At 35.8% G+C, this 71658-nt stretch overlaps 6 protein-coding genes, 1 long non-coding RNA gene and 1 other non-coding gene across 12 annotated transcripts in view; 4 read left to right on the top strand and 4 right to left on the bottom strand.

Moving 5' to 3' along the window:
* LOC138870163 (uncharacterized) overlaps positions 1-5256 on the bottom strand; it is a 13252-nt gene extending 7996 nt beyond the window's left edge. Inside the window, exons 1-2 of one of the 5 annotated variants that reach the window (XR_011400400.1) lie at positions 3670-5256; positions 897-959 (exon numbers count right to left, since the gene is read on the bottom strand). This is a non-coding gene — a long non-coding RNA (uncharacterized lncRNA). The remainder of the gene's footprint in view (positions 1-896; positions 960-3669) is intronic. The other 4 variants (XR_011400399.1, XR_011400402.1, XR_011400401.1 and 1 more) reach the window with 4 other exon arrangements.
* LOC138872295 (small nucleolar RNA U3) lies at positions 1168-1379 on the top strand. Its single transcript, XR_011400758.1, has one exon. It is a non-coding gene; the product is annotated as a small nucleolar RNA U3 (small nucleolar RNA).
* A 20553-nt stretch (positions 5257-25809) lies between the features above and the next one.
* On the bottom strand, positions 25810-27367 carry LOC138870105 (uncharacterized). The gene is made up of 2 exons (XM_070147723.1): positions 26798-27367; positions 25810-26496 (listed from the first exon to the last, which is right to left on the bottom strand). Exons 1-2 carry the CDS (start codon positions 27365-27367, stop codon positions 25810-25812), a joined length of 1257 nt encoding a protein of 418 aa, XP_070003824.1.
* Positions 27368-32026: 4659 nt separating this feature from the next.
* LOC104241843 (uncharacterized) lies at positions 32027-34465 on the top strand. Its single transcript, XM_009796799.1, has 4 exons — positions 32027-32163; positions 32282-32419; positions 33153-33228; positions 34072-34465. The coding sequence occupies exons 1-4, from the start codon at positions 32080-32082 to the stop codon at positions 34077-34079; spliced, it is 306 nt and encodes a 101-aa protein (XP_009795101.1). The 5' UTR covers positions 32027-32079; the 3' UTR covers positions 34080-34465.
* A 3991-nt stretch (positions 34466-38456) lies between these two features.
* On the bottom strand, positions 38457-43953 carry LOC104241842 (bHLH transcription factor RHL1-like). The gene is made up of 7 exons (XM_009796797.2): positions 43557-43953; positions 43367-43459; positions 42651-42812; positions 42379-42444; positions 41120-41185; positions 40547-40615; positions 38457-38933 (listed from the first exon to the last, which is right to left on the bottom strand). The coding sequence occupies exons 1-7, from the start codon at positions 43902-43904 to the stop codon at positions 38574-38576; spliced, it is 1164 nt and encodes a 387-aa protein (XP_009795099.1). The 5' UTR covers positions 43905-43953; the 3' UTR covers positions 38457-38573.
* Positions 43954-50305: 6352 nt separating this feature from the next.
* Positions 50306-56278, bottom strand: LOC104241841 (anthranilate synthase beta subunit 1, chloroplastic-like). The gene is made up of 7 exons (XM_009796796.2): positions 55814-56278; positions 55331-55401; positions 54509-54546; positions 54301-54411; positions 53465-53564; positions 50719-50854; positions 50306-50525 (listed from the first exon to the last, which is right to left on the bottom strand). The coding sequence occupies exons 1-7, from the start codon at positions 56108-56110 to the stop codon at positions 50418-50420; spliced, it is 861 nt and encodes a 286-aa protein (XP_009795098.1). The 5' UTR covers positions 56111-56278; the 3' UTR covers positions 50306-50417.
* A 3643-nt stretch (positions 56279-59921) lies between these two features.
* LOC104241854 (uncharacterized) lies at positions 59922-62018 on the top strand. The gene is made up of 4 exons (XM_070147722.1): positions 59922-60111; positions 60204-60519; positions 60668-61218; positions 61399-62018. Exons 1-4 carry the CDS (start codon positions 59922-59924, stop codon positions 62016-62018), a joined length of 1677 nt encoding a protein of 558 aa, XP_070003823.1.
* Positions 62019-62242: 224 nt separating this feature from the next.
* Positions 62243-62575, top strand: LOC138870103 (uncharacterized). Its single transcript, XM_070147718.1, has one exon. It carries the CDS (start codon positions 62243-62245, stop codon positions 62573-62575), a length of 333 nt encoding a protein of 110 aa, XP_070003819.1.
* The last annotated feature ends 9083 nt before the right edge of the window (positions 62576-71658 follow it).

The following is a 71658-nucleotide window of genomic DNA, read 5'->3' as shown; positions in this document are numbered from 1 at the left end:
AGGCCACCTCAACAAAATTGAGTGGTTGAACTTAAGAATAAAACATCTTCATTATGGTTCAAAGTATACTAAGGATAGAAAGAAGATGCCTCAAGAGTTTTAAGCAGAAGCCGCTAAATGTGCCATGTAGTTTTTCAATCTTAGCCCTACAAAAGTGACAATGGCATAATACCTAAAAGAAAAGAATAGAGCGTGAGGATCGGCCTAGTAGCGGCCTAGTATTTCTGACATGTCGATTTTCAGAAGTCCTGCTAATGTTCATATTCCACGTAAGAAACAAACTAAACTTGAAGGGAAGCTTGTCTTCATCGGATCTGATTAATTAGTTAATGTCCACAATCTTTCCAATCCCACCTATGGAAATATGTTTACTGATAGAGATATGGCAATTGACAAAGAAGGCTAATGCATATGAAATGGCTCTTAAAATAATGAATATGGACTATTTCCTACAAAAGATGGCGAAGAAGCAAGGAACATGTTGCTACTCCTCCTCCATCACCTCAATAATAGCAATCAACACATTATAGCTTTTCTGAAAAAGCACGACACAAATAAAGATGTAAAGATCATCATCAGAAAAGAGAGGTAATAGAAAATCCAACTCTTTTTATCTCTTTCCTGACTCTGAGCCTCTCAATTTTGAAGAAACAATGCAAGAAAAGAAACGAATACTGGCTATGTATGAGAAGATCTAAGCAATTCAAAAGAATAGCACATGAGATCTCGTGGAACTTCCAAAAGACCTAAAGGAAATTCGTGTCAAGTGGGTGTACAAAATTGAAGAGACATACACAAGCAAAAAGTGTAAAGGTATAAGGTTAAGCTTCTGGCAAAAGGCCATGAGCAAAAGCAAAGCATCGACTATAATGAAGTTTCTGTTCCTGTTGGCTTACCAATGGATGATAGATGATTCATCAAATGGATGCATGTTAAGTCATAATTTTTGAATTGCTAACCTGACAAAGATGTTTATATTCGAAAACCAATGAGCTGCATAACCAAAGGCATGAAGATTAAGTGTTCAAACATTTCCAAGAACACAGATTTAAACTTTTACAAGATATACTTATGAGCACACTCTCTTATGTTAAAAAGGATATAATTGGAGGTATTTCCTTCGTTAATATATCGATGACTTACCTTTACTGAAAATGACTAAAAAATACGACCTTACTTGAACAGGATCTGTTCTATAGGCTCGTACCACTGTATCCTTGAGTTCTAAGGAGACAGGAAACCAAGTCTGGTTGATGAGACATGGCCACTAGACCAGAGCGTGATTAACAGCTCCCACGGCCCTCGGGTCATGGTGTTGTAGATGATCGTTCTCAGCCCCTAATTATAGGTGTTGGGATGGTCTAATGGAAAAAAAGAAAAAGAAAAAAAATGACTAAAAAATGTTTGACAAGTTCAAATGGGTGATGGCACGGGAACTTGAGATAATTGACACCGGTCCCATATGTTGTTATCTTAGCATTAAAGGGAAGCAATATGTTGATCGCATTTTGTATCACAAGAAGCTTATGCAAGCAAGATACTTCAAAATTTTAGTATGCAGAAAAGCAAGTCAGTGAACACCTCGATTATGGAGAGTCAATTCACTACAGATTTATTGTCGAAAGTTTCGAAATTTTAAACGGCACAAGGCCTGATATTTTGTATCACAAGAAGCTTATGCAAGGAAGACACTTGAAAATTTTAGGATGCAGAAAAGCAAGTCAGTGAACACGTCAATTCCTTATGGAGAAAAATTATCCAAGCTTGAGGAAGGTCAGAGAGTGGAGTCAATTCACTACAGAATTATTGTCGAAAGCTTGATATTTTAATTGGCACAAGGCCTGGTATTTTCAAGGAGTTGGACTTTATATATTGTAGTGCACTAGTTTGTTTTTCTCAAGCTAGTTTATACTAGCAATATGATGAATGTAGTCTTTTCTTCTTTTGTTGGATTGCACTTGCTTAGGAGTTGAGAGTAAAACACATCAATTAGTTTTAACTGATAAAACTTGGATGATAGTTGGCCACCAACTTCATCACATATGACAATGGAAAAAAGTACTACTCGTGGATACATCAAAGATACAATTAATTACAGCCTCTACCATCAAGCATCTTAGCTACAGTGAAGGGTTGAATCGAAAGAGTTCTACGGGCTTTGCAATTTTTGTTTGTGTGGAAGACACGACATTTACTTGGTGTTTGAAGAAGAAACCGTTTGCAACACTTTTCTACTTGTGAAGTTGATTATGTTGCATCTGCCTCTTTCTTCGTGCAATTTTACTTCAGAACTTGTCGAAGATGTTATGCACGTCACAAGAGACACCTCCTATATTCATTATGACTCTAATTAACATTGCTTTGGGAGAAAACCTACATCATATGAATGAGCACATGAATCGATACAATATGCCATTTCATTGGAAAGCATCAAGAAGAAAGAAGTTGAAATCACTTATATCAAGATACCAAGGCATTAAAGTATGAAGTCTTTGCAAGATTTCGTCCTTTGATTCTGGTGTCAACATAAAACAAGTTTGGCTCATGAATTAGTATATATACATGAATTGTTGGATTCATAGTATTATATGTAGTTCATATACAAGTTGTAATACGTTTAAAGAGTTAAGAGACGTATGGTCAAAGTATTGGGGGTAAGCTACATTTACAAAAAAATTAAACGAATAATTTGAGCAAAAAGCCAAGCAAGAAGAAGAAATATTGCCTCTAATATTTGTGTGTTTCCTCTAAATCTTCTCCTTTTTACCACTATGGCCTCCACCGGCTTTCTATACAACAACAACAACAACAACCCCCGTATAATTCACAAGTGGGGTCGGGGAAGGGTAGTGTGTATGCACACCTACCCCCACCGTGAGTTAGAGAGGATGTTTCCAATAGACCCTCGGCTCAAGGCCTCCACCAATTTTCTATACAAAATGCAATTTGGTCCTCCTAAATGTCCTCAATATATAGATAGAAAATAAACAGCTTAACTACCTCAACTTACTGTAAAACAACTCCTATCAACATCTCTATGGTATCAAAATTTTCCAGTACACAGCCTAAGCTGACAGCAATTACCAAAACAAATTTCCCCAAAGCAACAATTATAGTCATCTTTGAATTCTTTCCATCAATAATCTATTCGGACAATGGAATCTGCTAAATATTTTTGGCAATTTATGTAGAGTGACAACATATCCCGTGTAGCACAAGTGAGGTCTGGCGAGGATAGAGAGTATGCAGCCTGACCCCTAACTTTATAGGGGTAAAGAGGATGTTTCCGATAGATCCTCGGCTCCAATGACAATTTATGTAGAGCATCTCTACTTATATCTTTCACACCGAATCGTTCAAATTTAGCCAGTCAGCCCAATTTTAATGAGACGAAAATTATCTTTCATAGCAGAATGGGAATTAAGCAATTGAGGAACTCACAACAAATTAAATGTAGTAACCGCAACCATAACAAATAGGATAATGAGCTAAAAAATAGCAGCTTTTTATACGCGAAAAACACGATATAACCATTAGATTCATAAACCCTAAAACACATTTTAAGTATCATATACAACAATACTATCTTTATTAAGAAGAAGCAACTACATATTTAAAGTTTTATCAATTTTAAACATGAATAAAGTTGGTAATTGATTCAACTCTAACCTGTACATGGAAAAATTTCAGCTGCATATCTGAGAAGCATTTGAACTTCTACTCTTTACTGGAGTAGTAATTTTCTTCATTTCCCATCTGCAAAAAACCTACATAAAATATTACCTGTAGACACAACACATGAAAATATACAAAGGAATCCAAGATTCATCAACTTAATTAGGAAAATCAGAGTTTAATATACAGAAAGAAAACTGCTTTTTATGGTTAATTTTTCAAAAGAGGGACAATCAACTAAAACAAGAGATTACCATAGGGAAAATGAAGAGAATTATAAACTGAAAAAAAAAAAAGGAAAAATGAAAAGAAAAGAAAGAAGAAACTAGACAGTTCTAGGGAAGAGGGAAAAAGTAATCTTTTACTTGTTTAACAATTTTATTTATTTTAAGAAGAAAAAAATAAGTACAGTTTTCAGTTAAATAAGAACAGTAACAGGGTTACCTTCCAAATCCATGTCCGTCCTCTCCATCAGAGATAAGTACATAAAAAAGTCACATTAGGTCAAGAGTTTTTACAAAAAGAAAAGATCCCCAAAAAACTCAAACTGAAATTTTTCTTTTTTTTCCTGATCTGCTGTAAAACCCCATTTAAAATCTTGTAAAAATATGAATTTGCAAAATATACAAGATGATATACATGTACAGAAAAAATCAAATAAAACAAAATTCGGTCAAGAGTTTGGAGTCAATGTTATATTTGTATGGTGAGTTTGTACTATCCAGCTGCTATATAGAGAGAGGAACAAAAGAAGAGAGAGAATTCAAGAAATAGATGACACGCGTTCACTGCCATTTCAGTGTCCATTAATTCATCAAAAGGTACAATTTTTCTGTGTGTTAGCATTCTCTGCATCTTCTTCAATATCTCTCCATCTTACTTACATTTTTTTGAAATAAAGTATTGGAACAACAATCAAATTGTATTCGTGTAATCTATAGATAACATGTTCGAGCCGTAAAATCAAGAATACTTGTATCAGAATAAGTTTTCTTCGTTATATCTCTTGGAGTGCAATTTTTTTTTTCCGATACTAAATAAACACACGATACTTTGTGTACCGGATTGGCCTTACTTGCATATTCTCTAGGTAGATATAGCAAATATGATAATATCTATACTACAACAACAACAACCCAGTATAATTTCACTTAGTGGGGTAGAGAGACTGTTTCCAAATAGACCCCCGTCATCCTTCCCTCCAAGAACATCCCACCTTGCTCTTGGGGAGACTCGACCTCACAACCTCTCGGTTGGAGCTGTAAAAATGAATGTAAACCTTTCATACACCAATTCTAAATTAATCGGACTAGTGAATTTGAATCACTCAACTATAAGAGGAAAAGAAAAAACCAATATGATCATAGAATGAAAAAGAAATCAATAAGGGAAACAAAAGAAAACTAAAACCATTTGTGAGCAAAAAAAAAGGGGGAAGGCAAGAGAGGGAAGAAAACAAATAGGTGACAGAAAGAGAAGTGAGCACACGCAAATAATATAAAACACAAAGGTATACACTGTATACAATTGTCTGCGTGTGCTCACTCTCTTCTGTCAGTCTGTTATCCTCATCTCTCTGGTTCCTTCCCCCTCCCCTACCCCCCCCCCCTATTGCTCTCCACCATTAAAAGAGAGAGCCTTTACTGTATATATAAATATAATTAATCTGTCAGATCCGAAACCAAATATAATACCCCTTTATGGAAAAAATAGTAGGAAAAAACCCCATGACCAGAATTCAGATCTCTATTAGATTGTGTTGATGATACTCTCAGTCTCAAGAGGAAAAGTAGCAGAAAAGAAACCCTCTTTTTTTCTTTTTTTTAATCTTTTTCTTTGTTTTCTCTCACGTTGTTTTTTTAATTCTAACACTTTGATGTATATATATCGTTAGCATCTCACATGCAGTCAAAAATTATAGGCCATAGCATCTGTGACCGGACATATATCATATTAAACACAGCCGGTTAAAAATAATGAGAGGTGGAAATGGTAAAAATAAGACGGCTCGTCAGTTTTCGGACTGGTCATTGAAAAGTAGTCAATATTTTCAAAGTTATTAAAAAATAGTCACTATTTTGCTGCAACAGGAAGTTTCAACATAATATACTGGAGATCGGTGCACCTGTGTATGAACTTCCAGCATATTTTGCTTGAACTTCAACACGCGAAAAGTTCTAGCATAATATACTGGAGACTGGAGCACTTGCGTATGAACTTCCAGCATATTATGCTGGACCGATATATTATATTGAAACTCCAGTATATTATGCTGGAGTTCCAGCATAAGTATACTGGAACTCCAGTAATATAAGTATGCTGGAATTCTAGTATATTATGTTGGAGTATTTTTTGAATTTTGAACACTGTTTTCGTTCAAATTTATCTTTCATGAAAAGTGACTAAATTTCAATTACTTTTAAAACTATGATTATTTTTGAATGGACACTTGTAAATCTGCTTATTTTTTAATTTCTCCCACGTAAATGAGGTGAAAGGAAGTCAATGACATACATATTGTTTGTTAATACTCCATTTTGGTTTTTAATTGATGTGTCTTACTCTTTTTTCTTAATCTGTTTTAAAGATGAAGTCTCTTTCTGTATTGAACAATTTTTTAAATTTCTAACATTCGAGTTTACCCTTAATAACACTCCTTTGTAGAACTGATATGTAAGTTTAAAATCAAAAGATTCAGAAAAAAAATTTGTTTTGTTTAACACACCTTTTGACTAAGATCAAAAAATTTAAAAATATTACATGTATCGTTAAATTTAATGTTAAGTCAAACTAATAGCATGTTTGGCCAAACTTCTAAAATCAGCTAATTTTGATAAGTGTTTTTCTCAAAAGTATTTTTCAAAAAAGTGCTCTTGGTGATAAGCAGTTTGTGTTTGGCTAATTAATTTGAAAAGCACTTTTGAGCAATAATTCTAAACAGGATGGGCCCATATTAAACGGTACACGAGATGGAACCGGTTTCCCATTTCGTCCCGTTTATCCCATCCCGTGTAAATTTTAATTTTTTTTATATAGAGCCGTTGGGCAGCGGCCTTGTTTGAAATCGAAGATAATAGACATTCATTAGCAGATGACAGCCTAGATATTTCCGTATTATTCAGAGATTGGATTTATTCAGAAAGAAGAAATCTTGATTTTGAAAAATTAACCACTAGGGAAGAAGAAGAAGAATACAATGAGATACTTAGCACTGGGAGCGATGACGACATGGAACTCATGGAACATCAATCAACATTGCCAATTCTAGAACAATGTCCGAGAGAAATTATAGATAAGTTACAACGAAACTAGCTTTATAGGAGCTTACAAATATTAGTATGATAATTTGTAATTGGCTACTAAGAGGTCTAGCTCAAACAAAACCCTTCCTAGAAGGTGGCTGTATAGATTACGTGTTCTTCAAAAGAATTGTATTTTATGGTATATTTTAAAGTTCTATTAATAAAATAAAAGGCTCTAAGCCTTGACTTTTTTTTATGAATTGTCTTACACTCTTACTTAGTTACTTAATGGCTTGAAATTATATTAAATAAATTACAATTCTATAATTACTAAAATATTTCGTTACAAATATTTGTTTTAATATTTTATAATTCTTTATTTAGTTTCGTTATAATTTATTAAGTTTTAAGTTTATTAAATAAGTCAAAAAACTAGTCATTGCCAAATTTAATGCTTAAATAATTAATTTTTTTAAAAAAGGCTCACTTATGGCCCACGAACCGTCTCGTCCCGTCCTGTCCCATTTGTTAGCGGGATGGGATGGGCCTACCGTTTTGTCCTGTTTAGACCCGTCCCTCCACCGTCCCGCCTAAATGTCGTCATGTCCTGTCCCGTTTTGTTTCGTCTCGTCCCATCCCATCTCGTTCCGTTGGTGTCACGCCCCAACCTCGGAGAGCGTGACCAACGCTCAACCGAGTTAACTCGATCGAACAAGCCTACACAATACCTTCTACCCAAAACTCACCCGCGAATAAAGAAAAGGAGATAAGTCACATTAATTGACACCACAAGGATTCATGAACAACACTAATTCAATAACCATTATTTACTCCATTTAAAGTCCCAAAATACAATACATTTCATAACTATGGTTTAACAATGGAAACATGTGATACAATTGCGACATTTTTAGTTTAACTTTTCTCAACACCACTACACAATCCACACTGTATCTACGGAGCCTCTATTAGATACAAAAGAGTACAATGATAATGCCGGCAATAAAATTCCGGCTATACCTCAAAACATAGTAATACACACGAAACAAAAAATGCACGATCCTGAAATAAGACGGGGCTCACCAAGTCAACTGGGAAGAACGAGTACCGTTATCACTGGTCAATACCCTCCGTTATGGAACCACATACATCCATTAAAGATGCAGCGCCCCAGCAAAATGGATGTTCGTACATGTCGAATAGTACTAGTATGAAAACCAAACACTTAATCAAGAACTTGGAAATACAACATGAATATGATGAATCAGGGTAACAATAGAATAGCATAGATAGTCGTTAAAGCCAAAGCAAATTTATCAAGAGCTGTCAATAACATTTATAAATTTTAAGTCAAGATCCTCTGTAACCACCTTTATAAAAATCGACCCACCGCCTCACCCCAATTTATGCGCGTGGAGTTGCAATACCACAAACTCTACTCAAGCGGCCCTACCGCCTCACCCCAATGTATGCGGGTGGAGGTGTAACCACAGTACTAAAACTCTACACAAAGCGGACCTACCACCTCACCCCGATATATATACGGGTGGAGGTGTAACAACAACACCATAACCCTACGCAAAGAGGCCAAGTCGCCTCACCCCAATGTATGCAAGTGGAGGTGTAATCCCAATCACAATCTCTACACAATTTTCCATAACAATTTTCATTTGAAACACGACTTGGAGTTATAACATGTAGATATGCAGTTCATACTTTGACCACATCCTCCATTAGAAGAAGCACAACATAATAAGAGCATTTGAAATACATATTGAACATTTATTTTTGTCACAAAGCTTTTTTGGAATAATCGATTTTCGAAAGTTTAGACAATTTACTTCACTTGAGCTTCCTTATACTCTAAAATGTTCTGGAAATCTTAGCAACTTCAATCTATTTATAAATATAACAAATTGAACCAAAAATTAGGAAGATGGTTATAGTTCCAGCTCATTTGAGCATTTTATCAAACACTAGGTGTGCAGTAAGGTTTCAAGATCCTCCTGTGGTGGATTTCATCATCTCCCAAATAATTATCTACCATTTTTAGCCCAACAATCTCCCTACACCCTTTGATAATACATGCATGCAAGATGGACAACTCTCACACTCAAGAATTGCCTTACTAATTACCTATTTTTAGTTAAATTTCGAAATTGAGGGTTAGAGTGTAGAATGTTACCTCTAGGATGAAGACCTAGTGAGTTTCCCTTGTTAATCTTCCAAGATTTGAGCAATTAGTTGATGAACTCTCTCCCACTCTAAAGCACTTCCCACTCTCATAATATGAGTTTGAACCTTCTAAAATGACCCACAATATTATTTTATAAGAATGGGGTGGGGTTTATAAAATCAGAAAAATAAAGCTCTGAAACACAATTTGCGGTCGCATAATGCTTAAGATGTCCGCGAAATGGGCCGCGAAATGGCTTCCTAAACTGGGCACCTCTGACTGGGTATGCGATTGTTATGCGGCCCGCAGACCTGTTTTGTGGTCGCACAATGCACGGCAGACCTGATCTGCGATCGCATAGTCGACCGCAAAATGGTATCCAAACTGGCCCAATTTCTGCCACATTTTGCGGCCATTTTGCAGCCCGCAGAGTGGTTCTACGACCGCATAGTAGACCGCATAAATGCCCTTTTCTGCCAAATATTTTCTTCAACTCCACATCATACTGTTCAACCCAAAAAATTCGCACCGCGGCTACAATTATGAACACGTAAGTCTACCTCGGCACTATAAAATTCTGAATTTTAGATAAAGTTTTATGGGGCTTTACAGTTGGACAGTCATAGTATTGAACAAGTTTTTAAATTTTAACTTTTCAAGTTTACCCTTAATGACACTCCTTCGTAGAACTGTAAGTAAGTTTAAAACCAAAGGATTCAAAAAATATTTTTGTTATGTTATACACACCTTTTGATTAAGAACACAAAATTTAAAAATATTATATGTATCGCTAAATTTCATGTTCAATCAAACTAATAGCATGTTTGGCTAAACTTCTAAAATCAACTTATTTTGAGAAGTGCTTTTCTCAAAAGTATTTTTCGAAAAAGTGTTATTGGTAAGAAACAGTTTGTGTTTGGCTAATTAATTGGCAGAATAGGCTAGGAGACACTTGTATTTTTTTCGGTTTGTCATCACGGTCCCTACACTCCATAAAGTTTCATCCAGACACTTCAACTTAATCAAAACAAGACTTTTAAACCTCTCCGGAATCGTGTGACGCTCACTTGCTTGACGTGGATGACAAATAAAATAAAAAAGCAAAAATTTTAATTTAACAAAATAAAAAAAGCAAAAATCAGCATCCACATCACATTCTATGCCAAAATAATATTATTTAATAAAATTTTAATTTCATAAACAAAAAATAAAATAAAAAAAGCAAAAAATTAAAATTAAAATTAAAGAAAACCCCTCCCCCCTTCTTCAAACTCACCCACTCAACCTTCTTAAAAGAATAACCCACCTGTCATGGCTCCTCCACCATGAGTATCACTACTTCCTTCACTTCTTTTTTAAAAAAAGTTATCTATCCATGAAAAATACATGAGCAGAGAATTAAGTCTTTTGAATTTTGACTTATTCCTCTACCCCAATTTGGAAGGGCTGTGGAAAAATTTGAAAGCTAAAACCACCGAAAAAAATGGAGGAGTCATATAGAAGGGGAAGATGACATGATGGAAGAAGAAATACATGCCAAAGGAAAAAATCTAATAAAAGAAGGGATGAAGAAAGATGAAGAAAAAGGGGAAGGGAAAGCGAGAAAGGGATTGCCAAAATAATGGTCGGCCAAATTGCAACCTTTTTCCGTCTATCTCTGTTTGTGCTCGTTCCCAGCCCCTGTGTTTCTCTGTATCGTTTTTGTTCTAAAATAATCAAACGTTCTTAAGAGTCCACAGATCTTCTAAGAGCTTCGCTCTTTACATCAAAATCATTAGTAGGTTGTTTGACTCATTTTTGTTTCTATTTCCCTCTCGACAGAAGAAGAAGAAGAAGAAGAAGAAGAAGAAGAAGAAGAAGAAGAAGAAGAAGAAGAAGGGGGAGGGGACAGAACGAAGGGGGAAGGGGCTGAAGAAGAAGGGGGGCAGAACGAAGGGAGAGTCGCTGCTAGTACTTTTTATTTATTTATTTATTAATTTTTATTTAATAAAGAAAAATCATCAGCTCACGCACCTCATGTGCGTGTAAATCACTCATTTTGTCCACCTCGGCCATATCAATGCCACATAAGCTCGGTCAATGGTCAGAAGGGTTTAACAGTCTTGTTTTGATTAAGTTGAAGTGTCTAGATGAAACTTTATGGAATGTAGGGACCGAGATGACAAATCGGAACAAATACAAGTGTCTCCAAGTCTATTCTGCCTAATTAATTTGAAAATCACTTTTGAGCAGTAATTAGTGTTTGACCAAACTTTTTTAAAAACTGTTTCTAAGTATATTTTTCTCAAAAGTGCTTCTTAGAAAAGCGGTTTTGGATAGAAACTATTTTTTTCTCCTTCTCAAAAATTATTTCTGTTTCTCCTCAAAAACACTTTTTTCCTTCTAAAAGCTTGGTCAATCACCTCAATTTTTGTAAAAAGACACTTTTGGCCCCAAAAAAAAAAGCTTGACCAAATAATCTATAAGACTCATAAAATGAAAGAGTTATATATTTACTATTTTTATCCATTATCAAACTTCAATTCAACATAACAAAAAATTTAATAAAATAATTTTATAGCTATATCATCATTTGTTTCATTTTCCCATCGACAAATAAGTGAGAGTTTGGACATAAGAATAATGGTGAAAATTCCAAAAAAAAAAAAAGTTTATTCTTTTTTTCAAGTTGAAAATGGTATTTGAAAATTAGAGTTGTGTTTGGACATAAATACAATTCGGAGTTGTTTTGAATTTTTGTGAATTGTTTTGAAGTGATTTTTTTTTTTTTTTGAAAAATAGTTTTTTTGGAGTTTTTCAAATTCTAAAAAAAATCTGAAATTAAACTTCGAAGTGAAAATTAAAATTTTCATGGCCAAATAATATTCCTAAAAAGGTGACAAAACCTTCGAATAAAAAAAGGAATCTTTTCTTGTCCAAACGGGCTATTACAAATGCCTCTTTTCCCTTACTTCTTGTCTTTGGTACACAATTAGTTTGACAAAGTACGACACAAAATTATTTATGCTGACATTTTGGAGAAAAGGAATAGTTTTAGATGGCGGTGAAGAATGGAGATTTTTTTGGAAATTGATAGGTGGGACCTGGTTATTTCAAGTCTCAAACGCACACGCAAGTATACATAATTGACAAGTAATATCGGATTGTAACTTCAAATATCGTACTCACAGAAATTTGTGATTAACTATTCATTAAATTAAACTCAACAATTAATTTATTCAAGTAATTCCTAAGGTGTGATTGCTTAACTAAAGCAAATCTAGAATAGTAAACTAAGTAACTAAAGGAAATAAATTGGCGAAACTAGACACGAATTCAATGGGAGTCTATATTAGAGCTATGGTTTAGCTAACAATTCCGCTGAACCTTCCACTTAAATTATCTAATTTATTGGTTGACAGAGTTAATATTACTCGTAGTATTCTCCCGAATTCCTACTCGCTTATTCAAGCTAACCTAACTCATATATTCCTATGGAATTAGGATTAACAAGAACACATTAATAATTCTTGTATAATAACCAAGCAAGGCGATTAGATATATCCTTATCCTAACTGCAAATCTGTTCCTGATACTCGGGTTCAAGATCTCGTTCTACTCAGTCTTATATGCAATCTAGAATTCCCTCTCCCCAGTTCAATCCTAGATTCGTAGATAGTAGTCAATTGGTGGTCAAGCAATCAAATAATTAAGTGCAAGATTGAATAAATAAACCAATATGATAAAATAATAAGAATCATTCAAGCTTCAAACTACAACGTTCATGTAGCACTCCAAAACTCTAGAACTGATAAATTATGAGATTAAAGGAAGATAAGATGAAGAAAAACTGAGAATCCTTGCTCCCGAGTGTTTCGTGCGTGTATTTTCCTCTCAAAGTGGTGTCTCCCCCTCCAGAATAGGTTTAGACTTGCTTTTATACGAGTTAGGGTCGTCTTGGGTCGAAATAACCTTGTCCCGGACGAAGTAGGATACTTTCCCGTCACCCAGCGTCCAGGGTAGCATGAGGCGCTAGCCCTGGCGCTAGGATTTTGAGGTTCTGAAAACTGGGCCACAGGTAGCGCCCCATGCTACATGTGGCGCTACAAATGGCCATTTTCCATTTTTTCTCCTTTTTGGCTCCAATCTTGCACCTTTCATCCCATATTGCCTCTAGATTATTCCTACACATAAAAACACCACGAATTAGCATAAGTCAATATATTTCACATTCGAACTCTACGAAACACGAGTAAAATGTGAGGCTATATATATATATATACACATACACATGTACATATATATACTTTGAGCCGAATATTAGAAGGCCACGTGTCATAACAATTAAGGGGTCGTTTGTGTGATGATTATGAGTAATTAGTTTCTCTATAAAATCTCGCTTGAGCGCATAATAAAAAGTAGATGAAAATCTTGAATTAAGGGTTCGAGTATAGAATTCTAGTACTAACTTATTTGATTTGCTAGGTTTCTAATCTATTACTTATACTTATCTAGTGTTTTTTTTAAGACACATTACACATACATGATATGAACCAAATTCGAAATAAATTCATATGTTGCACTACATCTGCCTTTGAAATAAAAATAAAGGCCGGCTAAATAATGCAGCGATTGGTTTTAACAATGCAGTATTTAAACCATTTATAGACCCAAAAAACAATTAAAATAGTAATTCATGTATTATAATCTCCTCAATATTAATCATTTTTTAAGAATTCCTTCACGGTAATCTTCGCATAAATGATCCCTGCATTACTACCTATTGATGATAGAGGTAGAGATGAAATTTTAGCCTCTAAATTTCAATTAATTGAATATATCATCTTCGAGTATTATTCGTATTTTTTCGTGTATGAGCCTCTTCAACGAGAATTAATTATTAGGGATAGACGAACTGATAAAACTACTTCTAAGTTTGTTTTTTTTTTTTTTCGCATTTATAGTGTGATTTGACTTTTCGGAGGACATTGACCGTTAGATTAGGGTGCACAATTTATGTCATTAATTTGATGGAGACAGGATTAATTAAAGGGACAACTTGGAGCATGCATTTACTTTTCAAAGAATATATATATATATATATATATAAAGGAGGGAATAAACAAGGTGACTTGACACGATCAAGAAATCTATTTATCTTTTTTCTCCTTTTTTTTGCCTTTTGTTCCCTTATTTTTCCTTTTGATTCATTTTAAGAATCCCAAAAGTCAATTTTTGAAACTTCCGATTCCTCTTTACGTGCCAATTTAATGAAATGTTTAAATATGTATCAATATTACGTTACTCTTTTATGGGTAAATTTATGATGATTTATCTCATTTTAAATATTTGGGAGTTATGAAAAGCATGGGGTTATGGATATTATTAAGATACTTTATGGTATTCCTCTATATTTGCTTATATAAATTCATAACTTTTGTTTCATGTGACCCCTAGCTACCCAAGGTTACCCTTTTCAATCCATGTATTTGAAATAGTAATGGCGTAATATTTACCACAATATTGGATTCATGTTTTAGTTTCACTCAAGGAAGAAGGCTCTTGAATGATGTTCGGTTTGCGAAAGAGGGTATCAATAAGAGCTCCAAAAACTATGCATTGATTCTATATTTCTGATGTGCAACATAGATAACAACGATCCAAACACTATTCTTTCATGCCTCAATTACTTTTGCTCCCTTTCAGGTCAAAAGATCAATAATTCTAAATCAAAAATTTTAGTTTCTAAGAATTGCACACCTGCTACCTCTAAATACCTAGCAGAACTGTTTGGTATTAAAATCAGTAAGACATTTGGTAAATACTTACGTTTTCCAATCACCAACACAAAACCTAAATCTTCGGACTATCAATTCATCTTGGACAATACGTCTACTAGACTATCCTCTTGGAAAACAAATTTCCTAAGTATGGCAGGTAGGGTTACCCTAGCAAACTCTGTCCTCAATAGCATACCCAATCACATTATGCAATATAATTTCCTTCCCACCAAAATCCTCAAGCACATAGACAAAATTCAGAGAATTTTCATCACAAATACAAAAAAAAGGCTTCACCTAGTAGTGACTACTAAAAAGATTAAGTCAATCACTCTAACCAATGGCTTAAGTTAATTAATAACTTTATCCAAAACAGTGATTGGCCAGGCTGAAGTTAATCACTTTATCCAAGGTAGTGATTGGTCGGGCTCCTCGGAAACCAGTAATTACTACTCATCTTTTTTTAAAATGTTGTGATTAAGCTTTTCTCGAGCCGAGTTTATCGGAAACAACTTCTCTACCTTCACAAGACAGGCGTAAGGTCTTCTTATACATTAGCTTCCCCATATTCTACTTAGGGTCGTTTGGTAGGAGAACTAAATTATCCCGGGATTTTAATGCAGGATTATAATCCCAGAACTAATTTATACCACATGAGAGATGGGATAAAGTAATTCCACATTTGATGGAATAAAGTGGGATAAGATGGGATATCCTGGATTAAGTCTGGGATTAAATTTATATCTTGTTTGGTTGGAGGTATAAATTTATCCCAGAATAAATTTATACCGCCAACCAAACACAATATAAATTTAATCTCACATCTTATCTCACCTTATCTCTAACACCGAACGAACCCTTATGGAATTACATTGAGTATGTTTATTGTTACTCTATTTTTAGTTAAACTGACCCTTGAGATCCAATTGTAAAGATATTATTTGCAGTAATCATCTCAAGGTTTTTAGACGTCACAATTTTATTCTCTTGAACTTTAACACAAAAGGCGTCTCAATAGTTTTACCTCGAATTCTCACGTATATGTAGGATTGTTCAAAATTGAACCGTAATTGATAACTAAACCGTAAAAATGGTTTATTAGCTTATCGGTAATAGTTGGTGAATAGATTGAAATTTTATAATTAATGGTTTATCGGTTTGGGTATGAATTACTCAATTTTCTTATCGGATAAACCATTAACCGCTAAGAATTATTATATTCATATTTTTACCCCTATGTATATAAAGTATCTTTTCCATTATTTGAAACCCTAATTTCTTATTTCCCTAAATCTCAGCAACATAGTCATTAGTCTACTATAGTGTGATTATGACTTTTTTTCCTCCCAAATTAGGAGGATCTATAGTGTATCCACACTTCCCCTCCATGGTGACTCGAACCCAGGACCTAACGATCGTAGGTGGAGGTGCTTTTACCAACTGAGCAAGCCTCACTTGTCAGTGTGATTATGATTGAATTGTCTATCTATTGTTTATTGTCTTGCTTATTTATGCAATTTTCATTGTCTATTTGATTTAGCTGATAAACCGCTCGATAACCGCCCAATAACCATTAACCCGCCGATACCAATCACCTGATATCTTATCGAGTGGCTAGCGGATTAGTATATTTACAAACCAATAACTAATAAATCAATTCGTTAAGCGTAAATATCCACTCAATTCACCCTATAAGCAGCCATACGTCTATGGACCCTAACTTTATCCTCCCATTTTAATGTTGGATTTTGCTAAGAAAGTTCCACAAAAACAGTACTTTTGAGATTAACCGCTAACTATCTATGGACTGTTATACAAACACTTTCACTTATAACAAATTGAATGTAATTAATTAGTTGAATGTTCTTTGCCAATTATGTTATATCAAAGAGAGAGAGAGAGAGAGTGTGTGTAAAAGGCTTTTTAAATTTAAGTAAGTAAGTTCAAAGCATTGTTGAAGACATTATCTTTCTTGATTTAATTTACATACCTGACAGATAAGATATTTAATACGTGATAATACGTGACAGCAAATTACAACAATATATTTTTTACTTTTGACTATGTTTAATTCATGCTAGTAGGCATTGAATGCATCAAAAATCGTACATATATTGTGCATAATGAAGATGGTACAATTACTATAACAAACACTGATAGTGGACATAATATTTATAATATACGTTTTATTTGTCAGGTTAGTTGTTTACCTCGAAAATATGAGTAACAATTAAACTTGATTTGTTGTTTTAAAGATATGTGATATAGTTCAATACCAATTAATAATCAAGAAAAATAAAGCAGAAATGAAAGAAACAAGTAAATCAAACCAATGTTACTAAGCAGTAGTGACCTCGAGCTCAGTGACCTCGAGATGGATTAAGAGCAATAAAGTAAGAACAATAAATGTAAAGGATAATTCTGATGATCAGTAGGCAAAAAGTAGAGAGTATATTATTTGCTCAATAATTAGATGATCTTACAAATGATTGGGGTTCCTTTTATATAACAGGGGAACCCTAAATAAGAAGTATTTCTATTTACAGTAAGGAATATTCTTGACACAGCTGTCTAACCGCCTAGTACGGAATCGTACAATCCTTAACGGAATTTGCGCCATGATCTTGGGGACGTGGCAAGAATCTAGCTCATTCTATTATAAATCTATAACGGTACTATTTCGGGGTCGAGCATACTCGGCTTCGATCTTCCTCGTACTCCTACCTCCGGGCATTGCACTCTGTCTTTGAGCTTGAGTCTGGTCTCGAACTCGAACTCGCCCAAACTTGGGCCTAGGATGGACTCTCGAGCCTATAAATCGGAGGCATATGATTTTGACCGTATACAGATAGTCCCCGCGTTTCTGGAATAAGATGATAAGAAATGACTTGAATCTCGATCTCCTCGATGTCTCGATCACGTTGCCAATCTCGTGATATCAGCGTCTGAAGTGATTGAAAGGTCGCGTCTGCACAATTTCGTTGGTCATTAATTTGAGGCGGCTGACGGTCAACCTTTTGACTTCCCAATACGCTTAAGTGACTTCTATAAATAGGCCAACTTCATAATTTTGCAAACTTTACTTCTCAATTTGTTCCCAAATCTTGTTAGCTCCTTCAACTTTCGTGAGATCACACTTCTCTCAATTTGTTCTTTACTCCATCATCAACCTTTTCTTCTTTACTTGAACCACAATGGATAAAACATCCAAAATCGTTCCCCAACAAGAAAAAGCCTCTTCGTCATCACAGCCATCTAGAAGTAAACCGGTGGTGACACCTCGCATCGAGGAGTGCATTCCCCTGCCATGTGAAATAACATCCGATTTCAAAATTGAAAAACCTGTATCGACACCAGACCGATGTGAGCCCATGTCTCGATACATCTATTTGATAACCAAGGATGAGCTTGAGCATGTAAAAAAGGATTGAAACTGGGATAATAAAGATGTGGTGATTCCATCCCCAGAAGAGGACATCATTACCCATAAAGTGAGGTTCTTAAGCGTGTACACCTACCCATTCATGCTGGGCCCCGCAAATCTAGCTCTGGGTCCCATAGATCCAGTTATTCTCGATTTCTGCCAATGATATCAAGTGACGCTTGGCCAGATCACCCTTCATTTTGGCGAATCGTTCATTTGATCAGGTTCTTCTCGAGCCAGGCCGAGGGGATGCCTTTCACCCTCGACTATTTAATCAGGTTGTATAATACTCGACTGTACCGAGGTGGCTTGATAAAACTGCAACGCCGATCCTCGAAATCTCTCTTCTCCAGCATCGATGAGGACAAAGACTGAGGTATATGAGCCGGTTTGTTCGAGTTAGGACCTTTGACCTTATTCCTGCTGAGAGGATTCCATTCCCCGAGGAATGGAACATGAAACGTAAATACATAGTAACTTTATACCTTGCTTCCCTTTTTCTTTCATGATTTTATCTTTTTCTCGATATAACCCCTCCCCGATGGTGCAGCTGTCGCTTGGTTTCCTGGAGTGATCTCGGACCTCGAAGGTTGGGTACGCAAACTTGCCTCTACTTTTTCATATGCGGAGCGTTGCTGGCGCAATTTAGCTAAGGGCCGATGGGAGGCAAAAAACCACGGTGAGTTTTCTTGTTTGCTTACTTGTGTTTCTCAATGAAATACTTACTTCATATTTATGCAGGTCTCGGAGACACTATCAAAATACGGCTGCCCCTACCTGATGAAGGAGAGATCCCAAAGCCTCCCAAAGAAAAGTAGAGAAAGAGGGGGTCGTCTGCAAATACGCTGAAGCCGAAAAAGAGCACGGCTCGAAAGCCTAAGGCCTATACTGTGGCCTTATCTCCAGAAACGGTCCAACGCCTCCGGGACCAGGAAGAAGAAGATGATGATGATGATGATTGCCTGTTGGTAGCTCGTGAAAGAGGAAGCTATGACGCTTCGAAGGCTGTTGAACCGATGGTGGAAGAGGCGGTTCGGTCTCGAACTGAAAAAATTTCTGACGGGAGCTCGAACAAAGTCCCCGAGTCATCAGGTGAAAAAGGCGTGACTCACCTCGAGGGACGCTTGGTGGATGAGCTAGAAGAGCCTAACCCCGAGGCTCTTCAAAGACAAGATAATATCCCAAGTGAAATGCTTGGGGTAATCAACATAGACGACTTGCCGCAAGGCCTGGTCTTATCCAAGGGGCAATTCCGAGATGCCCACGCCATGGAGACTCCCGATGTTGGAACGAGGCACGAAGGGCATGATATTTTTCGAGAATTCCTTACTGGGATCGAGGATGGCCCCAACCCATATGCTTCTTTTATTTTCGATGAGGCCCTACGGCTCTTCAAACAAGTAAGTTTTTGTTTTTTGAAATCACGCTTGTGTTTTATCCTTGTAGTTTTGAGTCTAACCTATCCCTTTTTGGGAAGGCCGTCGTGCTCCATAAGAAATCATTCTCCAAGTCTCAAACTTAGCTTGCTCGATGTGAGATCGAGCTTAAGAAGATCTCAGAAGAGAGGGACAATATTAAAATCCTCTATGTCAAGAAAGAGGAGGGGATCAACGATCTTCGAGCTGAACTGGCAAAGGCTCGCCGAGATCAGATCGAGCTTACTAAAAAGGTAATATTCCCACTAAAGTTTTGTTATGGATTTGCTCGATCAGTCTTTTAACATTCTTACTTTGCAGTTTCAACAAAAAGGGCGAGTTGGTGGAGCAGCTCCGAGAGGAGCTCAAGATGAAGGAGGCCGAGACCCTGGGGTGGAGGCAGGGCATGGACAGTCTCGCCTCTGAGAAAGAAACTCTTTGGGAGCAGTCGGCTTCACTCGAACGCTAGTTTCAAAGTGTGAAGGAGGACAGCCTATCTCGAGGCCACGAAATCGAGGAGCTTAAAGCTAAATCCGCTGTTGAGCTGGCTAAGGCCAAATCTGACGCTGAGGCAATCATATCTTCGTACCGAGTTGACGTTGAAGCAGATAACACCCGGGAAAAAGATATCTCTGTTGCGGTTAAAGTCAAGTTATCATGTGCACTTGACCACACTAGGCGATAGTCCCAAAGAGAGACCCTCGAGGGGGTGCATGCTCGCGATTTCGATCTCTCGGCCGATATTGAAAAGGCAAATAATTTGGAAGAAGAGGCCGTCGCTTTGCATTATAATGATGAGAATTCAACCAGTGACTCCGATAGTGGGGGAGACGAAGATGAAGGCCTCGAAGATGAGGCTCTCGAAGGCGCGACTCCCGGAGATGCAGCTGCCGAAGATGCAGCCCTGGAGTAGTTTTAGGTTTCTTTACTTTGTTTTTGTGTAAGGACCCCTCGTAGGTATTGTAAATATCTTTTGCAAACATCTCTTTGGAAATACAAAAGGACCTATTTGTTTCAGTTATGGCTTTGTGTTGAATCTCATTTTGTCTTCATTTGTGAAAAAAATTAATTGTGTAACTTAAATGATCAGTCCGAGCATTGGTTTAGACTCATAACATAATAAACCCTTAGGTTTTTATTGATCAATATAATACTCCTTAAGGTTTTAGGTAATCCTCGAGCTAAGCTTAAATCGATTTGATGCGAGCTCGAAGCAATGGGAATCTTGGGTCCGAGTTGAGTGAGTACGAGGTCTCGAACTCTATATGTTTTTGGCCTTTAAGCTCTTTTAAGTTGGCCTTTAGGTTCTTTAAGTTGGGCCGATTCGGCCTCTAAAGTGGCTATAATTTTTTTCTCTTTTCGGCTAAAAGACTTAGTGAAAATTTTGTATGCCTTAACATGTATTTTTTGTACCCGTTGGGTTTTTCCAGGGTTCAACGTATCAGAACCTTATTAGTAACTTGTTTGTGTAATGATAATCGAATACCTATTGAGGTTTTTTCGAAGGCTGATATTATCGAAGCCTTTAAATTATTTGAGGGCTGAATTTATCGAAGCCCTTTATATTTTGTTTTTGCCGAGGGTAGCCTGATTTAACAAGTTTTTTCAAAGTGTTTGAAGGCCTTTAATTTATGGCAGAAGTCGTACATCTCCGAGCCGCATTATTTTGGCCGTAGCCTTTTTATACGACCGTAGTCTTTAATATGGTCGTAGCCTTCGGGTATGCCACTTGGACTTGTTTCCCAATAACTTTTCGAACTTGTCCGAAAAGTTAGTCCCCGAGTATATTGGCCTTAGCCTTTGTTTCGAGCGAATGCCTCTTTGAGGTCTTATGATTCTGAGTATTCAATGGCGCTTTTGTATTTTGGCTCTTGAGCCGTTTCCCGTAGGATTATAAGTGTAGAGCTCGTATAATAGTAAACTTCTTTAAAACACAAAGTGTTTTGCCGTCGGGTATAAACAGTATGCTTCTTCAAGTTGTTACTAAGTACATGTTTTGTCGTCGGGGCTCGACTATTCTATATGGACACGGTTCATTTGACCCCTTGGCCAATTACAAAGTTCTCCTATCGAGGCTCTCTTAGGCGTGAAGTATTTTTCTCAAAAATATAACCTCCGAGTGTTATGCCCTCCAGTATTCGAGGTTGACTGAAAAGAAGCCTTGGATACTGTTGAGTTTTCATTAAAAACCTCGTCGGTAAAACCCATTTGGGACAAAATCTGATATAAGGGAAAATGAGAGCAATGCATGCTTTAAAACCTAAGGCCTTCGTGTAAAAAGGGTTCCTTCAAGATCATATGCCTTCGATAGCTTCGATCGAAAATCTGCCATGACTTTGTTTCAAACTCAGATGGACAAAATGATAAAGTCATACCTTAGCAGTAGTATCGTTTGAGTAAGGATACGTTCCAATTGTTTGGCAGTTGTTCACCTTCCATCATGCTAAGTTTGTAAGATCAATTTCCGACGACTCCGAGGACTCGATATTGTCCTTCCCAATTCGGGCCTAGTTTCCCTTCATTCGGGTCTCGAGTATTGAGGATGACTTTTCGTAGAACTAAGTCCCCGACTCCGAAATGTCGAAGGTTGGTCCTTCTATTGTAGTACCTCTCGATTCTTTGCTTTTGTGCGGCCATCCGAACAAGTGCTGCCTCTCGTTTTTCATCTAATAGCTCAAGGCTAGTGTTCATAGCCTCGTGGTTTGATTCCTCTGATTCATGTCGAAACCTGATGCTGGGTTCTCCGACCTCAACAGGGATTAGGGCCTCGAATCCATATACTAAAGAAAACGGGGTTGCCACCGTGCTAGACTTCGATGTCGTCCAATATGCCCAAAGGACCTTGGGTAAAATTTCTCTCCATATTCTCTTCGCATCGTCTAACCTTTTCTTCAGGTTTTGAATGATAGTTTTGTTTGTTGACTCTGCCTGTCCATTTCCAGTTGGGTGGTATAGAGTCGATAAAATCCTCTTTATTTTATGTGCCTCGAGGAATTCCGTCACCTTGCTGCCGATGAATTGTTTTCCATTGTCACATACAATCTCGGTGGATATCCCGAACCGACATATGATGTGGTCCTAGATGAAGTTAATAACTTCTTTTCTCTGACCTTCTCCAAGGCTTGTGCTTCCACCCATTTAGAAAAATAATTAGTCATAAACAAAATAAATTTAGCTTTAACTGGGCCCGTTGGTAGAGGGCTGACTATATCCATTCCCCATTTCATGAAAGGCCACGGTAATAGGACCGAATGAAGTTGTTCTCCGGGCTGGTGGATCATCGGCGCAAATCGTTGACCCTTATCACATTTTTGACAAATTCTTTAGTATCTTTTTCCATGTTATCCCAGTAGTAACCTGCTCTGATGATTTTGCGAACCAAAAACTCGGCGCTGGAGTGATTCCCACAAGTGACTTCGTGGATTTCTCGAAGAACATAACCGGCATCCCCCGACCCCAAACATACCGCCAATGGCCCATCGAACGTTCTTCTATATAATGTTCCATATTCATCTAGGGCGAACCTAGCAGCATTGGTTCGTAGAGCCCTCGATTCTTTGTGATCCGATGGGGGCTTTCCATTTTTCAAATAGTCGATGTACTTATTCCTCCAGTCCCAAGTCAAACTTGTTGAATTTATCTCAGCATGACCCTATTCAACCCCAGACCTTGATAGTTGGACGATGGTCCCCGGGATGATGTCATCTTTGTTGACCAAGGATCCCAAATTAGCAAGTGCATCGGCTTCACTATTTTGCTCTCAAGGCACATGATCGAGGGGTTATTCCTTGAAGCGATGCAATGTTACATGTAGTTTATCTAAGTATCTTTGCATTCTATCTTCTCGAACCTCGAAACTCTTGTTTACTTGGTTCACCACCAATAAAGAGTCGCATTTGGCCTCGATGACCTCCGTTCCCAAACTCTTAGCTAGCTTGAGACCTGCAATCATGGCCTCATACTCTGCCTCATTGTTAGTCAATCTAGAAGTTTTGATAGATTGCCTAATGGTATCACCCGCGGGTGGCTTCAAGACAATGCCAAGCCCGGACCCTTTCACATGTGAGGCACCGTCCATAAAAAGGGTCCATACCCCCAATGATGTACCCGAACTTAGCACGAGTTATTTCTCCACTTCGGGTATGAGGGTCGGTGCAAAATCAGCTACAAAGTCAGCTAGGATTTGAGACTTGACGGCGGTTCGAGGTTGATATTCGATATCGTACCCGCTAAGTTCGACGACCCATTTGGCCAATCGGCCCGATAACTTGGGCTTATGCAAAACATTTCGAAGGGGGTAAGTGGTTAATACACATATAGGATGACATTGAAAATATGGTTTTAACTTTCGAGATGCGCTTATCAATGCAAGTGCTAAATTTTTCTAAGTGGGGGTACCTAGTTTCAACATCTCCTAGAGTTTGGCTTACATAATAAACAGGGAATTGCGTACCTAGCTCTTCTCGAACTAGCATTTCGCTTACCGCTATCTCGGACACTGCCAAATATAGGTAAAGTTTTTCATCTACCTTCGGGGTTTGAAGCAAAGGTGGGCTCGATAAATATTGCTTCAATTCTTCTAAGGCTTGCTGACATTCCAAGGTCCATGCGAAGTCCTTTTTCTTCTTGAGCAAGGAAAAGAACCTGTGACTCTGATTCGATGACCTCGAAATGAATTGACCTAGAGCAGCTATTCGACCTGTTAACCTTTGCACGACCTTCACACTATCCATGATCGTGATATCCTCGATCGCCTTGATCTTATCGGGGTTAATTTAGATTCCCCGATTCGACACCATAAAGCCGAGGAACTTACCCGAGCCGACTCAGAAGGCGCATTTCTCCGGGTTAAGCTTCATGTTATATTTTATCAAAATTGCAAATGTTTCCTGCAAATGAACTAAATGGTCCTCTGCGCGCAGAGACTTAACCAACATATCATCAATGTAAACTTCCATTGTTTTACCTATTTGTTCTTTGAACATTTTGTTAACTAGGCGTTAGTATGTAGCTCCTACATTTCTTAGCCCAAAGAGCATTACGTTGTAACAATAAGTTCCAAAATTAGTAATAAACGGAGTCTTTTCCTGGTCCTCCGGGTTCATCTGAATCTGATTATACCCGGAGTAGGCACCGAGAAAAGTTAGGATCTCATGGCCAGCCATGACATTGATCATACGATCGATGTTTGGCAAGGGGAAAGAATCTTTTGGACATGTTTTGTTCAAGTCCTTATAATCTACGCACATTCTGAGTTTGTTTCCTTTTTTAGGAACTACAACTACGTTGGCTAATCACACGGGGTACTTTACCTATGGCCTCCTTTTTTTGTTTTACCGGTTTAAACCTGGGATCGGTGCTCAGCCGATGCGTGGTGATTTCCGGTGGAATCCCTACCATATCTAAATGGGACCAAGCAAAGCAATCCACATTATCAATAAGAAATTGAATGAGTTTTTTCATGAGTTCGATGGTCAATCCCGTTCCTAGGTATACCTTTCTCTCGGGCATGTTTTCTCTCAAAACGACCTGCTCTAGCTCCTCGATTGTTGATTTGGTTGCATCAGATTCTTCGAGAATGATGAAGGTTCAAGGAGTAAGGAAATCCTCACCTTCATCTTTGATTACCTATTGCTCCGACTCCATCGAGGTTGGAGGCGGTGATTGGTATTTGGCCGCCTTTTTTACCTTCGGTGCTCGATTTCTCCAAGGTCAAAGGTTCTGGTATCGGCACCACTTCCTCGATTGCAAACATCTCTTTTGAAGCATGTTGCTCTCCGTAAACTGTTTTCACTCCTTCCTCTATTGGGAATTTCATCATCTAGTGAAGGGTTGAAGGCACTGCTCTCATGTTGTGTATCCATGGTCTCCCGAGAAGTGCGTTATACCTCATGTCACCTTCGATGACATGGAATCTAGTGTCTTGTATGGTCCCAGCTACATTTACTGGCAAGATAATCTCTCCCTTTATTATTTTGTTTGCCATGTTGAAGCCATTCAGGACCTAGGATGCAAGTACAATCTGATCTTGTTGGTCGAGTTGTTCCATGACCCTCAATCTGATTATGTTTGTTGAGCTACCTGAATCCACTAAACCACGTTTAACTTGAATTTTATTTTAAAGGATAAAGATTACCAGGACGTCATTGTGAGGTTGAGATATGCCTTCTGCTTCCTCGTCACGGAATGATAAGACGTCCTCGGGCACATAGCTCCGAGTCTGTTTTTCTCTGGTGATTAATACTTTTGTGCGTTTGAATACAGGCCGCTGAGGGACATGGACTCCATCAATGATCATGTGGATTATATGTTGTGGTTCTTTTTGCTCATTTTTCCTTGCATCTCTATCCCAAAAATAATTCTTATCCTGATCACTTAGGAATTCTCGAAGGTGGCCATCGTTGAACAGCCACGCTACCTTCTCCCTTAGTTTCCTGCAATCTTCGATTCTATGACCATGTGTGCCATGGTATTTGCACATCAAGTTCGGGTTTATTTGAGAAGGATCGGTCTGTATAGGAATGGCCCACTTGGTGTCTTTGATTCTTCCAATAGTTGAGACAATTCCCGGCGCATCTATGCTGAAGTTGAACTCTAATAATCGAGGAGCCTCGGCGGGGTCGGTATGTTTATCATACCTGCTCTTACTCATAAGTCCTCGAGAATTTTGGCCTCGATCGTTCCTCTGATCATTCTGAGGAGCGTTACGACCTGGACCATTGTTTCTCCGATCGACATATGGCTGATATTGTTCTTTGTTGAATCTCGATTCTCGGTCTGTGTCCCTCTGGGCTTGGCTGCGAATCTGTTAGGATAAACTGAACCCGTGGGGGCTTACAATTGCCGTCCTCGACCCTAATTTTTTATTGGTAACGATTGTGCACATCTGACCATGTCACAGCTGGATATTCGATCAAGTTCTGTTTTAACTATCGAGATGCAATCAAACTTTGCTCGTTTAAGCCCTGCATAAAAGCTTGTACTGCCTAGTCATCGGAGACCGATAGTAATTCCATTCATTCCATCTGAAACCTGGACACAAACTCCCTTAACATCTCGTCATTCCTTTGTTTTATTTTGAAGACGTCTGATTTTCTCGTGGCTACCTTTATGGACCCGACGTGTGCTTTCACTAAGGCATCTGCTAACATAGCGAACGAGTCGATAGAGTTAGGAGCTAAGTTGTGATACCAAATCATAGCTCCTTTTGACAACGTTTCCCCAAACTTTTTTAACAAGACCGATTCGATCTCATTGTCATTCAAGTCATTTGCTTTGATCCCACAAGTGTATGAAGTAATATGCTCGTTAGGGTCGGTTGTCCCGTTATATTTGGGTATATCGGGCATGCAAAATTTCTTGGGAATAGGCATCGGAGCCGCACTTGCGGGGAATGGTTTTTGTATGAACTTTTTGACATCTAAACCTTTCAAGACCGAAGGTGCCCCCGGTATTTGATCAACACGGGAGTTGTAAATCTCCACCATTTTGTCATTTTCTTCAATCTTCTTTTCCCCGAACTCGATCCTCTTAGTGAGCTCTTCGAGCATTCTCATGATGGCGGGGTCAGTCTCCAAGTCATTTTCGTTTGACCTCTTTTGCGCTGGTTCAGCACGGCGAGTATTTTCTGGTTCAGCTATACTCGGAGTCATATTCTGACTTTGAAGTTGAGCCATGGCGATTTGCTGAGCTTGCAGCATATCGAATATCACTTGGGGGCTGATTCCCCCGCTCCCATTCCCTGTGCTCCTTGGCCACTAGATCGAGCCCCCATGCGTGCATTCTCTCTAGGGTCTGTGCCTGAATCTGCGTTTAGAGCATTGTGTGAACTAACATCAATAGGTTCCATATTTGGCACTTCCTCAAGGTTTATTGGTGGTACACCGACCCCATACTGTTATTTTCTCCAAGACCTTCGTTATCATGAATAGGTGCGTTTTGTGAGCTAGACATGTTTTAGCATGAGAATTAAAAATTCTTGACAAGAAAAAGTGTAAAAAATAACGTGTGTAATGAGAATCAGTAATGAAATAATCACTATTATCTTCAGTCCCACGGTTGGCGCCAAACTGTTTACCTCGAAAATACGAGTAACAATTAAACTTGATTTGTGATTTTAAAGATATGTGATATAGTTCATTACCAATTAATAATCAAGAAAAATGAAGTAAAAATGAAAGAAACAAGTAAATCAAACCAATGTTACGCAGCAGTAGTGACCTCGAAATGGATTAAGAGCAATAAAGTAAGAACAATAAATGTAAAGGACAATTCTCATGAACAATAGGCAAAAAGTAGAGAGTATATTCTTTGCTCAATGATCAGATAATCTTACAAATGATTGGGGTCCCTTTTATATAATATGAGAACTCTAAATAAGGAATATTTCTATTTACAGTAAGGAATATTCTTGACACATCTGTCTAACTGCCTAGTACGAAATCGTACAATCCTATTCCGGGATTTGCGCCATGATCTTGGGGACGTGGCAAGAATCTAACTCATTATGTTACAAATCTATAACGGTATTATTTCGGGGTCAAGCATACTCGGCTTCGGTCTTCCTCGTACTCCTACCTCCGGGCATTGCACTCTGTCTTTGAGCTCGAGTCTGGTCTCAAACTCGCACTACTAAAAATTCGGTAAATACCGACCAAAAAACTGACCAACTTTGGTCGGTTATGGCCAATTACCGACCAAAACGCGACCAAATACGCTTGGACGATATTTTGATGGTCGTTTTAATATACCGATCAAAGTTGGTTGGAAATTACCGACCAACGTTGGTCGGTCAATTAAATTCAAAAAAAAAATTGCAAAAAAAACGGCCAAAGTTGGTCGGTATTCTCCGATAAAAGTTGGTCGGTATTTTAATTATGTAATCAAAAGATTCACTATCTGGGAATCAAACCAGGGTGTGTACTGTGGCAGGATACTATTCTACCACTAGACCATTGGTGCATTTTGTTTTAAGATTGTCTTATTTTTTATTTATACTCTTTAATTGTATTTTCGCACGAAAATAACCGACCAAAGTTGGTCGGTTTTATTAAAAAATAAAATTACCAACCAAAGTTGGTCGGTTTTTTTAATATTAATTTTTATTTATTTTAATTGCAAAAACCGACCAAAGTTGGCCGGTTTCTTGAAAAATAAATTTTGCGGCACTGAAAAATAGTTTCCCTCATTTTTGCGCCAAAGAAAACCGACCAAAGTTGGTCGGTTTCGTAAAAAAAAATTAAAAATTAAAATATTTTAAAAAACCGACCAAATGGTCGCTGCCGTTTTTTGACCAACCAAAGTTGGTCGGTTTTTCTTGGGCAGTTTTTGCCGAATTTCTAGTAGTGTCGACCTCGCCCGGACTTGGGCCTAGGACGAACCCTCGAGCCTATAAATCGGAGGCATATGATTTTGACCGTATACATTAGTAATCTCTCTTATTGTGAGTTTGTTACTTATACTTACATTTTAGTTAATTTAATAGTGCAAAAGAATCTATGAGATCAATATATAGAAGTTATCTTTTTTTTTTGGATAATAATAGTGGTAGAGTCAGAACTTTTACTAATAAATATCAAAAAAGTAAAAAGGTAAACATATGAGTAAGTAAAGGAGATTCAATTAATTTTATATACATAATGTAATTTACAAATGAGAAGAGTTCGGATGAATCCCTCCCGCCCCTACCTTCATTATGGTGTAATAATAAGAGCCACCTAAGTACATCTGGGACCTCTAAGATGGCCGTTTGATTATTTTTTTTTATATAGAAGTTTCAATGAAAATTCAAAAATATTTTCCTAAAAAGGGAAACTCACATGCCTAATTCCTCCTACCAGACACTTGCCTCTATGGCTAATGAATAGGGAGGGGGGGGGGGTGAGTACCAGCTAAATTGTTCTAGTAGTCTATCAACAGGAGTGGCAGAGCTACATGTGCCTAGAAAAATTGTAGTCAAATTTTTTAATTTTGATTCGTGAGTTCGAACATAAAATCTTTACTCTTTTCTAAATTTTTTTAGATATTTGAAAACTACGTAAAAAGTACTATAAGTCGCAATAATTAATAATTCAAAATATTTGAAAGGCTTATAAAAATTACGGTGAAATTTTTGTTTGACTCTTGAAATTTGAACTCCGCTACATAAATTGGGACGGAGGAAATAGGAATAAGAACTAGCGGAGACAAGGGCTAGGGGTCAAATTAATTCATGTTGTATAAAGTATATTAAAGAGAAAAATACTTCCTAATTTTTCATTTTGATGCCCGAAATTAATTAAATTTTTAATTGTAATGTAAATATATAAAATTACAAAATAGAAAGAGGGATCATACTTAGAAGACTTTGGTCATATAGCATTCTCAATAGTGCATGAAAAATAGATTTTGTTTTTGCCATTGCGATAATTGGACAAATATAAATTTCTGGTGATTGTTAATTTTGTCCTTAAAAATAATAAAAATAGCTATTATTTGTGCTTTTAAGAAAACTACTCTTTTCCAAAAAAATTATACCAATTGAATAACAACTTCAAAAGTTTTTTTTTAACTTAGTCAAACATCTTAATTTTTTGAAATAAATATTTTTTAAAGAGAATATACACCTTTAATTCTTAAAAGTTTTGCCACAAAAGATTATTATAAGCTTTTTGCTAACATAGCGCTTACATAAACAAACAAAAAAAGGAAAAATGATATTACGTAGCCACTTTTAGGACTGCTCATTAGAATATAGCCAGCACTTGTTAAAAAAAATAATATATAGACATGTCTTAAAAATGCGACAAAGTAGTTACTTATGAAGTAGTCACACGAACTTAAAAAATAAATTCAAGAGTTATTTTACACACATAACCGGCTAGATTCAATATTTTTTTTTGTCAGTATACATAGCTTATATATAATTATACATATATTATACATACATTATATATATTATACATCGGCCCACTAACTTTAGTTTAAGAGATTATGTGAGCGGCTATTTAGGTTAATTTCTTTAAAACTAACTTAACCACCCAGACCCCATGTTGTCTAGGATGGTAAAAATCTCTGGGATTGTTATATAAATAGCTGGCCAAATTCATTGTCTATTTTTTCTAGTCAGTATAGATAGATTACATATTGACTACGCACACACACACACATATATATATTAATTATACGTATATTATACATTTGCAGGCTATTTTTAATTTAAGAGACTAGGTGAGCTGCTATATGATAAAAATCTCTTAGGCCCATGTGATTTGGGCTAATAAACATTGTACATGAGATAGCAACATCTCAAAGAAAGTTCTACTAACTTGGGAGAAAGTATGCCAACCCAGGTTAGCAGGAGGTTTTAATGTAATGGATATTGGTTTATTGAAGAAAGCAAATGTAAGCAAGCGATTCTGGAATCTATGCAAAGAAAAGAACAAGCTATGGATACAATGGGCGCACTGCTACTACATAAAGAATAAACATGAATGGGAGGTGCAAATAAACCAAGCATCATGGATTATGAGGAAGATATTGAAAGCTAAAGAAAACTTTGAGAAAGTAGGATATAATTATGAAGATGTCAGACAGATGGATGCTTGCTCTATCAAGTACATATACCATAAACTGCGAGGAGAATTTAACAAAGCGAGTTGGAGGAAATTAGTATGCAACAATGCAGGATGTCCTAGGTGGATATTCACGCTAACTCTGGTGGCAAATGGCAGACTGTACACAAAGGATAGATTGTTAAAGTGGGGTATTCACAATGATCAAACATGTCCTCTGTGCGCACAGACAAATGAATCTATACAACATCTATTCTTTGAGTGCCAATATGCAGCTGAACTATGGAAGAGGATGCTCAACTGGCAAGGTATTAAGAGGAACATGTATGGCTGGTCTGAGGAGCTGAAATGGGCAGAAAACTGGACAAGAAATAGGAATACAAAAACAGAGTTGTTCAAGATTTTATTAGCAGGGTGTGTATACTTTGTATGACAGGAAAGGAACGCAAGACTATTTCAAGCCAAAGCGAGGAACTGGGAAATAATTAGCAAGCTAATTGTACAAGAAGTGCATTGTAGAAGTAACAGTAAAATAGAAAAAGCTCTAAATAGATTGGATTACTATCCAACGTAATAGATAGAGTAACAGACGGATAGCAATACGAGAGAGGGAGGAAAAGTATAGGAATATCTGTAAGGGTTCTGTATTGATTGTAAATATTTTCCCTAGTATATAAAAATTTTAATTACCAAAAAAAAAAAAAAAAAAAAACATTGTACAGGCCCGGCCCAACTAAGTTGGGCCATTACACATTCAAAACTCACAAGGGTGTAGATGTAGATTTTCTCATTTCTTCACTGTCTTGCTTTTTCGTTTAGCTCCCTCTTTAGTGTCAATGGCGCTAGAAGCTTACGCATCACAAAACACTGATAAAATCCATCCAGATGTTCTCTCACAAGCTCGAATATCTTGTTACAAGGTACAATTTTTTTAAGGTCCAAAAGATTTATATGTATTTTTTTTCTTTTAATTTTTTCATGTACATATTGATCAATCTTGGTTAGGCTAATATAAGCTATTGAATTGGTAATATAAAGGCAAGAGATGCATTTTATTCATGTCTGGAGAAAGAATCGAGTAAAAAGCCTACAGAAATTGCTACAGTTGGGCTTTTATATCCAGTTGAATGCAAGAAAACAAGAGAGGAATATGTGAGACAATGTCGACCCACTTGGGTAAGTTCTAACTTTATGAAAATGGGTTAATTTTTTCTAATTTTTTTCTAATTGATTATGGGATATTAGTCTCGTATGCCAATTTATATGACACTCTTTACTTTTTAGTCTGTCCAAAGGGCAGCCTAGTGGACAAAGCATCCCCGTTCACGCAGGGTCGGGGAAGGGTCGCACCGTTTACCCACAACGGATGAGCCGCCTCCACCAGGTAGGCGGCCTCGGGTTATAACGCACTCTTCGCACAACAAATCCACTTTGAAGTTGACTTATTCGCTCGGCCAATCGTCAGAATGTGGACGAGATACCATAAGGGAAAATACCTTAAAAGTCTGGTGCATTGAGCTCCCGCTATGTGCGTGGTTAGGGAAATAGGTGGACCACATTGGGCCTTACATACCGAACTTACCTTGCACTTTTGCAAGAGGTTGTATCCGGCTTGAACTTGTGACTTTCTAGTCACACGACGACAACTTTAATTGTTGTGCCAAGGCACCCCTTCACACCTTTCTATATTTACTAGTAATTTAACTTTAAACTTTTAATTTTACTTTTAATGAGATGATTTATAGTTACAGAATTGGCTATGACTTGTTTTGGACCACAAGTTTCATGAGTAGTTCTTTTATTATTAAACTCTGTGTCCAGGCAAACACTCTCACAGAAACTGGGACGGAGGGAGTAGTTTTTTTCTTGGTGCATTGGTGTTTATTTGTGTCTTTTTTGGTATGTATAGGTAAAGCATTTTGATAGGCAATACTGTGCTAAGAAGAGAGTTCAGAGACTTTTGGATGATAATGATTCAAGAAGAGGTCCGTTGTTACTTCCTGAACTTTATGCTTTACCCCTTTATTCATGTTTTGGTGGCTGCATTTGCATATTGCTATGTCAAACATATAGGCTGTTCAATTTTGTAAATACTTGGATCAAATTGGTAAAGTTCGCATTTTTATAGTGAACGAGCAACTCTCACTTACTTGTAACACGTACATAAGTTAGTAAATGGGTTCAAGGGAGGCATTGCCTGATGCAAAGTTTCTCTATATCATAACAAGATAAATAGTATAAAAGAAAAGGAGCTGCTAGACTCCTGCGAAGTTTTTGTTTGGGGGTTGGGTTGGGGAAGAGGGATTGCGATTATGGGGTTCACCATACCAAAACAAGAAAAATAGTATGAAGAAAATGAGTTGTTTTTTCTATAACATGGTGTTCGGGCCAGCTTGCGCGCACCTCGACTAGTTTCACGGGATTCCTGGCACCTCCCACCAACAATATGTAACTCTATCCATCGAGACTTGGATAGATGAGAAGAAATTAATTAGTGTTGTCTCTGCTGGAATTTGAACCAGAGAATTCATGGTTCTCAACCCACTTCATTGACCACTAGGCCAGACCCTTGGGTGCTAAAGAAAATGAATTGTGTTTTTGCAGTTATGAGATATAGTTACTTTTGCATGGCTGCTATCTTCATTTGTGTTTCTAGTTTTCTTGTTAAATTTTCATGTGATTGAATTGATATCAAGTCTTGATTAGTGAGAGTTAGTTGCTTATTAGTTTCTATGTCTCTCAATTCTTTTGAGGAGGGTGTAAAGAAAGTTTGTAAGTTGTTCGGAGCAATTTGGCCTCATTGGCGTGGGTTGAACTATTCTTTGCAGGGGTTTAAAGCTTGGCCACTGAGGAAGAGGCTTGTACATAACTCATTATCATCGTAAACTTGTTGGTTGATTCTTGCTTTGAATGTTGAGAACTTCCATATAAGAACAGAAGTATAAACATTCTCAGTTCCTAGGGATCAACCAATCGAGTGGCCTGCTTATTGGTAGCTCGTTCAACTCGATTGTAGAAGATCCTGGGATTGGATTTTACCTGCAGAGTGAAAATAAATGTAACTTGGAGTCATTGTTTTTACCTTTGGAACATTAGTTTCACTTTGATAGTTATACAGTTTCTTGAGATGAAGTAATTTTCTGCTACTCTTATGTCCAATAATGTAGACAAAATGGTACTTATTTGGGTTAGTATCTTTAATCTTTCGCTTTTCTATGCACATATCTTATATCCTCAAGTCTGTGGCATTTAATACGTCAGAGTTCAGAGTTGAACATGTTTATAGGCTGTAAAAATGCCTCTATGATGTAGTTGATTGATCTATACCAAGTAAAACCATTTTGCTATTCTGAGATTGATGTAGAAGAGATTAGGGCTGTTCATTTGGATTGAATATCCGAAATCCAAACCGATCCGCTCAATTTCGGATTTCGGATATTTGGATCGGATTCGGATTGGTATATTTTTAACCCGATACGATCCGAAATTCGAAATTATTGTGGCATGTATAAATACTAAACTTTAATTTCGGATAGTCAGTACTTCCTTTACATCTTCCTCCAAGTTATTACCTTTACAATTGCTGGATTTAGCTATATTGACACCATAGTACTCTTATAATTGCAAAAACATAAATTTTTCATGCTATATTGCCTCTTTTACTCGGATCGGATTCGGATTGCATTTTGTAGAATCCAAAATTCGAATCCGAAATGTGCTAAATCCGATCCGATCTGATCCATGCGCAGCCCTAGAAGAGATAATTCAATTCTTTTCCAGAAATTTTCTGAAGGTCGTTTAGACGTAGAGAAGAAACACAAAAAATTATTATGTTGCTAGCAAATCTTTTGACAGAGAGAATTTAGGCTCCAAAACCACTTGTAGCAGTGGACAAGATTTAACACAGAAAATCACAAAGAATTTAGGCTCCAAAACTACTCCAAACACAGAAAATCTTTTGACTGTCGGCCTACTGCTATGTTGCGGACTCTTCAAAATGATGTCGCGCCCGTGTCGAATCCTCCAAAAAGACATTATTTCTATTTTTGGACGATCCGATACGCATCCGGAAACATTTTTGGAGAGTCCGAGTAACATAGCTGCCCGGTGCTTTAATTTTACTTGATTAAATTTCATTTCTTTGACCTCTAGGACTCCTTTTCCTTGTCCTTGCACTTCTTTCTTCTCTAGAAATTCTTCTTGTTTGCACTTTGCCTGGGAAGCTCTTCTTTCTTTGTGTGTCTTGCACCTGTAACTGTTATGTCTAGGCAGTTCATTTCATATAATCTCACCATTCTGTGTTCACTGCAGTTGTTATAGTTTTTTGAGATAGTAATGGTCCAGACGAAGGGAGCCTTGGCGTAATTGGTAAAGTTGCTGCCAAAGTGACTAGGAGGTCTCACAGGTTCGAGCCGTGGAAACAACCTCTTGCAGAAATGTAGGGTAAAGTTGTGTATAATAGACCCTTGTGGTCCGGCCCTTCTCCGGACTCCGCTTATAACGGGAGCTTAGTGCACCGGGTTGCCCTTTAGTAATGGTCCAAATGAGTCACCCTAGCTGATTTAGACAAATACTTGATGATGCTATCGTGCACAATTTTTTTTCCAACACGGTGTTCGATATTCATTTTGAGGACCGACTAGCACGGATCCGCGTCGAGAAATTCCATTTAAAGGACGTTAAGTGTTATCTATTAAAAACGTTTTCATACTCAGGACTCGAATTAGTCTCATCTTGCTAAGAATACAGTAGTATATACAACTCTACTACAACATTTGGTGGTTCTATCACGAATAATTACACAAAAACTAAAGTAAAACTTTAAAAGAAACATTGTAAAGAACCTTGATGTTTGGCACCTTTTAGAAATACGAAACAGCTGTTTTTTTTATTATTGTCTTTGCTATATTATAGTATCAAAGCTAAGCCGTCTCTAACCTAAGGTAATTAGTAATTTTGGCACCATTCAACTACTCTTTAAAGTTGTTATTTAATTTATGTCTATTAAATGAAATTGATCCTTTTTCGTTTTTAAGTTTTAACAAAGGAAATCGGAGATTAATCTTTCGGGTAAAATGAGAAATTCAAAAATAGCCAGATTTACAATTGATCGTTCAAAATAGCCCAGTTTCAAAAGTAATCGAAATTTAGCCATTTTTCATGTAAAGATAAATTTGAGCGAAAATACTGTTCAAAACCCGAAAAATACGCCAGTATATTATACTGGAGTTCCAGCATAAGTATGCTTGAACTCCAGCATATTATACTGGAGTTCCAGGATAAGTATGCTGGAACTCCAGCATAATATGATGGAGTTCCAGCATAAGTACACTAGAACTCCAGCATAATATACTGGAGTTCCAGCAAGTATAATTGTCCAGTATAATATACTAGAGTTTGGAGCACCGGTGCTCCAGTCTCCCGTATATTATACAGGAGTCAGCAAAGTATACCGGTCCAGCATAATATGTTGGAGTTCGTACACAGATGATGCACCGAACTTTCATATATTATCCGGGACCGGTCTCTGTTGCAGCAAAATTGTGGCTATTTTTCATTGACTTCGTAAATGGTGACTATTTTTGAATGACCAGTCCGAAAACTGGCTATACCGTGCTATTTTAACTAATCTTTCGGGTAAAATGAACGATAAAGCAAGGCCCTATGCTGTCAATCCTTTTCCATTGGACGACAAATAGAAGATCCCCCCCCCCCCCTCCTTTCCAGATCCCTTATTTCCTCATATTTATTACTACTAATATTCTCTTAATCGTTCTCACCTAATAATTCATAATCACATTCTCTCATAATAACATCATTACAACTAGGGGTGTTCAAATCGAACCGGAAAACCGCACCAAACCGAAAAATCAAACCAAACCGATTAAAAACCCCGACTAGGTTTGGTGTTGAGTAAAAAAACTCGAACCAAACCGACATATAAATATATAAATTTTATTTATATTTTTAAGACTTTATAGTGAATTTTCTTTAGAAAATGTAAAAAAATTTGGGATCCTCTCATGTATTAACCTTGAAAGCGTAAATTAACGAAAAATTATTGTTAGACGACTAAGAAAATAACTATTATGTGTTACTAAAAAAATTCTCCCTTTAGAATATTTTAATAGATCATATGTTTGTCAATTTTTTTTCCATATTTACTAAACATATATTCACTTATCAAAGTTTTATCTATAATTTTAACAAAGTAAGATTGAAATAATATTCATGTTACAAAAAAACCCGAAAACCCGAAAAACCCGACAACACCCAACCAATCCAAACCGATATAGTTGGTTTGATTTGATTTTGATAAAAACCGAACCAACCTGATCCATGTACACCCCTAATTACAACCTATCATTAGATATTAATAATTCCTCATTATCACCGAGTAGGCTTCCCAAAAAAGAAAAAGAAAGCATAATAAGTAATTGATCAGACAAAAAAGAAGTTCAAATTAAGAAGGAATATCAAAGGAGATAGTGAGTCATTAATTTCTATTGCAACTTCTATTGTTAGCTTTAGCTTACAGCTTGTTTGGATGGTTGTTATTAGTTGTATCGTATCGTATTGTTACTTTAAATACAATGTTTGTTTTGATTGTTACTTAAATTTTATTGTATCGTATCGTTAAATTCGTCGTTACGCAACGATAAAATATGCCACTTTATGTAACGACCGATTTGGTGTGGTCGCGTCGTTTTCTTGTGTTTTTCTCTCAATCTCACCCTTTATTATTATTAAATAATTTTATTTTACCATTTACCCTACCTTTTTATATACCATCTCATAATTTTTCTTTATAATATTGCAAGTTTATTCATCATATTACTGGTGCATGATACCATGAAACGACGGCAAAACGACACAATCCATCCAAACATTATATTCATCAAACGATACAGTTCAATACAATATAATACGATACAATACATTATGAAACGATACATAACAGCCATCCAAACAAGTTGTTACTTAAGCCAAGTCTACTTAATGCGGCGTAGTAGTTCTTCTTTCTTTTTGAGAAATTTTGGTCCTATTTTAGTCTTTGTAATATCTGATTAACCACTTTAACTTTCAATTAATTGAGTGTGCACTTTTGATCTATTTGTGAAGCTTCACAAAATAAATCAATTACTATTAATTTTTAAACAATTTAATTGCTTTAATGGTATGTTAAAATTTGTATTATTATTCCATATTTGAGTTCACCTAAATATAACATATTTTATATATATAAATATGCCAAAAACGCACATTGTAATCAATTCAAGATCAAAAGCAATCAAGCAATTAGTAAAATATCAAATGCTTTCCAACAAACTCAAGCCCCCCCATTACCCATTGTGGCTGACTGGACTGTGGAAGCCGACAAGCTAGGAGAGGATGGCCCCCCACCACCGCCGTTGATGGCGGCAGAGCCTCCGCTTCCGCCGCCGTGTAGTAGTGGGTTGTTGGGTTTCATGGAGTGACACGTGGCAGTGGAAATAGCTGTGGCTAAAGAAATTGGCATAAGACACAAGCCTTTTCCTTGTAAGTATTGCATGGCTGATCCCATATCCTCCTCCATTAGCTTTGCCACCTGGTGTTCCGTCATCGTCATGCTGTCATTGTTAGCTAACGACGTCGTTCGGTTACTGCCCCTCCCTCCTCCATTTGCTTGTGCACTATCACCTCCTCCTCCCTACAAAACCCAATTATTATTAAATTAAGCAAACACTGGACTAGGAGCGGTAAACGGGCGGATCGGCACGGATATGGTTCGGATCGAAAATATGTAATGAAAAAACGGATGAATTATACGACTCGAATCATATTTAATACGGATAAAAAATGGGTTCACTGGCGGATAATCATGTTATCCATGACTTCTTGAATATGATCCCAAATTTCTAGTCTCCCAAACTTGAGGAACCCCTATTTTAAGGTTTTACAAAGGGAAAAGTTAAACTCAATAGTTATCCATTTGTTACTTATTGGTTATCCATTTTCAAAATGGATAATATGATTTTTATTCATATTTGATCCGTTTTTAAAAAGTTCATTATCCAAACCGTTTTTAGTGGATAATACGGATAGTTAACTATTTTCTTTTAATCATTTTACCACCACAACACTAGACTGTTATACGACGATTTTATAATTATATACAATGTTTAAGGAAAAGGAAATATAAATTTAGAATTTGTAGTCTTAAATAAGTCAAAATATTTCTGCGGTAATAAGAATATGTTATTTAGGTTATGCTCAACTAATGGCGGAATAAGAATTTTCGTGAAGTGAGAGTCAACATATAAACATATAAAGGAGTAAACACATGAAAAAATCAAAAAAATTCAACGTATATAAAAGAAAAAAATTAACATATCTACACAATATAATTTTTTAGCAAAAATTTATCAATTGACTCTCCCTTTTTTTATAAGACTGTCTAAATTTTGAGTTCGAACCCTGAAAATGAAGAAATTTCTAGTAGGAATTCCTTATTTAATAGGATTTACATAACATAAATCTGAATTAATAGTACCGAATGATTATATAAAAATATCACGTTACGCCTAAATGAAAATTTTAAATTTAAATACAAAATATTATTCTGTTTTGAATAGATTAAAAAGAACTGCAGGTAAAAATGGGTACGGTGAGGAAAAAATAGAGCACGCGTGATGCTTTTTGAGTTTGTCACATTCTGCTGACAGAGAATTTGAGAGGGACAGATTAGAGGTATTTTGTCTGCTCAAGAATTGTTCCCATACTTTCCTACTGATCACAGTACTATATGCTATTTTCATTTCTTGTTGATTTTTCTATAAATGGAAAGCCTTTAAATGGAAAGCCTAATAGGTACTATATTCTCTAGCATAGGTTTTACTTTTTCTTTATTATATTATATATCGTACAGTAAAAGAATAACCATTCAAAAGTAGAACAAGTAACTATTTAACTAGACATGAAGTTTAAGAAAAGAGAGAGAGTTTTTGAATTTGTGATTTAAAATAAAACATATATATTTTGTGTGTCCATAAATCATTGCATAAATATAAATTGTTTTCAAATAAGTAAAGAGATTCTTTTTTTTTGTACGGATTAAAAAGGAAATATGAGGGAGTATATAGGAGAAAGTTATCCGCACAATTTAACCATAATCTTATATGTGATGATGCTATAATGTGTTACGAATATATGAATATTAATTTTTTGCGGCGAAAAATATGTGCATTAAGATAAGTTCAAAAAATTTCAAAAGTAACATGCAAAATGACTGAAAATTCAACTAAGGTATGATGTATTACGTACCTCAGAGGACCTATCAGCAACTAGGGGAGCAACAGCTGCAGCACCGCCCAATCTACTCATACTCAGAACCTAAATTCACAGAAAAAAATAAAATGGAAAAAGCACAAATAACATAAAAATTATAGTCTTAGAGATAGCCAAAAGGAATTTTATTACTAGAAACTCTTATTCGTGCTTAAGTGTGTGGTCTAGTGATCAACAGAAAAAATAACGAGATTTTACGTTTAAATTTCAGAGAAGATAAAAAATAATAGGTGATTCATTCGATCTAGTGTTTGACATTTCTTTCATTTAGTTTAAACCACTAGAAATTATATATATAAAAAATTAGGCTATGAGATGACTCGTAATTGATCTAGTTGTTGGACCCTGGACCCATTTGGCCCTGCTCAAGTTTTGGTGATAGAATTACTCGAAAATACTGATGCAAATTAGCCTGAACATCACCCTAAATAAAACTATATTCACAAACCAAGTTGAAAACAATCACTAGAACATTTTCCATCCCAATTTGTCAACTATTTTTAAGTGCAAGAGCAATAAATGTGGAAGTAGAAGAAAGGGAGTGAGTACTTTGACTTGAAGCTGGAGGAATCTGACATAGTCGATGATCTCATCTAACATTGAAGCCTTGTCTGTCTGTCATTCCATAAACACCATCACGTTAGTTCTCCATTTATCTCGTTCATTAGCAATAATTAAAATAATTAAGATAATAAAGCAATTATGATATTGTCATAAGCCACAATTATTAGTGTGTAATATATATAAGTCTCATAATCTAATAATTAATCTGTCAGGTCAATACTATTTGCATGCTGACGCAGGAGAACATCACACAATTGAGTTTCAATAATATATACTTATATTTATATAGTTTGATTAATTACTAAATAGTCTCATCTCCAGCTTGATTATAGATTTAAAGTAAGTTACCATATCTTCATACTCTCAAGCACCCATATTTTGTTTCTGACACGTGTCCCAATGTGATCTCTATTGGCACTTGGGACGACAAAATTGGAATGACACACATGCCCACTAAAGCAAACACTGGTGACTATACGGTGTGATTTCACAAGTGAAATTTAAATAAACTCATATACTTTGTGTAACGTCGAAAAACTGTTTTTCATATACAATCGAAAGAGGCGGAGCTAGAGTGTCGCCAACGGGTTCGGCCGAACTCAAACTTTGGTTCGAATCCTGTATTTGTTTTAAAAATTTCATTGAATATGTATAAATTATTAAGTTAGAACCCAGTAACTTAAAACGATTAGAATCCCGAACCCATAAGCTTGAAATCCTGGTTCCGCCTCTAACAATCCACTCCAGAAAAGCGTTTTTAAAATAAATTTGAAAAAAAAATATGAGTAAAGATAGTATGATGAATAAGTAAAATTAAATTTAATGAATAAATTGTATACACAGTCATTGTATGGTATCGTATTCTTCTTAATTAAAAAGATGAATTTTTTATTTGAAATTTTTTCCGGTAAACTTTTATTTTATTTTTATTGACATATTTTTATAATTATATAAACGTCATAGCATATTTAATAGCATAAATTCTAAATATACTTTTAATATGTGCTAAAAATTTAGTTGTCTATCTTTAGGATTCTTCCTGGGAACGAAGACAGGAGCAACACCTATTAATTCACCAGTTTGCTAACCTACTTATCGGCTAACGGCACTCTGTAACCAGAATAAGGCTTAACATCATCATATAAAATGAAACGAAAATATATATAAATAAAATGTATATTTGAATTAAGTACCTCTATTAACAAAAAATTGAATTTTTATTAAGTTTTTACAGTGAGAATTACCTTATTGGCATTGGGTACCAACTCCTGCAACGACTTCATTCTCTCAGCAATTCTCTCTCTCCGTAACTGTCTCACAACAAAACAATTCAGAAACCACAAAATTCGGCATCAGAAGCTAACTAACTGATCACAACAATAAAATTCAAAAACCCACCAAAAATAAAATCACTAAAAAAAAATAATAATCGCGCAAATGATTGAAAATTATTAAGTGAAAAGACGAGTTTTATATATATATATATATATATATATATATATACACACACACGTACTCTTTCAGCAATGCTGTGAGGGTCAGTTGCTTGTCCTCTCCGAGCCCTAACTTTCTGTTGCTTTGGCTGCCCTCCACCAGCTGAACCACCACTCGCCGCCGGCGTTTGATTCATTGTCGATGACGCCGGTGCTCCGAAACTCTGTGCTTGCATTGATCCTCCCTATATTTTCACATTAGAGTTTGAGTTTCGTGCACTGACTGACAATGTAAAAAATATTTACTGCTTAATTCACTTAATAATTACATTCAAATCATTTCATAAACATTAAATGAAAATATAGTGAAATGATAACTAACTTACTATCACAATTCAAAATTTATTGGCTGTATAAAAAATCTTTTATACTTTTCAGTGTATATAACTTAAATACTTTTAATCGGCACTAACTTTTTGCATATAAAAATGTATATAAATAAGAATGTTCTCTATAAATTAGCGTAAACATAATGAATTCTTATGTTATGAAGACGTAGAGAAAAATCATATAATCAATCACGATATTGATTAATATATTTGAATATCTAAATAGGACTCAAGTTATATATATCAATAGTGTAATGATTTTTTACGTTATCGATGTAACTTAACATATTATAACATGTTATTTAGCAATTTATTTTATTATCAATCAACAATATCAACTAATTTTATTTATAATTACATTTTAAATATATTTTTATATATAAAATTCAAACTCATCTAAATATGCATACCTGAGCATGGTGAAAATGCTGAGGTTGATTAGAGGTTTGACCAAGAGATCCAGCGAATCCATTGTAAAGAGCTTGAACTGAAATCTCATTTCCCTACAATTAATTCACCATAATTCAGATAATTAGAATCCTAAACATGATTAAACAAAATTAATCTACTGAATTTTTAGTAAAATGAAATTAGACTAACCGGATTTCCAACGTCATCGTTTTGGTCACCATTACCGTCGAGTAATCCTCTAGAAAGCAAAAGCTGTTGTTGAAGCATCAACGCTTTAGCAGCTGCGGCAGCTCCACCGCCGCCGGTTATCTGGTTCTGCCGGAGCTTCGAAGCTAAGAAAATTGACTGGTCGTCAAAATGACTGTCACCGCCGCCGGAGAGGTCCGGCCAGGGAGAGGAAGAAGGAACGGAAGAGAGAATCTGTTGGAGAAATTCATCGTGAGACGACGTCGGGTCAAAATGAGAGTGACCCATATTTTGACCCGGCGAAGCTCCATTTTCTTCTTGTAGTGACATTTGTGAATTCATCGCTTGCATTTTTTTTCTTTTTCTGTTAATGAATGAGAGAAGACGTGAATGAATTAATCATAATTTTGGTGTTGGAATGTTGTTTATATAGTTTTTTAATTTATTTATTTTATATGTAGAAAAACTCCTAGCCTAACCACCCACCCACCCCTCTCCCTGCACCCCTCAAAGTCCAAATGCTATCGTTAAAAAAACAAATTGACATATTTTTAGGAAGAATAAAGTAAGTTTTATCTATTTACTGCAGAAAAATATGGGTTTAAGTTACAGTTAAGGCTGGTTTGGCACGAGAGATAAGGGATAATTAATTTTGGAATTAAATTTTGAGATGAGTTTATCTCTTGTTTGGTTGGAATAATTAATCGTGGTATAACTAATCTCGGGATTAGTTATCCTGGTATTGTAGTGTTTTTTATTTCTATGGGAGGATGAGATAACTAATCCCGAAATAATTAATTGTAAGATAACTTATTTCCCAACCAAACGGTCCCGAAAGGGAAATCAATCTTTGTAGGAGTGTTGTCCTTCTCGGAACCTGCGTAAACCTAAAATAGATTGTCATATTTTATTGCTTTAAGTTATACAATAAGGGCTCGTTTGGTATAAGGGATAAGGGATAATTAATCACATGGTTAAATTTGAGATGAGTTTATTTTATATTTGGTTGGGATAAAATTGTGATATAACCAATCCCGGGATTATAGTGTTTTTTATTTCTATGGGAGGGTGAGATAATTAATCTCAGTATAAGTAATCCTGGAATAATTAATCATGAGATAACTTATTTCCCAATCAACGGTCCCTCAATGAAATCAATCTTTGTAGGAGTGCGGCCCTTCTCCAAACCTGCATAAACCTAAAATGCTTTGTACACTAAACTGTCATTTTAAGTTGCATCTTATTACAAATTTATTAATTTTCAGCATGATGTTTAAACTATTTTTGGATTTAAAAGCCTTGTTTTAATTTAATGAATGATATATTGACTTAGGTACATTGTAATAAATAGCACAATGAGCTCTATTAGCCTCGTCCGTTGGAAATTGCTTGATTTATGAAAGAAAGAATGACGTAAATTGAATGTTGAAACTAACTCACATTTACTATCCTTTTACGCGAGAAAGTGTGCTGCTAAGGCTGGGAAAGAAAATATTGGAATTGTAGACTCGAGGAGAGGCGAGGCCAATATTTAAAATTTATGCGTTGGAATTTTAATTTCTTTATATTATTAGATTCTAAATTTATAATTATATATTCAATAGAATTTTTAGTCAAATTTAAATTTTTGACCAAAGTTAGTTATTTAGTTCAGTTGAACCCGTGGACGAAGAGCTAGCTTTGCCCCTGCTCATCCCCATTAACCCTCAATGCCGAATCGCCATTCATTAAATTAAAATTATTTGTAATTGAAATAATTAGTTACTAAAATTATTGGCGATTCGGCATTTTAGTAACTAATTAAAATAATAATAAGATTATGTTATCTCCCCAATTAGCTAATAAAAAGATTATGTTATCTCTCCCCCCCCCCCCCACAACCCCAAATCCCCCAACTAAACCTATTGTGCATTTATTACCTTGGGATCACCCAAGTATATTTTTCTTCTTTGTTTAGTTCCTATTTTCAATATTTATTTAAGTACAAGTTTGCTTCCCAATGACTCCTTCATTTTTGGGAAAATAATTTGCTCCCATATTTTTCAATGAGTCCATTTGTTTTGGAAAAAGATTGACGGGTAAAATCTTGTGGAATTACGCTGAGTTTATATTGTATTGACGGGTAAGGTCTTGCTTTTTTTTTTTCTCAGTGAAAGGTAGTAGGAGTTGTGGGGGGTCGGGGGTCGGGGGGGGGGGGGTTATAAAGGCAGCAAGAACTTTCATCAAACTATATAACTAACTAACAACGAGGGTAGCGTGTACGACCTTATTCTCTACTTTGTGAAGATAAAAGAACTTATTTCTGATAGACAATCAACTTAAGGAAAGCATAATTATAGCAGTTATGGAAAAAAAACCGACAATAAAAAACCATGAAAAACGAGAATAATAACAACAACAAGTTGCTCCATTTGGAATTATCATAATGGAATTTGGAATTTCAACTTAATTGGGATAAAAAATCTGTTTGTATATATGAAGGCCGACAAAAGAACAACAAGCTTGATATAATATTTGGGAAGTTTTTCAATGTCTTCAATTCAAACAAGTAATAATCAAGAGTTAAACACAATATAATTTAAAGACAAGCCCGACAAAAAATCACCATATATTGTTCTTAATTACTTCATAAGGTTATATTCATTGTATCAACAATGAGATCTTAAACACAAGAAGAATCATATCAAAAGTAGAGACGGGTATCAGTCGGTTCAGTTCGATTATGAATGGTATTGATTCAGTATATCTGTTATTGGTTTATAAATATATTAAATTGATAATCGTATTGATTTATCTGAAAAGTTTAAATTTTAAGATTATTTTAACATAATCCAAATCACAATTTTACATGGTTTGGGTCTGCGTATCACGCGGGTACTGATATCAAAACACAAGAAGAATGATATCAAAAGGCTAACGTGACAAGATCTAGTTCACTTGGTTTCATGAGATTAGAGAAATCATATCTCTATATACTATACAACAACAACAATTATATGTATGAAATAATTTATCCTAAATAATTTGGAGTCACTTATATGGATTCTTAAGACAAGAGGGGTTGCTCTGATGGTAAGCAACCCCCACTTCCAACCGAGAGGTTGTGAGTTCGAGTCTCCCCAAGAGCAAGGTGGGAAGTTCTTGGAGGGAAGGATGTCAGGGGTCTATTTGGAAACAGTTTCTCTACCCTAGGGTAGGGGTAAGGTCTGCGTACACATTACCCTCCTCAGACACCACTAAGTGGTGTTGTTATTGTTGTTATTGTTGTTGTTGTTGTTGTTGTTGTTGTACTTATATGGATTCTCACAGATTATGCCGCTTCTTTTAAGCTCATTTTGATGTGATGGAACCCTTATTCTAGCTATTTTTCATCATTCCCATGTGCCAATGTGACATCATATGCTTAGTTAGGGGTGTTCATGGTTCGGTTTGGATCGATCATGGTTCGGTTTGGATCGATTTTTCAAATATTAGAACCAAACCAAACCAATTAAGTCGGTTTTTTCTCGATTCGGTTTATGTCGGTTTTTCGATTTGTTGTCGGTTTTTTCTTAAATATAAGACATACACTACAAAACACATATTCCGGCGATCACATTTTCAACGTAACACTATCAAATCAATTGTCCTTTAAGAAATCTATTATTTACCGAGATATATTGATGATAATTGAATCAAATAGTGATGAATAATTTAAGGACTCAATTAAAAATATATTATTTTTAACACGAAATGAATTCTTACACTTAACAAAAGAAAATTACCAATCAAACTAGAATGTAAAGGTAAAGAACTATACTAAAAGTGCAGACTATAAACATTTACCATTAAATTTTTGAAACTTTGTATAAAAATATACATATATATAGATGTAATAATAAATTTGAAACAGCTACTCCTATAGTCGGTTTGGTTCGGTTTTTTTTAACATACTCCATTCTTTGTCAGATGATCTCGCTGTAATTATAATAATAGCGGCATTATAAAGGTCACATGCATTTTATAACATGTTTGGCCAAGCTTTTAAGAAATTAAAAATGCTTATCTTAAAAATTAAAAAAAAATTAAAAAAAAAAAAAAAAGCTCATTTTGAGAGTTAACGTGATTGGTTTAGCTTCTTTGATTTTCTTTTGTAGATAAGAAATCGAAAAAAGTAGCTTCTCCTAATTAGAAACAGAAACATAAGTCGTTTTAATTTTTTTATTAAGAATAAAATCATCCTTACGAAAAGCTTGTATTTGCCAAACTATCGTAATAATACGGAGAAAATCTAGCCTAGTGCTTTTAATAACAAGTTTTGCAAATTTTTAAATTAAAAATACCTTAAAAATCTATTGACTTTTGCCCCCAAATTTTACAAATTGGTTCCATCGCCTATCGATTATAATACAAATAGCTCAAAGGAATGACTCATATCAACTAATACAAAACAAATTATAATTAGTTCCATTCACAATTTGACATGATATTGAGTTCATTATCAATTAAGTTTGGCTAAACAACTAGTAATATGGATTTCTTTGGAAAAAATGACATTGTATAGCCGTTGTAAAAATAATAGCCGAAAAAATATATAAAATTTGTATATTTTCGTGTATATATATACATTCTGTATGTTATATACAATAATTATACAAATTTTATATACTTTTTCGGCTACCAAATATAAAGAGTTTGTGACGCTAGCTAAAGATAAGTAACAATTTGCAAATGTGTAGATATCTGTCATCGTCTTGTACCTATCACATATCCTATAAAAAAAACTCTTTAATATTTTTTTTCCAAGTAAAAGATTTCCTTTACATCTCAATCCAATTCCAATATAGCCCAATATACTCATTAGAGCATATCAAGAGTATGTGATTAATTTTTGTATATATTTAATTCGAATGGGATAACGCCCTTGTCAAAAATGATAAAAAGCATAATAAAAACAAAAATAGAAAATCAGAAAAGTATCAAGAGAATGTTATGGATAATTTCAGCAAATAGTTCCACAATTTTCAAACAAAAATAATGGGGTAGGGATGGGAAAAAAGTAAAGAGAATATAGCTGTTTTCCCACACCAATAAAATATTTTAGTCAACTCTTAGAACTTATAAAGTTATAATAACTTAATATATTTTCTAAAACAAAAGGTTATTTACATGAAAGCCTATATATGAAGTAAATTAAATAAGATATTTAGTAGGTTCAAATCCCAGCGAGGCAAAAATATTAAGTGATTTTTTCTTATTGTTTAAGTTTTTATGGACAAAGTTATTCGGTATTTTGTGCTAGTGGAAGATAATAATATCTATTGGAGTTAATCGAGGTGTACAAAAGTTGCCCCGAACATCACTGTTATAGAAAAAATTAGAGTGTATGCGAATATCCACCAATTGTTATATATTTTTTCGACTATTTTTTAGAGCGGTTGTACAATGTCATTTTCCCTAATGATAATCCATCAATATCGCTTAAATTAGATATATGCATATGGTGTTTGGTAGCTGTTAGGGCTGTTCATTCGGATCGGATATTCGAAATCCGAACCGATCCATTCAATTTTGAATTTCGGATTTCGGATTGGATCGGATTTCGGATTATGTTTATTAAAATTTCGGATTTCGGATCGGATTTCGGATTGGTATATTTTAATCCAATCCAATCCGAAATCCGAAATTATTAGGACATGTATAAATACTACACTTTAATTTACATCAACCTCCAAGTTATTACCTTTACAATTGCTAGATTTAGCTATATTGACACCATAGTACTCTCATAATTGCATAAACATGAATTTTTCTTAATGTATTGCCTCTTTTACAAAGAAAATATACATATTAGTTTAACTTTGAGGCATAATAATACGATCCGATATCCGATCCGATCCAAACTTTAAAATCCGATCCGATCCGATATAATTCGGATCGGATTCGGATTGCATTTTCTAGAATCCGAAATTCGAAATTCGAATCCGAAATATGCTAAATCCGATCCGATCCGATCCGTGCACAGCCCTAGTAGCTGTATTATCCCCTTTTCATACCACAAATAAATATATTATTATTATTTCCATAATGTATTTAACTTGGTTAACAAGCCTTAGACCAGACATAGGAGTAGGTAGTAGGAGATGAACCTTTAATTTATTGATTGATTTTTGCTTTATCTTTTTTGGTTATATTTAATAATAAATAACTCCTTAAAATGAGAAAAGAAATGTATGATTTGGTTTCTGCCTAAAAGTAGATAAACATACAGATTGACCAATCATATTTGGAATGAGTGCACTCACGTCGGATTTTATTATTCTGTTTTTTTTTAATACATTGTTTATCACCTAATCCAATTGAGTTAGGTTTAACAAAAGTAGTCCTTTTTGGCATAGAGGAAGTATAATTTTTGGACAAATTTTAACGGGGTTGGAAATTTTATCCGAGTTGTTTACAATGCTAATCTTCGTCTTTCTTTAATTCGAAATTCGATTTTAATAGGCTTGTATATTCTTGATATATGCAATTGTGATGTCAAAAAACAAAAAGAAAATCCAAGTCTTGAGTTAATCAAGCCAGTCAACACATATATAAAGATCGTTATTAGAAAATAATGGGCAAGCCGGTGCACGCAAGGTCCGAGGAAAGGCCGTTGAGTGTGATATAGACAGTCTACCTTAATGCAAGTATTAGTGGCTACTTCCACAACTCGAGCCCGTTATTAGAAAGCACAATGCAAATTAAATCTATTTCCACGACGAGAAGAAGAATACAAGTATTGACAACTAATAAATTACCTTTGCTAGTTTACAAGGAAAAAGTACATACTTTTGCATAGGTTATTTAGGCAAAATCATAATATTGTATATGAATATAGAGGGTCTAGTCTTGAGTTTCTGCTTCTTCTTTCCTCTCTATCATTTTGACAAAATTGCGAACTATTGTCTTGCCTTCCGTTGTGATAATACTTTCAGGATGGAATTGCACCCCCTATATTAAACAAGCAAGATGCAATAGATCAAATTTAAACATACACGATTCTTACTTTATTAATTCACATCACCATATAACATTTTCAAAATTTTAAAACTCTTCACCAAGTCAAATACAGGGCTCGGAGCAATGAATCGATAGCAGAATGACAACAGCACTAGTTTAGTTCATAAAGGATGCAGATTTTTACCTGTAGATGTCGATAAACTTTGTGACGAGCAGCCATTATAAGACCATCTTCTGTCCATGCAGTTATCTCAAGAGCGTCTTTGGGGAAAGTATCCTTGTGTATTACAAGACTGTGGTATCTACCAGCTGTGAATGGGCTGAAATGAGATAGGTAATATCAAGATTTCAGCATAAATCAGACAAAGTTCCACTTATTTTAAGATAATAGAAGTGGCACTGATATTACAAGGACTTGTTAGACTGACATAAAGTAGAATTTAACTTAACCTGAACCAATTAAGTGGGTGGACGGGAAAGTTGCGCGATAGAGAAATTCTGTAAAAATGCTTTATATGTAAGAGAAGATCCCACAAATCAAAACTAGAGCTCCTCGGAAGGCTTGTTGGAAAACACCAGAATATCGAATATCGAACCATGAAAGAAGAAAGGCATGAGAGAAAAACATATTGGCTAGTGATTGTGAGGCCCCAATTCTTGACTGGACAGGACACCAAAGGCCTCTGCCCTTCCATTGTTTGGATATATAGAGAGGGAAGGAAGAGCTTTTGGTTTTTTCATGAAGAGATGAAATCAAGATAGAAATTTACCAAAAGAGGTAGTTTGGTTAAAAAGAAAGGAAGCTTTGGAGGCATTATGCTCACCAAAATTGACATAGTAGAGTTCAATCCTAAGTCTTGAAGTATCTGCGAAGTTCTCTCTTTGCTTCAGTTGTATAAGTAAACAATAAAAAATGTATTTGAATGTGTTGGCACACAAAGTGATAACAAAGCGACAAAACAACTGGTATGCTAAAATACGAAGAAAGCAAAATTTGTCTTGCTGCAAAAGTTTTTCCTTTAATGTAAGATAGGGGACATACAATGACAGCCATTTGAGAGATAGATTAAAGACCACCTTATAAACAATCAGGAAATCTTCTGTCCTCCCACTACCTGTGTATTTGTTATTCGCTCACCCTTTCCATTACCAAAATGTTTCAAGAAAGAAAGTCAGAGTGAAAAAGAAAGGACGACAAGAGAGTGATTCTACTGTCCGGAGAAGTGCATTATTGGTTTCTTGGGAGAAATGCACGGACAAGCATGAAGAAATATGAACGGTGTTACTCCACAGAAAGGGACTCCACCACTGAGTTCTCCCAAAGTATATATGGATAAGACAGTGTATTCTTAAAGTGATTTTCTGGAGTTGAGTTCATAGTTCTCCCACTATGAACTTAAGGCAGTCAAATTTGTTGAAGATATAGTGGGTTTCTTGAAGGTAGCAACTCGTGAAATGGAAAAAACAACTCAGCCACAAAAGGACCGACAGCACAGAGGTTGAAGTTACTGCGACTGTACATGGTAATGAAGAGGAGGAGACCATGTTAAAAAGCTGCGAGTAAAGTTACTAGTTCCAAGGAAGTGGATGAGGAAGAAGTTGAAGGTTCTGAAGAGCAGCTGTAGAGGGGTCAAGCTCTTGTTAAGAAGGATCCTGATCAAGAGAACCAGAGACCATCAACCCTGAAGCATTAGTTGATGAGATTTCAAGTATTGCGCACAAATGCGCAGTTTGCTCATTCAAGCAACAAAGTTGAGCAAGCAGAAGCTAACTACAAGGTTGAGCAGGTCAAGAGAATCTCACAGGAAAGCAACAACAACAACATACCCAGTGGAATCCCATAAGTGGAGTTTGGGGAGGGTAGTATGTACGCAGATCTTACCCCTACCTCGTAGAGGTAGAGAGGCTGTTTCTGAAGAATCTCACAGGAAAGCATTGGAGAAGAATTAACGGAGACAGAAATAAAAGGAGCTGAAGAAACTAACTGGAGTTCAGAAAATTGTGACACGGACTTTGAAACCAGCAGCTTTGACATTGAAATAGACTCAGCGGAATAAGTCAAGGAAATTGGACTGAATAACACAATTATCATTGAAGTTTTTGCAGCTTTAGTACTTTCGGCATCACTAGTTATCATCTATGTTTCAAGAAAACTAAGAGGTTCTATTGAATCTCCTCCGGTGGGCATACTTCCCATTATTGCTAGTGTTGAAGGAAAACTCTTAGAGAGGCAAACCGAAACTTATGAGGTTTCATCTTAACACGAATCATTGGATGGTCGATCAGAAAAGTTTAGCAAAAGTATTTCCAATTCCGCCTGAAGAATTTTAGACTTGAGACACTCAGGCTACTACTGCACCATGTTCAAGTAGAGCACCTTGAGATAACACCTGCTATTGGATCCATTGCACAAGCTTGATTGTTGCTGGTCCAAAGAAAGAAGCACTGAATCCAAAGGCAAAAGATCACAAGCCCATTCTGCTTTACCACTTGCTCAGCCAATCATTCTATAACAGATTCTCTATTGTATGGAAGCTTTTCAGCTTAAAGGAAGGTCTTAAAGGAAATGCAGGGGAAGAAAGATGGACAAGAGGTCAAGAACGCAATGTTAAAAACCCCAGTTAGGCAATCAAGTCGATTTCGAGGTCGTTTTGTTAAGCCCCTTGAATATCTACTGTACTAGTTTTCATTGGTCTAGTGGAAAGAGCATCTCGGTTGTTTCATAGTCTTTGGTCTTCTTCAGATCAAATTGCAGGGTGATGTAGCTCGTATCAATCGCAAAGGAAACTAATTGTAACTTGTAGGAAATTATGATCTTAACTTTCAATGGAGAAATTCACTTATCTTGATTATAAAAAATAATCAGAAAGACCAAACTGCAATTTGTTATGATATTTGTCTAATCAATTATTAAATTAAGGAGAGCTTACTTTGATAGCCCAGCAAATAAGCCGTCTTCCCCACCTTCATTATAATACACAAGGGAGCTTTTCCCATGCATCACACCGTATGGAGCACGAACAATTTTACCTGCAAAGGAACAAATTCACATGAAAGAGGATTAGGGAATAGGGAAGTGAAAAACACAGTAACACACAATTGACTACTTGAATAACAATAACGAAGAAAGTAGAGATAATACTCCGAGAAGATTGTTATACTCAAAACTTTAAATACTTTTTCAACTGTTCTTTTGCACTGTCACCAGTTCTCCTCAAAGCATTATAGTTTTCTACTAGTACGATATGTTTCTCTGCTCTAACCGGTCAGCAGAACAGAAAATTTAAGCCCCGAACAGTACTCATTTAGGACACTATAGGACTAATTTCAGTCTTATCAAAACAAATGACACTAACTTTGCAAATATGGTACATATCTAATAATTTTTATGTTTTACCGTTCTGTACAGTATATAAAATTCATGTGACTAAAAACTTTCTTGGATCAAATGTTGGTGAAGATCATGATTTCGATATTGGAAAGGGATAACAAACTTTTTTTTTTTATAACCGTGGTGATCGGGCCAGCTTCTGCACACCTCGATCATTACACCAGGTACCTGGTATCTCCCACCAGCACAAATACGGGTTAACTCAACCCACCAAGGTATAGGCAAATAGGGAAGAAATCACCTAACGTTTTAAGGGCCTCTGTAAACCTAATTTTTTTTCTCTTTCTCAAATAGAATAGAAACAAACTATCCATCAGATAGGCCAATTATTGAAACAACAAAAAAACTCCAAATATAGTTGATTCAATAACACACCTCCAAAAGCCTCTCCAATACATTGCAAACCCATGCAAACACCAAATAACGGTACAGTTGGTCCAAGCTCCAGTACAGTTTGCAATGATATCCCTGAATCTTGAGGTGCACCTAATCCCAATAAAATTAGATCAGAAGTACTAATCTTTCCATAAGTTCCAGGAAAAGGAAAACAATAGCTTGATATTTTTGGGTAAATTCTTCTTACCAGGTCCAGGCGATATTAGTATTCCCCTTGGATTTTTCCTGCAACAAATTAAAGCAAAACCACATGGTATCAACTCAATCAGTTTCAGGGAGTAAGAAGGCTCATTCTTTGCCAGGTCTGAAGAAAAACATAAAATCCTCTTAAATTTTCGGAAAACCACCTGATTCTCTTTTCAATTAAACGTACTTTCTAGTCCCTTTCTTATTATTATTTTGCCAATTTCAAATAAGCATCTTGTTGCCAAAGCAGTTCCCCTTTAGATCAGGGGGACGGGGAACCTGATGAAATAAGCCAGAAATAATTAATCATTTGACTTAAGGAACCTATAGTGCATATGCATCTCATTCAGAGAAACTTAGCAATTCAATTTTCTTTTTGTCTTCTTATCTATACTGTTAATCATGCGCACACAAGTATGTACCCACAAAATTCTAGCTCAAATGAATTGATAGTTATGCAGTTATCATTCGACCTACAACTTCCACTCTGCTCAATGTGCAAGCTCAACAGTTTCAGTTCTACAATAATCTGTGCCGCTACAATTACAGTTATTCAATTTGAATGATCATGTCAGCAAATCCAGAACAGAAAAGACCAATCAAAATCAGATAACGCAGATGCAGCCTTAATTTAACAATTAACTAGTTAAGGTAGAAGCGCTGAAACCAAAGGTCTCAAATTTAAATTTTATGAATTCAAGCCTTACTTAAAGGTTGGTGAGCCCATACCAGCATTGCAAGTTAGCTTCCACTTGGTAAAGTGTAAATATTGTAACTATACTACAACAGCTTGACCAAAAAAAAACAGAACTTTGAGTATTACTTTTTCAGTTCATCCACAGTAAGCTCGTCGTTTCGATAAACCTCGAAATTGCATCCAAGCTCTCCCATATACTTCAAAAAAAAACAAGTTAATAAACACAAAAATAATAATTAGCCTCAGTATTTCAAAATCAATATAAAGCTACAATTTCAATATACTTCATTAGCAACAAAAAAGAGAGGCAAAATTAAGAAAACTAAGATAATACTTAATTCTTTTCTTAACTTTTTAAACTAAGATAATAACTCACCATATTTCAAAGTTCTAAGATCAGTTCAAACAAAAGATCATCTCAAGCTTCAAATACTTCGAAATTAAGATAAACTAAGTTAAAAATTTTGTACATTTCTCAATTTTCAAATATCAATTCTTTTCTCACGCTTCATTATAATTTTAATTTAAAATTACACGAATAAAGCATAATCATTCATTCATATTCAAAAAATCAATTCTCGATTCAACTTTGAAAAAGTTCAGCATTACCTGACAGAGATTATAAGTGAAGCTATCGTAATTATCAATAACAATAATTGGACTCTTAGTCCGTTTATTAGTATCCGATAATTCAACACAAGTAGGTGAGCTATTCTGCGATATAGCAAACGCCGTCCTTTTGAGCAATTTTTCACTTCTGATTCGGAGAGCAGAGCCTCCGGAGCTGGAGAGAATTGGAAAAGCTAGAGTCGTTTGGTGAGGATGAGGTGAGAGAGATGTGTTTTTGGCGTTGATTTGAATGACGGAAGATTGTGAAGAGGATGGAGGGACGATAATGCTGGCCATGAGAGATTGTTGAGATGAGTTAAACGTTGTCGTTTGAGGCTGTGACCTGACGCCGGAGATCTACAGCGGCGGCGGTGGAGGTGAAGTACAACCGGGGGTAGTGTGTTTATTTGCGGCGGGTGTTTTATAGAACTTTTGTCAAGGAAATTCAAAACAAAAAATAAACACGTGAATAAATAAATAATATATATATATATAAAATTTTGATATTATAATTTTCAGGCAAAGAAGGTTCGGATAACTCCCTTTCATCTAGGGCTATTCATTCGGATCGGATATCCGAAATCCGAACCGATCCATTCAATTTAGGATTTCAGATTTCGGATTGGATCGGATTTCGGATTTTGTTTATTAAAATTTCAGATTTCGGATCAGATTCGGACTGGTATATTTTGATCCGATCCGAAATTCGAAATTATTAGGTAATGTATAAATACTACACTTTTATTTCGGATAGCCAGACTTTCTTTGCATCTTCCTCCAAGTTATTACCTTTACAATTGCTAGATTTAGTTATATTGGCATCATGGTACTCTCATAATTGCATAAACATGAATTTTTCTTAATGTATTGCCTCTTTTACAAAGAAAATATACATATTAGTTTGCAACTTTGAGGCATAATCCGATCCGATCCAATTAAAATCCGATCTGATATAATTCGGATCGGATTCGGATTGCATTTTCTAGAATCCGAAATCCGAAATTCGAATTCGAAATGTGCTAAATCCGATCCGATCCGTGCACAACCCTACTTTCATCCCTTAGCTCCGCCTCTGCATATATTGTTAGTAAATTATAATGTAATTATACCTGACATTATTGCTCTAATCGAAGTATAATTAAATAAATAGATATATTTAGACCCTTCCAAAGTATTTTGATACGTGAGTGTTAAAGATAAAGTCAAATTAATAAAAAAAAATTACTAACCTCAACAATATGAATGACCCAAATATATAAGGATTGTCAAAATTCTTATTGTACATGAGTAAATTTAGATAGTTTTCCTATTCATAATGTAAAATAAGGCCCGTTTGGCCATACATTTTGGCAACATTTTTTCAAATCTTTTTTGAAAACATTGTTTGTTCATACAAGAGGGGTTGTTCTGATGGTAAGCAACCTCCACTTCCAACCAAGAGGTTGTGAGTTCGAGTCTACCCAAGAGCAAGGTGGGAAGTTCTTGGAGGGAAGGATGCCGAGGGTCTATTTGGAAACAGTCTCTCTACCCTAATAAGTGGGATTATACTGGGTTGTTGTTGTTGTTGTTTGTTCATAAATTAATGATCTATTTTTGAAAAATTTCTGAAATTATTTTTCAAGTTCCCAAAATCTAGTTTAGGGTAGATTTTGGGTGAAACTTATTCTCCTACTTACAAAATTTCAAATTTTTTTCAAATAAAATGCATGTCCAAACATAATTTCAACTTCCAAAAATTATTTTTCAAAAATTATTTTTTCAAGTTTCAACTAAATCTATGTCCAAACGCTAACTAAGTCTTTCATTTGGTTTCTTCCTAAAATTAGATAACATACTGATTAGCCAATATGTGGCATAAGTACATTAAATTTGGATTTTATATCTTGTGATTAAAAGAAACAATAATATAAATGGAGTAATAGATAAGCATTTCAAGCATAGGGATTAAAAGGGAAAAAAAAAGTAGCTAATGAAAAGGACAATCACAAAATTAGGTTTCAATGTGATTATGAAAAAGTCATATAAGTTAGTTGAGATGAATTCATGACCAAGGATTTAGTAGTGCACGAAGAGAAATTAAAATTATTATAATCTTTACATTGAAATGGTCCTTTAATAGTGGAGATAGTCATATTTAGGCTGATCTAGTTATGGTCAGGAATACTTAGGATTAAGAAATCATAATTATGTTGGATTGGAAGAAAAAAAATTGCTCATTAAGGGGAGGGTGAAAAGTAGGGGTGTTCGTGGTTCGGTTTGGGTCGGTTTTTCTCTAAAAATAAATCAAACCAAGTAAGTCGGTTTTTCAAATATTGGAAATAAACTGAACCAATTAGTCATTTTTTATCGATTCGTTTTTTATCGATTTTTCGGTTATTTATCGATTTTTTTTTAAAAAAATATGAGACATATACTACCAAACGCATATTCCGGCGACTACATTTTCAACGTAACACTATCAAATCAATTGTTTTTTTGATAAATCTATTGTTTACCAAGATATATTGATTATAATAATCAAATAGTGATGAAGAATTTAAGTACTCAATAAAATCAATTATTTTTAACATAAAATAAATTATCAAAAGAAGACTACCAATCAAACTAGAATGTAAAGGCAAGGAATTAGATTATTATAGCAGAGAACGAGATTAAAAATACAAATGATTAATATGTACCATAAAATTTTAGAAACTTTATATAAAAATACATATATATAGGTGTAATAATAAATTTAAATAACTACTTTTATAGTTGGTTTGATCCGATTTTTTCGGTTATTTTTTTTTATTAAAACCAAAACCAAATAAAATTTGATTGGTTTTTAAAATTCAAAATCAAAATCAAACCAAACTTAAAAGAGTATCGGTTTTTTGGGTCGGGTTGGTTCGATTTTCGGTTTGGTTCGATTTTTTGGGTTTTTATTAACACCCCCAGTGAAAAGGTAGGTAGGGGAGGAGCAAGGGTGGTGGTATAAGGATATTAATAGGAAAAAATTTACTCGCAATTTGGAATGTTTATATAAAATCGACAAATAAAAAATGAACCTTTTTTCATAAGATTTTTTTTGGTTTACACATTTATTACTTAGCTACAACGGCTAATGTTTAGAATTCGTTTGAGTTAGCAAAATATTTTAAAGTGGCAAAATTGATTTTATAAATAAATAATTACATGTTAAGGTAGAAGCGCTAAAACTGATCTATTACTTAGTTATTATATTTGGTGATTTATATTTTTTTTAATTAAAATGATTGAAATATTCTTTAAATTATTCTAAAAGTATAAACATAAAATTATTTTTACATAAAAAGAAGGAGCTAGGACTTTATTTGGGAAGGTATTTTGGAATTTATAAAAATATTAGAAATAAAATGGTAAATTTTTTTATCAAATCAAAAGTGGCTATAAGCCGATAAATTTATAGTTTTTGGTTCATTTTAGCTTATAAGTATTTGGCTTATAATCACTTTTAGTTTATACCACACAACAACAATAACAACAATAATTACAACAAACTCAATGTAATCCGATAAGGTGGGGTACGGAGAGGATAATGTGTACGTAAACCTTAATACTACCTTCTAAAGATAGAGAGAACATTTCCGAAACTAAAATGTAAACTAAGAAATAATTATAAACTAATTTGACCGATTTACAGTCTTACCTATATTATACCCTTTTTAATCTTGGATTTCATAAGAATTGAGTACGAGTAAAGTAAAAGTTAATATATTCCAATAATTCCAGTGGTCTGTTATTTTTAGGGAAAATTTCATATTAAAACAACTGGGTTGCCTCTTTTTCAATTTTATAGCCCATATTTCAATTTACAATTGAGTAGCCCAAAAATTAGAGGCCCATATCCGAAAAAAGGGCGTTATTTCCGTTTTTGGGAGTAAGAAGCGGGATTTTCTTTGTTTCAGCTGGATTTTCTCTGATTCTTTCCAATTTTCTTCCCCAAATACTACAAAAACGAGATCTTACGATCAATGCAGCTCCAAAAACCCTAGAATTTCTTTTTCATCTCGAATTTCTTCAATTTTTTTGCTACAAATCAGCGCAATTCTCATTTTTTGCTGCAATTTTGATTTCAATTTTTTGTTCGATGGAGCTTTTTCCAGTTTACATTCTTCATAGTGGTGAATGGGAAGAAAACAAGTTTATCAATTTCGTCAGCGATTGTGTAATAATCGAGTCGACATTCAGCTACAACAATTTAGTTGCAGCTATTTCGGAACAGATTAGGATCGATAGTGAGTTAAACACAATAGAGATTAACTTTCTCCCAAATGATGGTTTGCAACCGATTCTGATATACAATGATACAGGTGTAAAAGTGTATATCGAATTAAAGAAGAAAAGCTTGAATATCCCTTGTTTGTGACAGTGAAAGAGATTTATGATAATCGTTTGGTTGCTGCAAGTTCCAGTTATTTGGTTGCTACAAGTTCAAGTTGTTTAGTTGCTACAAGTTCCAATTCTATAGATGTATCCACAATTGATAGCACCGAGATTATGCCTGATATCAAATTGATTGAAAACACGAAACTTAGTGAAAACACGGGTATAATAGATAATATGTTGAACGAATTTATTGTGGAGGATCAAGTTTATAAAGATAAAGAGACAGTTATGAATGTGATGAAGAACTTGGCTGTACGCGAGAGGTTCCAATTCAAGGTGAAGAGATCTAGTGCAACAAGGTATGTCATTAATTGTATATTCTGTTATATATATGTATAAATATGTATAAATTAGTATATATTTGTATATAGGTATTAAAATTAGTATATATGTAGTTATGTTTTTGTATACAAGTGTATTTAGAAGTTGAATGATCTTTAATCCTAGGTATCACCTTATGTGTGTGGATGACAATTGTGCTTGGAGTTTCAAATCTTATGCCGTTTTCAAGGCAAACATATTCAAAGTGAGAAGTTACAATAATAATCACACATGCGGCTATGGTGAAAGATACTTAACACAACGTCAAGCTACTTCGGGTGTAATTGCTAGTATAGTCAAGGAGAAGTATGTTAATCCAAAAAAAATTTACACCGCAAATGATATAATAGAGGACATACAAAAGCAACACGGAATTGAAGTGAGCTACATGAAAGCATGGAGAGCTAAAGAGATAGCAATGACAATGATAAGAGGGAGTCCGAGTGATTCATATAAGGAGTTGCCTAAGTATTTTTATATGTTGGAGCAAACAAATTCAGGAACGGTTACAAAGTTGCACAAATCAGAAGATGGATGCTTTCTTTATGCATATGTTTCGCTATATGCATCTATCAAGGGCTGGGAGCATTGCAGACCGATAATAGTTGTTGACGGAAGTTTCCTTAAAGCAACATATAAGGGTACCATATTGACTGTTTGCACACAGGATGGAGCTGGTGAGTTGACTCCATCTACCTTATTTATGCAGTTTGTATAATGTTATAGTTTCATGTATAAAAATGTATAGGATTTCACAGCTGTTATTTTTATAAAATTTGCAGTTGGTATAAAGTTGTATAATTATGTATGAGATTTGTATAATTGTCTAAATCCTAATATCTATTTTATATAAACAGGAAAAATCCTTCCACTTGCATATGCAATTGTAGATTCAGAGAATAACAAATCTTGGGAGTGGTTCTTTGTCCAGATAAAGGGTACTTTTGGAGTTAGGGAAGGGATGTGTATAGTTTCACATAGAAATGAAAGCATCTTCAATGCCACAAAAGCTGTGTACCCAGAAGTACCACATTGTATTTGCATGTTTCACTTGTGGCAGAATGTAAAGCGCACATTCAAAAAACATCACAAACAATTGAAGGATATCTTCTTTGCTTTGGCTAGAGCTTACACGATAGAGAAGTTTGAGTACCATATGACAGAGATGTGCAAAATTGATCCGAGGGTGAAGCCTTACTTGTTCGAAATTGGCTACGAAAGGTGGTCTAGGGCATATTCCAAAGTGAAAAGGTTGATGGTAATGACTTCCAATATTGCAGAGTCAATTAATGCAGCTAACAAGGATGCTAGAGGGTTACCGGTAATGCGATTGCTGGAGTACATGACAAATTTGCTACAACAGTGGAACAACAAAAACAGAAAAAGTGCAATGAAGACATCTACAGAGCTTGGCGAAAAGTACGACAAACTCCTTCGGGAAAATTTGATTGCATCGGAGCAAATAACGATAAAATGAATCAAATATAATGATGCTTGGCACTGCTGACTTGCATTTTACTGCTTGTATAAGTATGTATAACTCTGTATATTAATGTATAATGTTCTTTAACTTTTTTTTTTTAAAAAAAAAAACTTTTGCAGGTGAGGCCTGCTACGGAGCAGTTATATACTGTGTTTGAAGGGGTAAGGCGAAATATAGTGTGACTTGAAGCGGGAACATGCAGTTGCGGAAAATTTCAAATGGATGAACTTTCATGTCCGCATGCTTGGGTGGTTTTGAAGAACCAGCAGCTGAAACCTGGACAATATTGCTCTTTTTACTACAAGAAGGATAAACTCCTTAGAACTTATGAATTTCCAGTGAATCCGATGCCATATGAGAGTTTATGGGTAATCCCAACAGAGGTGATGGAAGATGTGGTCCTACCACCTAAAGGGAGAAGGAATGCAGGAAGGCCAAGAAAGGAAAGACTCAAACCTGCTTCAGAAAAAGAGTCTAAGAGGGCGTTTTCATGTTCTGTGTGTGGACAAGGTGGTCACAATAGAAAAACATGTAGGAATCGACCAAAATAAATAGTTGGAAACATAACACTTCCTATTACATTTGTTGTCATATTGAGTAGTTAAGTTTCACAAACAATAGAGTTACAAATGTTGAGTAGTTAAGTTTCACAAGCAATTGAGATGTTTCATTATACATGTTTTGATTATCCAATAATAGTGTCTTATTGTTTTTAATGGTACTAAATATATTGATAGATTGTGGAAATACAAAACAGAACTGCAAACAATCAATGGTATTATATGTATATAGATGTATAAATGAGAGTATAAGTTTGTATAAATTTGTATAACTATGTATATTATTGTATACATATGTATAAACCCTGCTACACTAACAAAACTGCAACCATAATGAAAATACATACTTTGTTAAAGGACAAAAGCAACTGAAATATTCATTAAAATGTAATTCATTCCCAGCCACAACGTATAATGACTACCACAAATTACACAAAAATAAAAATATCTATAATATCCTTTAAGGTTATCTCACAAGTAGCAGAATAGTACTTAGACAAAACTAGGCAACAACTCATGATACATAGAAAAACTATAGTAAAATGGAAAAAACAGAACTACTTTCTCGGTCGTCCCCTCTTCCTCTTCCTGAAAAGTCTCCCAGTGATTTCATCACCACTAATTGCACCGGACTGCTATTTTTTCCTTCCATAAGGTCGTTTAAACTGTTGCTCCATATTCTGAGGACAAGGAGGAGATGCAGCGACAGAATCATCAGTGTGAAAGGCAGGCACCACAGGCACCTCCCCTGATGCAACATCATCGGCATTAACTTCAAAAAACATGTCGATGTTCAGAGTTGACATCTCTTTACCAGTAGGGGAAATGTTCCTATAGTTCAACTACAAGAAGAAAAACAGGATTACAATAGTAGAAAAAGGAAATTGTTACATATTCATAAATATACATACAGAAAAGCTGAAATCATATATGAAGAAGTATTATGGTACAAAATGTTTACCTTGTCGTTATTACACATGATCACCCCGCTAGTCAAATTCGCATATGTTGGAGTTTCAGTCACTTTCCAATTAAGAATGCGTGGCACATTTGTGCCAACGCGAATATCTAGATGCTTGTCAACCATAAAGCAACACTCAAAAAACCATATCTGTAATACAAGTGGCAAACCTCCAAGCCTATACATTGTCAAATAGTCACACTGTCTGTCCCTCATTGTCCCTAAAATATCTTCAAATGACTTTCTTCCCCAAGCATACGTCTCATATTGACCACTTTCAATGATATCAAAATCATCTTTGGTGATACCATGATTATTGGCATCTGAGAATATGAAATGATGGACAAACACCATCAAGGCCATCTTGAACGCATCTTCGTCCGACTTCCAGTCCTTTTTCTTGAAGCGATCAAGAAGCAGCCCCCTCGTTATAGCCTTTTTTCCATCTCCTAGAAAGTAATCTTTTAGCAACCTATTAACATCTGGTTTGTCATATAAAGTGGTGTCGTCTTCTACACACTTCAAACCAGTGATAACAACAAACTCTCCAATGCCAAAATGCACCAAACAACTATTAATTTTCACCCACAACTCCCTTTCCCGTCCTGGGTCGACTTCCCTCAATAATATACAATGAATAAGTTGATTTTGAATTTTAAATTGAGGGAGGTCCAAGAAGTACCCAAAACAACTAGCACGGAACATTTGAAGTTGCGTGTCAATCAAACATTGCTTCAAAATGCTCACAATATCAATTTCGGTATGGGAACTAATCCTGTTGTGGAAATGATCAACTGGTTGTATATAGAAGTCCCCAACCTTGCATATGGAAAAAATAACAAGAAATAGATTAGGAACAAAAACTATACTAAAACATTTTATAAAAATGTATAAATCAGTGTAGTAGTACTTGTATAAAGATGTATAAACACCTGTATAACTTTGTATAGAATTGTATAAGCATGTATAATTTAATAGCAACACAGGAAATACCTTCAACTTAGATTTTCTCTCATTCAATTTGCAGCGAATAACAAACCTTTGTTCTTTCGATATGCAATCAAGACCACTCTCACCATCGTTCTTGATCTTTCTCCTTTTCGGTTTAACATTGGGGCCTACATCATCTTCATTAACTAAATCAACTTTCAGCTTTTCTTTTGATTTTTCAGGTCTCCCACATTTCTTACTCCTTATTCTAACGATGTTAACCGGAGTAGGAGTATTACTTGTTTGCGAACGAGTCATTCGACTGCTCTCTTGTTGCAACTTTTTTGTAGGAGCAGGAGACTCAAAATCATCATCATCGGGAGACTGGACATGCTTATTCGCTTCAGAAGCAGGGGTTGAGGGCAAGTCCCTCGATGATATAACTGGAGTGGGAGAATTCCTTGTTTGCGAATGAGTCATTCGACTGCTCTCTTGTTGCGAGTTTTTAGGAGGAGCAGGAGACTCAAAATCATTATCATCTGGCGCCTGGGCATTTACATTAGCTTCAGAATTAGTGTTTGAGGGCAAGTCCCTCAATCGTTTCGCATAATCGAACTTAACGCCTTTTCCAGCAACCTTCACCCTCTGCCCCTTGGAAAAGAGCCCGAGGCACCTCTTTACTGATAAAAAGAATAGATAGAAAGAATGGGTTGGCTTAATTTTTGCTTTTAGAAACAGAATTTTTTGAACGCATTGTCTACAATAAACCAAACAAGCATAGCTTTAACAAAAGTGAAGACAACTGAAGGAAAACACAAAAATCAAAATGTAACAAAACTCAAAAGTGAACCAAAAATAAAGGCCATGAACAAAAAGCAGAGGCCAATTTTCCCAAATTGTAACAAAACTCAAAAAATAAAAAATTCTACCCTAAAATTCGAAATAACAAAGCATGCAAACTGAAACATCAAGTTTAAGCCTAGAACGAAGATAGAAGGAACAAAAATCAAACGAAAAACACAACAACATTGTAAGAAAATAGGCATAATCAGAAAAGCAAAAAAAAAAACTAAAAATAAAACAAAATTCAAAACCAAAACTGTGGTAAAAGCATAAAATGAAACGAAAATTACCTAAAAATATGATTGAAAGCTCGAAAAAGTACTTGAACCCAACAATGGAGGTCGGTTATCGTCGGCTCTGAGAAAGCGTGAGGAAGAGAAACAGAGAAAGTGAAATTTAAAATATTAAAACCGTTGTTTTAAGTTATGGGCTACCGGGTGAAAACTAAATTTCATAACATATACAATCTGGGCTAAGCCAGGTAAGAGCTTCAAATATGGGCTATTTTCGAATGGCCTGTATGTCCCAAGTGATATATGATGTAATTTTGTCTTATTTTTAAGAGTCACAAATATGCAAAAAATTGTAGCTTATGAAAAGAAGTTGAAGCAGAACGAAAAGAAATTGTAAAACAATATACAGGTAGGGAATCACAGTGAACTCGACTAATAAACACAATATTGAAATGTGACTTATAAATCACAATAGTTGAATACGTTATATAAGTCCCATTCACTTATTGCGTTTTATACATCGGATTTATGTAATACATATAAGTAAATGGACCTACTTTCATAAACTTCTGAATGAAGATGGGGACTGAGATATTATACTAGGTGAAATGGGGCATCTCGAGGGTCACCGAAACTGTAGGTACTGTAGGCGCATTAAGATTAAGGACGTCATGGGGGCTATGCATAAGATGAGTAGGGGTAGAGCAACCGGACCAGACAAAATTCCGATAGAATTCTGGAGGTGTGTGGGTAGAGCAAGCTTGGAGTGGCTGACCAAACTGTTTAATGTTATTTTTAGGATGAAGAGGATGTCATATGAGTGGAGGTAGAGTACGATGGTACATTGTACAAGAACAAAGGCGATATCCAGAGTTGCAATAACTATAGGGGTATCAAGTTACTAAGTCATACTATGAAAGTGTGGGAAAAGGTAGTGGAAGTGAGGGTGAGGAATATAGTGTCTATATCCGACAACCAGTTCGGGTCCAATGTCGGGTCGTTTGACTACGGAAGCGATACGCCTTATTAGGAGGCTGGTGGAACAGTAAAGAGATATGAAAAAGGATCTGCACATGGTGTTTATTGACGTGGAGAAAGCGTATGACAAAGTCCCTAGGGAAGTCCTTTGGAGATGCTTAGAGGCGAAAGGTGTGCCGGTTGCCTATATTATGGCGATTAAGGACATGTATGATAGAGCTAAGTCTCGGGTTAGGATCTGAGCTCAGCCCGTTCTTCTTTGCTCTGGTGATGGACGCACTGATACAACATATTCAAGGGGAGCTGCCATGGTGTATGTTGTTCCCTGATAATATATGTTACACCCCGCATTTCCGTACGTAAAAGTACGCCATAAGTAAATTGATAAAAACTCGGAATAAGATGTTACATCCCATATTTTCGTACGTTAAAATTTCGTCGTAAGTTGATCGACGTAAGTTCGGGAATGAGATTATTTTGGGATTAATAGTATCACACTATTTCAAACAAGTGATAAGTAAATTCGTGAAGGTGAGAGGGTAAGTGAATCGAAGAAAATGAATTTTCGTCCAAATTTGGCATGTTGGGATAAAAATTCGGGCCGAGCGTTAATACACGATATTTATGAACTAGTACCATACAAAGTACCCTATGACCCATGGTAGTATGATATATAAAAGGGTATTAAAAATAAGTAGAATTTTAAATAATTTAAGACAACTTTTAATTATGCGGGTAATTGATTAATTTTAGTAATCTCTTGAGGTTCAGATGATATTCATTAACCATATAGCTGATGATTCCTACATAAAGATCTTAGTTGTACGTTTATTTTAAGAGCTTGTTCCTCTGTCGAGGTAACACTTGACGCAGCTTTTTCCATCGGTGGTGAAACATTGCTCCGGCGACTCATCGGCGGTCATTTATAAAAGCCGATTTGATCTTAAAGACCAAGACTACAATTCAGGCGTAAGCCTAGCCATTAGAAATACGAAATGCTTACCAATTCCTACAAAGGAATACTACAATAAAACGCTAGAATTCCTACAAGTTTCAACAATTTCAATGAAAATTATTTAGACATTAGCAACGCAAGATTTTGCAGTTTTAAAGGATTACGGTGCAACCTTTTCCAAGAACATCATACGGATTTTTCCTTACACCAGGTATGTTAAGGCTAAGCTCTTCTTTCATTTGACATGATCTCGTCATTACATTCATATCCCGAAATTTATGTATATTTTACTAGTCTTGCAAATTGCGTATATTTTTCTAGTGTTGTAAGTTATAATATTCTCCTTATCGGGACTGCATATTCAGTTGAGTATTTTCTTCTTCCACTCAAAAGAGCAGAGAATTTATATATATACAGTATTAAAAGTATTTTCATTACCATCGAGCTATAATCGATGGGCAGGCCCCTATTGGGCAACCTCTGATCAGATGGTAAGTTATATACCGAGCCTACTGTGGCGAGCGCTTATGAGCGAGCTCAGTTGGTCGAGACACAGAGCCTAGTATGGCCGAGCGCATATGAGCGAGCCTACTATAGAGCAATTATATATATACCGAGCCTGCTGTGGCTGAGCGCTTATGAGCGAGCCCAGTTGATCAAGATACAGAACTTAGTATGGCCGAGGGCTTATGAGCGAGCCTACTACGACAGAGCAGTTATATATATATATACCGAGCCTTATTGGGCCGGACAACTATTTTACTTACTATATTAAGAGAGTTGAGTTAGTATCAGCAGGTAAGCATATCTTCAGATTATCTTTGACTTCCAGCTACTTGCAGTTATTATATTATTAGTTTAGTTTCAGCTTTTAGTATATTGCCTTACATACTCAGTATATTATTTCGTACTGACATCCCTTTTTTGGGGACGCTGCATTTCATGCGTGCAGGTAAGACAGACAGACGGGTAGGCCTCCTCAATAAGTATTGCCCGAGTTCAGCTTGATCGGTAAGCTCCAAGCCTTTCGGAGTTTCCAGATCTAGAATCTTATGTACATCTTGTATATGTATGTATATATGTTATGAGTAGGTCGGTTAGCTGTTCCGATCACAGTATATCCATCAGTAGAAGTTTGTAGACACATCCTATCAATTAGTGCAATATGTTGGGCTTGCGGGTCTTGTATGTATATTTGGTTGGTTTGTCAGCTGTAATAGTTATGATGGCTTTGTCGGCTCAGTTATATATTGACATTTAATCAGCATTCGTAGTTAATGTGGCCTATGGCCAAAGTATGACATCATATGTTCAAAGTCCATTAGTTGCAAATTAGTACACAAGGATAGGTGAGGCACTAAGTGCCAGTCTCGCCCCCAGGTTCGGGGCGTGATAGTATAATTCTGATTGATAAGACGTGAAGCGGTGTTAACGAAAGGTTGGAAGTTTGGAGACATGCCCTTGAGTCTAAGGGTACAAGTTGAGCAGGACTAAGATAGAGTACCTGGAGTGCAAGTTCAGCGTTGAGTCGAGAATAGCGTGCTTGGACGTGATGCTTGGATCACATGTCATCCCCAAGAGAGGCAGTTTCAAGTACCTTGGGTCGGCTATCCAAGGGAATGGGGAGATCGACGAGGATGCTACATACCGTATAAGGGTTGGATGGATAAAATAGAGGTTAGCATCTGGAGTCCTGTGTGACAAGAAAGTGCCACCGATACTCAAAGGTAAGTTTTATAGAGCGGTGGTCAAACCGGCCATATTGTATAGGGCAGAGTGTTGGCAGTTAAGAACTCACATATCCAGAAGATAAAAGTAGCAGATGATGTTGAGGTGGATGTGCGGGCACACTAGGATGTATAAGATTAGGAATAAAGATATTCAGGAGAAGGTGGGTGTGGCCCTCGTGGATGACAAAATGCGAGAAACAAGACTTAGATGGTTCGGACACTTGCGAAGGAGAAGCCCAAATGCCTCGGTCAGGAGGTTTGAGCGATTGGCTTTGGCGGGTTTGAGGAGAGGGAGATGTCGGCCTAAGAAATATTGGGAAGAGATGATCAGGCATAACATGACGTGGCTTCACATTTCCGAGGACATGACCCTTGATAGGAAGATGTGGAGGTCGGGCATTAGGGTGATAGGTTAGGAGGTAGCTGAGCATTTTTCTACTTCGTTCCGGGTGGAAGGCTGGTCTGATAAGGTTTTATCCCAGGCTGCTAGCGATTATTATTGTATCCACACTATTCTTCCATTTTTCATAGTACGGGGCCTTATTCATTGGTTTTTATTATTATTTTTCATCTATTTTTTGGTTTATAGTGTTGCTATTATTCTAATGGTTCTGTTGATGGTACTAATATATTACTATTTTTTTTTTGTCTTTTTGAACAGAGTCTTTTGGAAACAGCCTCTCTACTCTCCGGAATAGGGATAAAGTCTATGTATACTCTACTCTTCTAGACCTCATTTGTATTGTTACGCGGCGCCTTCCTGATGTTCTTTGGAAGAGCAACGTAAGGCTAAGCAACCGATGTTAGTGCGGTTGTTGTCCGCCAATGAGGTCCCCTCCGCACGCTAGACTAGATTGTCAGTGTCGTGCGGGAAAACCCATGTCATAAGCAATTGCGGAAGCTGAGAGAGAATTGGGTTTTGAATGATGATGATGATTTTATTGATGACTGAAAATGATGATTACAATGATGCGGTGTCGAGGGGAGAGACACCAGAAAATGCTTGCTTGAAAATGTTTGATTGTTTGGTCCCCTTAATAATGCTTAAAAAAAATAAACCAACATTACAAGACTAGTCCTAATAAAGCTGTAGAAGCACACTGAAATGAAAATGGTGTAAACTAGCCTATGATTACAATGAAAAGGACTTAGATTATTACAAGGTAAAACTAAGTCCGATGGCAGCAACTTTGTCTTGCAGGCCAGGGTCTGCGCGCGCGTTGCTGTAGGCGCGCACGACACTTGATGTGCTGGCCTGAGGCTGGGCGCTGGTGCTTGGCATCAGGGTCTGTGCGCGAGGCGCTACTGGAATGGGCCTGCAGCTGGGCGCTGGCGAGGCATCAGGATCTGCGCGCGCGACATTGTCAGGGCGCGTGGCGCTGTTGTCATTGGCCAGCCCTTGGGCGCTGGCGAGAGGCATCAGTGGGGTGACAGAGGCGTATGCGCGCTTGTCACTTGGCGCAGCCAAGACCACGGGGCCGACCATGGCGCTAGGCATTGTGAGGCTTGCTAGGCCGCCATGGGGCGCGGCCAAGGGGTCATGGGGCGTGTCTGGAAAGCAGCCCATGACAGTATGAATTCACTAGGTCGTTGTTGTACAAGTAAATGGGAATTTACAGCCCACATATTTGGTCACCAAAAGTAGAAATCATTCTGTTCATTGGGAAAAAAGTACAGTAAAAGATCGTTCTCTTGTGTGGGTGACTGAAGGAGTGGGGGTGGGGGGAGTTGGGGGGTGGGGTGTCCAAAGACTATATAAATCCAAGTGTACTTTCTTCTATATTCTATTTTAAGAAAAGCTGTAATTACTCATTCCTTCTCCCTCCTAAATTTCATTCCTTTCTTTGAACTCACGAACATGGCACCACATCTTTCTCCGTTTTCATCGCTTCTCTTTTTAATAAAAATCCAATTTTTAAATCATTAATTACATTCATAGATCCTTTTGACCCCCAAAACAGACAAATCAAATAAACATGAAAAACCCCACTACTCCATTTTTTCTGTGTTCACTTTATATCAAGACTCAAGTTTTTGCCTTATAATCTGTATCTTTTTGCTTATCTTGTTTAATTTTACAATACCCTTTTGCCTTCTGTTTCAATTTTTTCCTCTCACTTTCTATCAAGACTCTGTTTTTTTGCTCACTTTCTATATATCAAGACTCAATTTTTATACTTATAATCTGGTTTTTTGGCATATTTTGTTTAATTATCAAATACCCTTTTGCCTTCTGTTTCAATTTTTCTTGTTAACTTTCTGAAGGCTCAATTTTTTTGTTCACTTTCAATCAAGACTCAATTTTTTGCTCACTTTCTATATATAAAGACTCAATTTTTATCTGATTTTTTGGCATATTTTGTTGAATGATCATATACCCTTTTGCCTTCTGGTTCATATTTATGCTTTGATGAGGCTATTTCACAGTTCACACTACTACATTT

The sequence above is a fragment of the Nicotiana sylvestris genome, chromosome 6 (assembly GCF_000393655.2).
Source record: "Nicotiana sylvestris chromosome 6, ASM39365v2, whole genome shotgun sequence".
NCBI classification, from domain to species: domain Eukaryota; kingdom Viridiplantae; phylum Streptophyta; class Magnoliopsida; order Solanales; family Solanaceae; genus Nicotiana; species Nicotiana sylvestris.
The sequence above is the reverse complement of the archived record's forward strand: the minus strand, read 5'-3'. Positions and strand labels throughout refer to the sequence as shown.

Coding starts and splice junctions, on each gene's coding strand:
- LOC138870105 (XM_070147723.1), bottom strand. CDS start 27,367: ATGGCTCAACTTCAAAGTCAGAATATGACTCCGAGTATAGCTGAACCA. Junction 26,497..26,797: donor CACACGTCGGGTCCATAAAG/GTAGCCACGAGA, acceptor TTATCCTAACAG/ATTCGCAGCCAAGCCCAGAG.
- LOC104241843 (XM_009796799.1), top strand. CDS start 32,080: ATGGCGCTAGAAGCTTACGCATCACAAAACACTGATAAAATCCATCCA. Junction 32,164..32,281: donor CTCGAATATCTTGTTACAAG/GTACAATTTTTT, acceptor GGTAATATAAAG/GCAAGAGATGCATTTTATTC. Junction 32,420..33,152: donor GACAATGTCGACCCACTTGG/GTAAGTTCTAAC, acceptor TGGTATGTATAG/GTAAAGCATTTTGATAGGCA.
- LOC104241842 (XM_009796797.2), bottom strand. CDS start 43,904: ATGCAAGCGATGAATTCACAAATGTCACTACAAGAAGAAAATGGAGCT. Junction 43,460..43,556: donor ACGATGACGTTGGAAATCCG/GTTAGTCTAATT, acceptor AATTAATTGTAG/GGAAATGAGATTTCAGTTCA. Junction 42,813..43,366: donor AGCATTTTCACCATGCTCAG/GTATGCATATTT, acceptor GTGAAAATATAG/GGAGGATCAATGCAAGCACA.
- LOC104241841 (XM_009796796.2), bottom strand. CDS start 56,110: ATGGCCAGCATTATCGTCCCTCCATCCTCTTCACAATCTTCCGTCATT. Junction 53,565..54,300: donor TATTGGAGAGGCTTTTGGAG/GTGTGTTATTGA, acceptor GTTCCTTTGCAG/GTAAAATTGTTCGTGCTCCA. Junction 50,855..53,464: donor TTATTTGCTGGGCTATCAAA/GTAAGCTCTCCT, acceptor ATCTCATTTCAG/CCCATTCACAGCTGGTAGAT.
- LOC104241854 (XM_070147722.1), top strand. CDS start 59,922: ATGGAGCTTTTTCCAGTTTACATTCTTCATAGTGGTGAATGGGAAGAA. Junction 60,520..60,667: donor AAGAGATCTAGTGCAACAAG/GTATGTCATTAA, acceptor CTTTAATCCTAG/GTATCACCTTATGTGTGTGG. Junction 61,219..61,398: donor TTGCACACAGGATGGAGCTG/GTGAGTTGACTC, acceptor TTATATAAACAG/GAAAAATCCTTCCACTTGCA.
- LOC138870103 (XM_070147718.1), top strand. CDS start 62,243: ATGGATGAACTTTCATGTCCGCATGCTTGGGTGGTTTTGAAGAACCAG.